At 32.2% G+C, this 71,602-nt stretch overlaps 7 protein-coding genes, 2 long non-coding RNA genes and 1 other non-coding gene across 10 annotated transcripts; 5 read left to right on the top strand and 5 right to left on the bottom strand.

The window, feature by feature from the left end:
* The first annotated feature begins 8,494 nt into the window (after positions 1-8,494).
* Positions 8,495-13,013, top strand: LOC7495831 (selenium-binding protein 1). The gene is made up of 7 exons (XM_002298636.4): positions 8,495-8,803; positions 9,796-9,991; positions 10,509-10,736; positions 10,998-11,229; positions 11,402-11,509; positions 11,632-11,904; positions 12,549-13,013. The coding sequence occupies exons 1-7, from the start codon at positions 8,671-8,673 to the stop codon at positions 12,828-12,830; spliced, it is 1,452 nt and encodes a 483-aa protein (XP_002298672.2). The 5' UTR covers positions 8,495-8,670; the 3' UTR covers positions 12,831-13,013.
* A 4,125-nt stretch (positions 13,014-17,138) lies between these two features.
* LOC112323666 (uncharacterized) lies at positions 17,139-18,121 on the bottom strand. Its single transcript, XR_002977143.2, has 2 exons — positions 17,823-18,121; positions 17,139-17,705 (listed from the first exon to the last, which is right to left on the bottom strand). It is a non-coding gene; the product is annotated as an uncharacterized LOC112323666 (long non-coding RNA).
* Positions 18,122-24,074: 5,953 nt separating this feature from the next.
* On the top strand, positions 24,075-24,146 carry TRNAP-UGG (transfer RNA proline (anticodon UGG)). The gene has a single exon. It is a non-coding gene; the product is annotated as a tRNA-Pro (tRNA).
* A 411-nt stretch (positions 24,147-24,557) lies between these two features.
* Positions 24,558-27,344, bottom strand: LOC7495834 (uncharacterized). Its single transcript, XM_002300109.4, has 8 exons — positions 27,092-27,344; positions 26,942-27,007; positions 26,725-26,791; positions 26,536-26,636; positions 25,959-26,003; positions 25,543-25,863; positions 25,356-25,458; positions 24,558-25,043 (listed from the first exon to the last, which is right to left on the bottom strand). Exons 1-8 carry the CDS (start codon positions 27,212-27,214, stop codon positions 24,964-24,966), a joined length of 906 nt encoding a protein of 301 aa, XP_002300145.2. The 5' UTR covers positions 27,215-27,344; the 3' UTR covers positions 24,558-24,963.
* Positions 27,345-31,401: 4,057 nt separating this feature from the next.
* Positions 31,402-33,692, bottom strand: LOC7461638 (probable xyloglucan galactosyltransferase GT14). The gene has a single exon (XM_024595238.2). It carries the CDS (start codon positions 33,183-33,185, stop codon positions 31,581-31,583), a length of 1,605 nt encoding a protein of 534 aa, XP_024451006.2. The 5' UTR covers positions 33,186-33,692; the 3' UTR covers positions 31,402-31,580.
* Positions 33,693-36,491: 2,799 nt separating this feature from the next.
* Positions 36,492-39,545, top strand: LOC7461639 (heat stress transcription factor A-5). The gene is made up of 2 exons (XM_002298639.4): positions 36,492-36,814; positions 38,085-39,545. Exons 1-2 carry the CDS (start codon positions 36,572-36,574, stop codon positions 39,312-39,314), a joined length of 1,473 nt encoding a protein of 490 aa, XP_002298675.3. The 5' UTR covers positions 36,492-36,571; the 3' UTR covers positions 39,315-39,545.
* Positions 39,546-39,765: 220 nt separating this feature from the next.
* Positions 39,766-41,538, top strand: LOC7495835 (fasciclin-like arabinogalactan protein 12). The gene has a single exon (XM_002298640.4). It carries the CDS (start codon positions 40,317-40,319, stop codon positions 41,046-41,048), a length of 732 nt encoding a protein of 243 aa, XP_002298676.3. The 5' UTR covers positions 39,766-40,316; the 3' UTR covers positions 41,049-41,538.
* Positions 41,539-49,098: 7,560 nt separating this feature from the next.
* On the top strand, positions 49,099-49,808 carry LOC7495836 (protein RALF-like 24). Its single transcript, XM_002298641.4, has one exon. It carries the CDS (start codon positions 49,255-49,257, stop codon positions 49,645-49,647), a length of 393 nt encoding a protein of 130 aa, XP_002298677.2. The 5' UTR covers positions 49,099-49,254; the 3' UTR covers positions 49,648-49,808.
* A 5,274-nt stretch (positions 49,809-55,082) lies between these two features.
* Positions 55,083-58,070, bottom strand: LOC112326485 (uncharacterized). Its single transcript, XR_002980077.2, has 7 exons — positions 57,908-58,070; positions 57,364-57,576; positions 57,161-57,260; positions 56,956-57,083; positions 56,702-56,783; positions 56,164-56,321; positions 55,083-56,041 (listed from the first exon to the last, which is right to left on the bottom strand). It is a non-coding gene; the product is annotated as an uncharacterized LOC112326485 (long non-coding RNA).
* Positions 58,071-66,019: 7,949 nt separating this feature from the next.
* Positions 66,020-68,677, bottom strand: LOC7495837 (adenosylhomocysteinase). Its single transcript, XM_002300111.4, has 2 exons — positions 67,738-68,677; positions 66,020-67,078 (listed from the first exon to the last, which is right to left on the bottom strand). The coding sequence occupies exons 1-2, from the start codon at positions 68,446-68,448 to the stop codon at positions 66,332-66,334; spliced, it is 1,458 nt and encodes a 485-aa protein (XP_002300147.1). The 5' UTR covers positions 68,449-68,677; the 3' UTR covers positions 66,020-66,331.
* Positions 68,678-71,602: the final 2,925 nt, after the last annotated feature.

Genomic DNA, 71,602 nt, shown 5'->3' with positions numbered 1-71,602 from the left:
ATCATAAAATAATATGTGTGATATTATTCAGGGGACAAATTGATATTTTGCTATTTATAGAGTTTTCAAATTTTCCTATAAATAAAATGGTATGCCTCTTTTTTTTCTGTACAAAAACTACGTAAGTTATATAACACTTGAAAAACACACAAAAAAAAGAGAGTAAAAGGAGCTAGCACTCAAAGAGCATATCAATATCTCTCTCCTAAAATGGTTTAAGAACTTTCTCACTAGTTATTCATGTGGATTACCATTAGAAACCAGATACTTGAATGATTTATGGTTTACGATAACCCAGCCTTGAAGCAATTATTCAAAGCCAAAAATAATATCTGATTTTCAGGTAATTTTTGTATAAACCCTGAACAACCATAGATCCGTCTAATAAGATCTTTATGGCTCCAGAAGGAATTTAAATTTATCATTTCTGTTGCATATGTGTTTCAGAAAACCTAACACTATGTATCTCATGTTTTGAATGTATATAAATTCACTCTAAAACTATCATAAAGATAAATTTAATTTTATATTTTTATTTTTACCTCTTCGTACTAATCTTTACCATTTTCACTCTTCTATTTTAATATCACAAGTAATAATCAAATGCTATCTTCCACTAATATCCCTTTCAAATGTCTATTCCTTCGATGACATTTCAGTGGAAAAAAAAACAATTAAAGATTTTTTTCTTTTTGGGCTTAAAAGAGAAATTATACAGGGTTCAATCACTTCACACAATATCCATATCCATGTAGACATTATGCACCACAACTAAGAAATTCTAATGTTGAAATTTCAAACAGACAACACTTGTCCTGAGCCCACCGATGGAGATTAGAGATATGTGGAAGGCGACGTTGCGTGACATGTGAAACAGGAGAATTTGCCTCATCGAACATAGATTTTCAATGTCAAAACAAAGACATCACCTCATGTTCAATGGACTATTTTGTCGTAACTCGGAAGAATTTAATATGAAATTAGAAATGATTTAATGTGTTTACAATAAATCCTTCCTTCTTAATTAAAAAGTTACGTTCATGTATAATGTGAATTGGCTTATATTCAAAGTAATCAACTAATAATTAAGAGCATTCAATTATCATATAATCACACACTATTAAGATATATATATATATATATATATATATATATATATATATATATATATAAAGCACTATTTTTATATTTATATAAACAGATAAATTCATATATTTAAAATATAATCAAAACTTTAAATAGGGTTATTTAGTATTATGTGCTAGTGATGATATAAATTCAAAACTTAATTCAGACAAAACCTCATCTAAATTTTTTATAAAGAAAACATTTTTTTTTGTTGATTTTTCTTTGGAATTTTTACAGGTTTAATAAAATTCTAACTATTTACACTTTAGCCCATGTCCTAACACATTTTACACTGAAAAATACACAAAAATTTGTTTAAGGATATCTTTTTGTACTTTAGCCCATGTCCTAATACATGATATAAAAATCCATTTGAAAATAGAGTTTTTTTTTATTATTAACATTGGCGTCTGGATCAGATTGCACGTACCTCAACTAATCTCACCGGTCATGAAGTTAACAACCATGTAAGGCTCCAGTGACCATCATATTAGCAACCACAGGGATCGAACCTAAAACCACAGGAGAGCAAATCTCTTAGTCCCAAACTTTTATTACTGACTCACCTACTAGATGGTTAAAATAGAATTATTTAGTATTATGTGCTAGTGATGATATAAATACAAATCTTAGTTCAGACAAAATCTAATCTATTTTTTTTTATAAATTTTTTTTTTATTTGTTGATTTTTCTTTGAAATTTTTATGGGTTTAATAAAATTCTAACTACTTACACTTTAAATAATAGCCAATGTCCTAACACATTGTACACTGAAAAATACACAAAAAGAGGATATCTTTGACTTTTTTTAAAAAAAATGGCTACTCCTTATTTTGTGGGATTTTGATCTCCCAGCACACATTATATTTGTCAAAGATTTATCTCCATCTTACATTATTTTTTTTCTCTTGAACTAATCTGAAAATTAAATTAGATTTAATTAGTTTTAATAATTGTAGTCCTCTATCTGATGACACTAATAAAAGAGTATATTTTTTCCAACCCACGTCCATGTCCCATCCCCTTATTTGTACGGCTCTCACGCTCCAAAGCAAATACTACCGTATGTTATCTGACACGTGTATATCCGTCCCCACTTATAATCTTAACTCATTTTAATCGGCAGGTATGCGTTTGACAGATCATAGCTGACACTTTCCAATGGAATAATTCCTGCATGATATTTGGTGAAGTAAGATTTTTATTAAAATCGATCTGACAGTTGTCTTGGATAAAGTTTATGTTATGAGCTGGAAATGTTAATTTATTTTTAAAAATATATTGTTTTGAGAAAAATATTAATAAGTTCTTCACCGAGTATCAATTTCTTTATCCATTTTTTTTATATATAAAATTCAGATCGATTGAGATTCTAAATGAATAAGGTCTCAAGTTCAACCGTTAAGCTTGATATAAATTGTATTTATCTTTTAGTTTAATTGTATTTTAAAAAAAATTATTTTTTATTTTAAATTATTTTTTTATTATTTTTAGATTAATTTGATATGTTGATGTCAAAAATAAATTTTAAAAAATTAAAATATATATATTATTATAATGCATCTACAAACAAAAAATTCATTAAAAATTAACATCTACCACAACTCAAACATGGTAAAAATTATGGTAAGCTTTCTATTTCATAATCATAAATCAAGTCCACCCACATTGTTTGGTATAATAGGTGAACAATCATTTTTTTTAAAAAACACATTTTACTTTAAGTTAATTTTTTATATATGTTTTTTAATTGTTAATGTACTAATATTAAAATAAATTTTAAAAAATAAAAATATATATATATTATTTTAATATATTTCTAAATAAAAATATAATAAAATTATTTAAACCCAACCCATTCATAAAAAGTGGAATAGAGCATTCAATATTATATTATATATCCTCACCAGGATTCACGTGTGGACTAATGATATTTATCATTATCATGATGTAAGAAAGTTTACTTAAAACATATTTTTAGGCAACCTTAACATATATATGACTCACTTGTCCTCATCCTAATGACCTTAAATTCCTTTTGGTAGGAGGATAAGGTGGTTGGTTTTTCACAGGGTTTCCGGCCAAGCAACCACCACCGTCTGGTTATCTTAAATGAGTTATTTAATATTTTTCGTCAACTGAAACTAATTTTTTTTCTCTTACAAGGGCTTTGATGATACATCTTCACATCGTGCATTAAAAAATATATTTATTTAGATATTAATCTCAAATTTGAATTCAAAACGTCAAGTAAAAAGCTTGGGTCAAGAAATTTGTTTCCTCTGTAGTCTCAGATTCGAGCCCTGTGATTGCTCATATGATGGTCACTGGAGACTTACATGATCGTTAACTTCAGGGCTCGTGAGATTAGTCGAGGTACACGCAAGCTGGCCCAAATACCCACGTTAAATAAAAAAAAAAACAGATATTTTTTAAGATTAAATGTTAGTGTGACAAGATATAAAGAGTGAGCCCTACAATTCATTAAACAAGAAATAGTAATCATCACATTAATTTGTACATATAATATTACTCATTGTTTTTTATATTTTATTAAACATTCCTTTTAATCACCGACACCACTTCCTCAATCTTTTCTTCCTCTTTCTGTACATCTCCTCGAGAACCATTGAATAAAGCTGCGGTTGTTTAACAACTGTTTTTATGTTTGTGCGGGGCGCAATAAGGTATTTAGTAATCAACCAAACTGTATTTTATATTATAAAATTCATTAAAAAATTAAGTTTGAAATGTAATTTTTGATAAGCAGTTTTTATATGTGTTTTTTTAACTAAGTTTCATTATATATGTTTTTTGCTGCACATAAATCTCAATCATAATTTTTACCAAACACATATCTAAATCCAACTAACCACACCTAATCATATTTTTTTAAAACTTATTTTTTTTAATCCACAACCACAAAAGTTATCTCAAAAACAAAAATACTCTAAATTAGTGAATAAACTACGCTTGTGGCACGTGATTCCCCACGGGCAGTCAATTTTTTACGATGTGAGAAAAATATCAAGGGAAAAAAATTAAGACATGAGTCACCTAACTAATCATTAATTTAAATAATATAAATAACAAATATAACAATAATAACAAAATATATATATATATATATATATATATATATATATATATATATATATAAAAAAAATCAACATGAATCCATCTAGAATATAAAAAAACTCAATATTGAATGTGAAAACTAAAAAAATTAACAAGAAAAAAAACTTAATTAAACTGAGTTAACTCACAAATTATATGAAAATAAATCCAACATATTAAAACTTTACCATCCTTAATCTACACTACATGGCATTAACATAACTACTTGCAATCTAAAAGCATCTACTTAGCCTATATATTTTTAATTACACGACATAAACAGAAATTGCAAATTCTACATAAATACAAAAACTACAAAATGCTATCAACAATTTCATTTTACACTCATACAATTTCAGAAGATAGAAACCTTGAATACAATAACTTATTCTTCTAGGAATCAAAGAACTCTTATTTTAATTTTTTTTATTCACAATTACAAGGGATAAAATCATTATTTACATACTCACTGTACACAAGTATGCGCACACACAACCATTCGTATTAATATTTTTCACCCAATACAAATTGTCCTCCCTCACCATTTATCCAATTTCAGTTCATTTTATGATTAAACCCTTCTTAAAGGTATTAAGAATTTATATGCTAACAAGTTAAAAAATCATTCTCACCTAGTATTTCTTTCCATTACATGCTAACACAATCAATTCATGCAAATTCCTTGTCAATTATACTAACCTCCTTTAAATTATCATTCCCAAGTACACTAGACATTCAAATTCAATTAAACCAAATAACTAAATTCATTTCAAATCATCTTTAACACATTCCAAGCACACATAAACTTCATTAATCTTCACTTTGACTTGTACAAACGAGTTTATAACATCTTATCCTTTGATGATATAAATTTTAAATGCTAACTAATCAAAGTTTTTTTCTCCTTTTTTTCTTCTTCTTTTATGTCATGATCCCTCTCTCCCTGTTCCTTTTCCTCACTTTATTTTTTTTTCTTAAATCTTGTCTTAATTGTGTTTAAGCCCTCATTCCTTTACAATCTTGCCTAAATTTCTTGTTTCTCTCAAGGTGTTTTAATTGTAGATGTTCTCAACATTTTTTTTCTCTTCTTCCTTTCTTTTCTAGTTCTTGCTTGCATTTTATAGGAGAATAAAAAGTTGAATTTCAGGTGTTTTAATTCGAGCTTATTTATCAAAATGTCATTAATGAGCCTACATGTTATTTTATGCCTGGTTATTGACATTTTGTATGGCTTTCCCAACTCCAATTGCCTTAAGATCTTAACCTAAGATAGAGAAATGTGTCAGGAGATCCCTCATAATGTTTTTGCTCGATCCAACGATCGGATTAAGAGTTATATTTGATAACGTAGAACTGGTCGGTAAGTGATTTTACACCAAAATTTGATTTTTCTTGTTTCATCCTTCCATGTATCTTATTAATTATTTTTAAATCCTCTGGATCATTTTCTTATTTCAAAATGTACTTATTTTATTTTTTCACCATTTAGTTTATTTACAGGCTTATTACCGTTTCACAATGTTGTTATCGATTTTCAATCGAGGTTTACACCAACACTTTTTCATGTCATTCTATCTTTTTATCACCTATTTATCACATATGTAAATTTATTTATTTATTTTTTGTTTATTTTATTTTCAGATTTTTAAGGGTTTGCAATCGGTATTTCCATACACTAGTTTTCAATTATTTAGTCTGGGTTTGCATGCTAAATAAATCATAGGATTTTCACTCTTATCCATGACATTTCCTCCTTATTTTAATTTTTTTTCAATCAAGTATTAGGCTTTTTAATTCAAGTTTAGATTCTTATCATTTCCTTCGAGACTTTTATTACTTTCCTTGTGATAATATTATTTCCCTTACTAATACTTTCTTTACATACATAATCTTAAATTTTAAAAAAATTACATATTTAATCATGAGGGTTTACATATTTGTTTATATATATATAATTTTTTTCTGACTAGGCAACCAATTTAATTTTAAAGAATAAAATCATGAAAAAATATCACTTTTAAAAACTTGCAAAAGAAAAAAAATAGCAATAAAAAAATAAGGATCAAATTTGATAGAAAAAAAAAACCTCATAGTGGATGAAATTATAAAAAAAAAACTAAAAAATAATCACAAACAAAACAAATAACAATAAAAAAATGATTGAATTTGAAAGATAAAAAAATAGAAGAGGATAAAGTTGAAAAATATTTATAATTTTATGACTCAAGCGTGTTTTAATTTATTTATTTTAAATGACTCGAGGCATAAACGTCTTCAGGAAAAAAATGTTGATATATGGACAAAAAAATAAGGAAAATGACAAGAAATTCATGGTTAAAAATATCATATAAAAGGCAGATAAAAAAACAAAGCCTAATCACTAATAATATAAATGTTGAATGATAAAACTGAAAAAACACCAACTTTAAAAAAGAGAAACGAACCCAAGAAAACTAGGTGAACCATCTAAACCTGGGCAAAGGTCTCAAACTCACAACCCATTAAATCCTATATCCGAGCCGAATCAATAAGTTCAATTCCTAACCAATTTAATATTGATTAGTCAAAGTAAATCCAACAAAAAGCAACAATTAAAAAAACCCAAGAAAGTTCGGGTCATTATTAAAATTAGTGGAAAATTCTAGAGAAAAAATTAAATTAAAAAAATTATATCAAATAAAAAAATAGCATTGAAAATAATGAGAACAAAACTTAAAAGAAAAACCCAACAAAGAATGATAAACAAAAACACCTAAGATAATCAGGTATTTTTTAAGACCAGCAAAAAAATCCACATAGAAAGCAAGATAAAAAAAAAAGGAACCCAATCTTCAATTGAATAAACACTATAGGATAAAATAGGAAAAAAATTAGCTTAGAAAAAGAAAAAAAAACCAAGCAAACCTGGAAAAACATCCTAAACCTGGTCAAATCTTTAAAACTCGCAACCCATACAACCCTAGATCTAGGTTCAATCAAAAAGTTTATTATGAACCAATTTAAAAATAACAATTTTAAAAACTTGTCAAAGCAAAAAAATTGGCAATCAAAATAATTGGGATTAAATTTGATAGAAAAAAAAAACCAAAGGAGGGTGAAATTGTAAAACAAAATCAATTTAAAAAATGATTTCAAATAAAAAAATAGCAATTAAAAAAATAGGGACCAAATTTAAAAGATAAAAAAATTTAAGAGGGATGAAATTGAAAAGACATGCTAATTTTATAAATTATTCAAGATATAAAATCATAATAAAAAGAAAATAGACCAAATATGAAAAATCAACAAATTAAAGGGTTGTTCTTGAATTTTTAAGGGACCATTGCAAAAATCTAGGCGGGAAAAGAGAGAAGAAGGGGGGAAGAAATATCCGCTAATGCCAAACTGCCGTGAATCTTGGAACATGTGCCTCCTTATCGAGTTAGGGGTGCCAAGACCTTTTAAATGTCACCTCGAAAGGCGGTATTTGATTGTCAGACAACCTCTCATGTGCCGCCTGAATAGAGCGGGGGCTGTCCACATGCTAACATGTGTACAATACACGCCAATTATTTAAAAAAAAAAATTATATTTAATAAATGTAATTTGCAAAAATGCTCATGAGTACTCTTGAAATTTACAATAAAAACAATGTAAAATGATAAATAAAAAAATTAGTCTTGGGTGAAAATTTTGTTGGTTTTGTTTTTAAAAGCATCAAAGTAATTACAATATTATAAAAAATTAAAAATACAAAAATATACTTCAGTAGTAGACATTAAGTTATTTTATTATAAAGTTAAATGAGTATTTTTACTATATAAAATAATCAGTTTTACCCTGTATAATTTATAAAAAATAATTGTATCATATTAAAAAAATCATTTTACTCCTAATAACTAGTTAAAAAGATTTTGCAAAGGACAATAATAAACTTTCATTTAAGAGACTATTTATTTTTGTTTATAATTGTGTTTAAGTATGTTTTAAAAATACATTTAGCTTAAAAAATATCAAATTAATATATTTTTAATATTTTTTAATTATTTTAATATTTTAATATTAAAAATAATTAATATATTTTTAAACAAATTATATTTTTGAAAAACATACTTCATCAAAATATAAAAAAACACATCAATTAGAAAAAAAAACTAGGTAAGGCGTACAGATGCATCCCCCCTGGACACATTCAACAAAGGTATCAATAGGAGGCTAAATTCAATAAAAAAAAAACAAAAGGACTGCCACCTCAATTTCAGCAAAAATAAATAGAAACAGCAACACGTTAGATGGGAGTTCTGTTCTTCTAATGTAAGATTGCATGACTTAACAATTCTGTGTAATATTACCAAAAAAAACACTATTTTGTGTTAGAAACTTGAAACTTCTTGGTTCTTGCTGCTCACCATCATCATCCAGAGAGAGAGAGAGAGAGAGAGAGAGATGGCTACAGGGACAGAAGTGGTGAGTGCTCATGGACATGGATGCTGCAAGAAAGGACCAGGTTATGCTAGCCCACTTGAAGCCATGTCTGGTCCAAGAGAGTCACTTATTTATGTCACTTGTGTTTACGCTGGTAATTGTTGTTGTTGTTAACTTTATTTATTTTTCTTTCCCATTATTTGTTTTAGTTGTGGTCTTTGTGTGCTTGATTCTTTTTCTTTGGAGTTTCTTGAAGTTTCCTTCTTGATGGATGAGAGTGGTTTTCTTGGTTTCTTTTTCTGGGAAAATTTGGTTGTGACTTCAGATCTTGATAAGCAGTGTATATCTTCATACTGTCACCAAAATTTGTGTTCTTTGTGATTTTTTCCCCTTTAACTTTCTTGGATATGATCTCTGATCAAGTTAATTTATGGAGCTTTGTGCATATAATTGGTGAAACTTCAATTTTGGTGGGGTCAAAAGAATATTATTGTGAATCTTTCTTGTTCACAGTTGCTTTTGTTTATAGACAGAGAAAGTGAGCAATAGGGATACTGGGAATTTATTTGCCTTTTCATTTTGATCAAAGATTTCCTCCAGTACCTGGGATATGCTGGTCCATCATATGATGTAGAAATACATTTCCTCCAGGGAATGCTCTCCTGCTGCTGCTGCTTTTAAGGAAACATGATTATGGTTTTCGCCCTTTTTTTGGACTTAAGTTTTTGGTCTAGGAAAGTAGTATCTCCTATTAATGAAAATGATTTTGTCTAGTGCATGCTTACAACATTTTCTTTACAAGAAATATGGGAACACTTTAATTCTATATGTTAATGGACTTTTATCTCTTACTTTTGAAAACACTACATGTTTAGTTTTATACAGTAAACCTCAGATTGTAGCAGAATATTATTGTGAGATTTAGGCCTGTTCTTGATTTGCATGGCTTAACAACTTGATATTTACATTTAAATACTTGCTACAGTTTCTAATGTATGCCTCTTAAAGCTGCTTCCTTTATTGATGGATCAATTAAATGAATTAATGTTCCCGAGTTTTATCTTAACTCCTTAATATTATCATTTTTTACAAGCTCATGGAAAATAAGTGATGATAAGGAATTTAATTTTTTAAATATCTATACAGGAACGGGAATAGAGAAGCCTGATTATCTAGCCACAGTGGATGTAGATCCCAACTCACCTAATTATTCGAAAGTTATCCACAGGCTACCTATGCCAAACTTAGGAGATGAACTACATCATTCAGGGTGGAATTCTTGTAGCTCTTGTCATGGAGATCCATCAGCAGCCAGGCGTTATCTGATCCTTCCTTCATTGATGTAAGATACTGCAGTTTATTTTATATTTTCGAATTTTAATCTGGACAAGAAGAGAGTTGCATTGTAGAAAACTAGGAACTATGCACGTAGATTTTGGCATTGAACCAACAAACACGAGTACTAACATTGTTATTGGAGGGTGCTTTCATGGTATAAAATCAAAACAAATATAAGAATTGATTCTTAGGTTAAAAAATTAACCATGCTGTTTAAGAATTATCAAGCAAGAGTTAGGTCGTGAGCATTCATGAGTGCGTTGAAGTTTTGAAGATTTCATTTCAAAAAATGTCATGCAGTGGTACCAACTGAAATACTCCATTGTTTTTTATACTCATTACTTGCCACTTGTATCTGAAAGCTGAAGCATGCTTTGAAATCCATGACTTTGAATCAGTTCTTTGAATATCAAGTTTCCTTTTTATTCCAGTCAGATATCTCTGCCATCTAAAGATCATCAATCATTTAACTTTTTAAACCAAACACTCAATAAGTTTCTTATGCTATCTATTTCCAACAGATCTGGTCGCATATATGCAATTGACACACTAAAAGATCCAAGGGCTCCCTCATTGCATAAAGTTGTTGAGCCTGCGGATATTGTAAATAAGACAGGATTAGCATATCCACACACATCCCATTGCCTTGCTTCTGGAGATGTCATGGTATCATGCCTAGGAGATAAAGATGGAAAGGCAGAGGGAAACGGATTTCTTCTACTTGATTCAGAATTCAACGTAAAGGGGAGGTATTTGTCCATGCCCCTAACCTAAGCAGCTTCCTCTTTAACTCTTTCGCTTTGGTTAACGCATATTTTTGGTTTGATTCACTTAATTCACTCTACTGGTACTAAATAACTAAAAAAATGTTTTCCAGACACATGAAATGGGGTTGATTATGTATCAACTTTACCTTTAGTGTTCTTGAAAGTGTGCTGAGATGCAAATTTCACTGAAGAGTAAGAAAAATGTGATTTTTGTAACCTTTAAATCATCTTCATGATCATTAGGTGGGAGAAACCAGGGCACAGTCCGAAATTTGGTTATGATTTCTGGTACCAACCTCGACACAACACCATGATTAGCTCCTCATGGGGAGCTCCTGCAGCCTTCACTAAAGGCTTCAATCCGCAACATGTTTCAGATGGTCTTTATGGGAGGCATTTGCATGTCTACAGTTGGCCTAATGGTGAACTGAAACAGACATTGGATCTTGGCAGTACTGGACTCTTGCCCTTGGAGGTGATTTCTTTAGATCAATATGTTGATTCCTATGATTTAGATATGGCCAACGTTTCTTTGCCTATGATGCATGCACAAACTCACTTTTGTTTATATACTGTCATCATTGCTGCAAGGCATCGCGACTCTTCAAATAAAATCTCTGATATATCCCTGTTTGACTGATTTGCAGATAAGGTTCCTTCACAATCCTTCTAAAGATACAGGGTTTGTTGGATGTGCCTTAACAAGTAACATGGTACGATTTTTCAAGACCCCTGATGAATCATGGAGCCATGAGGTATGCAAATGGTAGATAAGATGCTTGTTTTCCTTGTGGATAGCATTACTGTTTGTTGGATAATGTCATTCTAAAATGACTCCATTGCCAAAATACTTGGCGATCCCCATTTGTCTTTTCAGTTGGCAATATCAGTGAAACCATTGAAGGTGCAAAACTGGATTCTTCCAGAAATGCCAGGGCTTATAACTGATTTTCTCTTATCTCTTGACGATCGGTTTCTATATTTTGTCAACTGGCTGCATGGAGATGTCAGACAGTACAACATTGAGGACCCCAAAAATCCTGTCCTGAAAGGACAAGTCTGGGTTGGGGGGCTGATCCAAAAAGGAAGCCCAGTAGTTGCTGAGGGTGAAGATGGAAAAACCTGGCAGTATGATGTTCCAGAAATCCAGGTTAGTATGATCATTGTAAAAATCTAAAGTACTAACACCTATATCTAAATTGTCTACTAAAAAATCTTAACTGCTTTACTATTATTTTTATATTTCTGTTGACAATACTGTAATGATGGATCCTAGTTTAAATGCATGTTAATCTGATTATCCTTCCATACTAGAATGCATTTGGCTCATCCCTCACGTATCACACAGCCTTTGGAATACTTTCCACACCAAGAGCTCATGCCAGATATGCGCATTTGCCAGGAAGCAAATAGTTATATCATCTGGTATGGAAACTTTAGAACCAACAAAGGCTGATATGCCTTTTAGGCATACTTTCTTGTCAAAGAGAAGGAACTGCTACGTTTCTGGACATCATGACACACCAAGCCTCCAACTACCGTGTTCATGCATTGATGATGCTACATTTTTCCACTGGACCAATTGTGCAGTGGGAGTTAATTAATTGGGAATTTGGAATGAAAAACAATTTTTTTTTCTCAATTTGTCGTGTATGATTCTGGCTCATAAAAACACTTTTGAAATAATGTTTCAGTTTTGGATATCTTCCCTAGAGCTTATTTGTGTCTCTGCCAAAGAGTCAACCTTCACTTGCATTGTGGTACAGATTGATAAACTTCATAATTTCTGTTTAGGGACATCGATTGAGAGGAGGGCCTCAAATGATTCAGCTGAGTCTAGACGGGAAGCGGCTTTATGTCACCAACTCACTTTTCAGTACTTGGGATCGTCAGTTTTATCCAGAAGTCGTGGAGAAAGGATCTCATATGTTACAGATAGATGTTGACACTGAGAAAGGTGGTCTTGCAATAAATCCAAACTATTTTGTAGACTTTGCATCTGAACCTGATGGACCTTCCCTAGCCCATGAGATGAGATACCCAGGAGGTGACTGCACATCAGATATATGGATCTAAGCATCCTGGATGGTTTGGCAATGAGGGGTTACCTGAGAACAGACCTTAGGAAGCAATAATATCAATGTGTAAATTGCAATGGCATGTTGTCGCACTTACTCTTTGATGGATGAGTAACTTCGTTCCTTTTAATGCTTTAATCCATCGTTTAATATCAAATGATAATTGCAGTTTCATAATCAACATGAACTTATGCCTGATCTGGCCATCATGGCGCTTTTTTGGTTTGCTCCCTCGATTCTTTGCTAGTTTTTGTGCTTATAAATCTCATTGGTCTTTCTGCCCTTGGCTACTGGCCTCCATCTGCTGTAACCCTCAATATCGTCTAATAGAATGTCTCTCATTCATCAGAAAACGGGTTCCATTTTATCAGCTAAGATTGTAAGCAATTCTTTGATTATATACATGACCAATTAAACAGAAATCATAACGTCCATGGTCTTAGAACTTCATAATTTTCACATATTTGAGAGATTGAAATCCTGAAAATAATTTATTGATAAGTTAGGAAATCAAGAATATTTTGATTTCCTGCAAGATTGCACCACTTGCCTACTTGCTAGCATGTGGCTTCAAATCTTCCTTGGCAGATTTCCTGAGTAAAATTATGTTGTTTTCTTTCTTTTATCAAAGTCAAGACTCAAGACATAAGTATCTGTAGGGATTTGAGACAAAACAAAAGAAAGATGACAGAAAGTTATTGGTGGGATCAGAATGCTTTAGGTTCACGTGAATTTGATTTTAAATAAGTAGCGAGTACACAATAATTGAAAAATGTCTTGATAGAGACAGCTGAGCTAAGTAGCACCTAGATAAAATGGAAGCCTAGTGGAAGAGAACTTGCGATCAAGAAATGGAAACAAAGAGGAACAGAAACATTTATTCCTTGCAACTTTTTCTCGCAGCCTTCTTATTAGTTCTAGTCCTTGTAGAACTGAGCTCCCAGTTTAGAGTTGCTGCTATGCAAGCAAGTACTGAACAAGTGCAATACAGTGGTTCCATGGTAGAATGTAGTGATGAAATGGCAGAGGAAGAATTATCAATGGAGTCAGAGACAAGTCGAAGAATTGTTAGAGCTGTCAAATATATTACTCCTGGAGTTTTGAGGTCCGACTCAGCATTCTGTGGCAAGGTTAAGAGAGGCGAACCCTATCAAGGCAGCTGCCTACCTCCACCATCAAACAATTACAACAGAGGGTGCAACAAGTACTACAAGTGTAGGTCATGATTAGTATTGTATAGTTTGTGATAATGTGGAGGGTAATTTCCTCTTCAGGAACTTTATTTTCTCAATAATTGCGTGTCATTAAGGTCTATTTTTATGTTCTTAAGATTTGCAATCAAAAGAAAATTGATTCGCAGGACTGGATTCCTATGCATCATCACATCACTGTTGAAATCAAATACATTTTGTTCAACTGTTGCAATCATTGCTAGTGATAAAACTGCATCATTTTTTTTTCCAATTCTCCTGTCCACGGATATGATCTCTAGTGCTTACTCAATAAATATTATCTGTTTGAGCCGGGCAGGCATGGATTGATGGTGGTTCGTACAGGAGTATACATTCTCCGACGACTCCACCTGGAAAATGACAGCCATTTACTTCAGCAATGAGTCTAACCTGGGCCATTACTTCTTGAATACTCTCCTGTTGGTCTTCGACACACACCTCACAAGCTGATCTTAGAACAAAAAAGTCTCAAATTGCTTAGCAATGAATGGTGGAATATGTTCACCTCTTGATATTGACAGGAAATATAGGAGGCTTTTTCAACATTTTTATCTACACTTTCCATTTTTATGGCCATTTTTCCAATTCAGAATTGATTTTCTTATAGTAATCAACCATGATTTTCTTATAGTTTTTCTTTGGCTCTCATCTGCGACCGATGATCATATGTGCTAGCTAGCTAGATAGAAAATTTTCTCAATTTTCAGCCGAAGCATTTGGGGTGAGAAAAAAAAAACGAACTACTAGAAAAGGAAACCAAAAAAAAATAAATAAAAACACTGAATCAAGGAAAAAGACGGATTAAAAAAACTGAACCAAAAGAAATTCTGGTTCGGTTCAGGTGGGTTTCAAACTTCTGAAACTATCCAAATCCAAACCGATCCGAACTGGTTTTGTTTGATCCCTACAGCAAAACCAAGTATAAAAGGTTAATTTGTCAAATCTTGAGTTGTGTTTGATGATGAGGTGAAAGCTGGCATAGAACCTGATGCACTACATGCATACAGCATTCTTGCCGATAACTATAGTGATTTTTTTCTGAGAGGAATCGTGAGTCATGCATTGGTTTCTTTGTTGATTGGTTTTGGTACTGTATTTTGCCCCTTGGTTTCTTTCCTGATTAATAATTGAAACATAGTTGTAAGCTGTTCGTGGAGCAAATTATTCAGCATGATTCCTTTATTGAAATAAAACAAGACTCAACATAGAATGAAACAAAAAGGTGGCAGACATTTTAACATTGAGGAGATTGGGTGTGTTAATATTAATTAAGTATCAAGAATTAAGAATTAAGAATAAAACTAAAAGTTGTCCAGAAAACATTGATTCCCCACATTCATTATTTTTTTCTTTTGTATTTTGATTTTTTTATATTATTAATTTTTTTTAATTTAGTTCTTATATGTGTTTATAGGAATTTAGAGTTAATAATTTATTTTAATTTATTTTATATGGTTATTGCAGTATTAAAAAAAAATCTCATCATCGGGTTGGTATTAGAAAAAATATCACAACATCATGACATAGTCTATTTTGAAAAAAAACTAGGTTATTAAACTTTGTAGAGTCAATGACTCGATTTACGAGTTTGACAAGATAACTATGGTTGCCCTGATTCATGGGTTTAGTGATGGTTTTTCTTTTAAAAACCTCTGGGATGGTTTTTAAAATTGAATTTTTTTTCCATTTCATCATTTTTTTTTATTATATTTACATATCATATTTTATCATCATTCTTTTTATTTATTTATTTATTTTGCCTTGACAAGTTTTTTAAATTGATATTTATCTTTTTAATTTCATCATTCAACATTAAATTGAACTTCTTGGTTGATACCAGGTATATGATTTTTCACTAATTTTAAAAATAAATTAGATTATCTCAGGTCTTTTTGTTTTTCATTCTTTGTTAATTTCTTTAATTATATTATTAAATTAATCTGATTTAATTGATTCAGCCAGGTCAATAACCAGAGTCTCAGGTTTTCTTTTCTTCTTTGAATACATTGGCATCACCTAAGCATTTTTTTAAAGTTTTTATGTTATAACCAATTTGGCCCATGTCGCGGCATAGCACGGGCTGTAAATCTAGGTTTGCTCGAGTTATTTTTTTGAATATTTTCTCTAATTGATTTTTTTTTCTAATTTAGGCCTTGAATATTTGGTTAATTTGAATTAAGCTTCCTAATTTATTTGGATTTGAATTCTATATGGTTATCACATATTCATACCCTAGATCATGAATTAAATATGACATTTTAAATTTTTAAAAAATGTACCAATATTTTAAAAATGTTTCATCCATTATAAATTAAATTCTTAATGTTCTAACATCTTTATGTTTTTTAAGGTTATAAAAAAATAATCCAACGAAAAAAAAAACGAAACTACAGCATTATAAACAAGTCAGTTTGGCACAATACAGGTTCAATGGCCTATACTCTGATTTTACCAAGGTGAAGCTCCAATCCACACCTCATTTCAATGTCTCTCAACTTAGCCAGCCTACGAAAATGATCGGCAGATTGTTCCTTTTTTCACCACCTTTCACTCCTGCAAACCCTAATCCCATAACCATGGCGGATAGAAAAATGGCTGAAGAGGGGAAATGCATGCGACAGCTACTAAACTTAAAGGACTCTTCCTTCGCCATTTCTCCCCAACTCTTCTGATTTCCATCAATAAAGGATTCTGTTTTCTTTCCTTATTTCTTCATCATTAAATCTCAATCTTCGCATCCTTAACCAGTAGTCATTTTGTACTTATTTATTACTATTGGAGTTTTTTTATATATTTATTTATTTATTTATTTTCCACTTGCAAGTGTCCAGGTTGTGATCTATCGAAACCAATTCCTTGTGGAATTTGGATGCATAATTAAGCCTAGCTTGTCCTAATCAGTGTCCTATCCTTTTTTTTTTTAATCCATTTCCCAACATGTTTTCAAAATAATAAAAAAAATAAAAAGATCAGAAAGTGATACAAGGGCGAGCTAATATAATAGAAGACTATATAAATGAAAAAAAGAAAAATTAACAGAGATATCAAATAAAAAAATATAAAAAGAATCTTAAGGAGATAATATAAAATATTGTAATATTAATTTTTAAGTTTTTAAAAGTATTTTTTAACTACAGAAACAAACAGTTACTATGTAAATTGTTTTTTTTTTTTTCACTCAGATTTGCAGTCAGTGGTAAATAGAAAGAAAAACATGAAGGGAAGAAGAAAAGCTTTCCTGGAGATTTATTAACAGAAGCTCTTGCTCGCGTGGCCTCTACATCGTTTTCAGATCTCTTCACAGCTAAATTAAGTTGCAAAGAGTTTCTCGAAGCAGCATCAGAGAAGTATATTTTTGAACACATCACAATCGAGAAATTCCCAGTTATTCCTTGGAGGATTAGCCACAGTGCCTCCTGTTTCTTGGACAGTTGCAAGGAGAATGGAAATCCTGAAGCTTTATTTAGACAAGGAATGTTCGAGTTCTTTAGTTCCAAGAAACCAGAATCAGGGTTTCAACACTTAGAGAAGGCGGCCAAAAAAGGGCATGTAGAAGCAATACACACATGCGGTATTATCATTGTATGCCATGGCGGGCAATTTAAACAAGAGGGTATAGAACTGCTTTCTTCTTCGAAGAGCTGCAAATCAAGACACTGGACAATTAAAGAGTGTAGAAACAAAATAAAAGGGATTCTTCAAAGCATGTGGATAGACAAAAGTGAAGGTGATATTGGACCCAAGAACCATGGAAGAACCTGCAACTGTAGCAAGTTTACTAAGAGAGGATGGATTGATGAAGAAGAGTGTACGATTCTTGCGTTTGGGACCATGAGGCAACTCTGTTTTGTAACATTCTAAGGACTAGAGGCTTTGGGGTATCATAATATTTGTGTTCATCCCTAATCTTAGAGTAGATCGTTACTTTTGGCTTTTTACCATAATCATAACAACGAATTCTTCCTATAAATGCTTGGGTTATTGAATTTTCTATATTAGATAATTCTTGATTATCATGTAAAAGTGAGATAAAATCAGTTTAGTTATATGTCTAATAAAAAAAATCATTTTAGGGTCTTGTATTTAAGAATTAAAAGGGTCCTAATTTAAGCCCATTAAAAAACCAAATTAAAAGCCTATTAAATACCTTGTTATGTAAAGAGAAAAAATATCATACCAAACTAAACTGAACCGATTTGATTTAAATTAATTTTCAATTAAATCTTGATAAAAAAATTTAGTAATTAAAAAAATCATTTCAGTTGAGTTTTTAGTTCAAACCGAACCGAAACCAGTTTTGAACGCCCCTAAATATAAGCACACTTGACTTCCACTAAGTAAATGTGAAACCAAAATAAGTTCAGATAGCTAAATTCAATGACATAGTAAAATATGTATACCAAGTTGAAACTAACACTTGAAAAAATCGAAAAAATGCGACACCATCATAGCTGGGTTTGGTGAAGTGCGGTCCCTCATTCCTTCTGCTTATCCCTAATGCGTCCTCCACTAACTAGCTTTACAGGAAGGAAAATTATCCCCATTTCAATCCATCACCCTATATTTAAGTGCTTGGAACTGCAAACGAAGACAAGCACTAACACTAGACAAAAAAAAAAAAAAAAAATGGAACGGAAGTGCTTCCCACATTTCTGTTTCCTTCTAGTGATCTTGAGCCTTGTAATATTGCAGCTCGGCGACAAGCTGGTGGCGTCGAAAACGAATGGATGCAATGGTTCGATAGCAGAATGCGATGAAGAATACGAGTTCTTGATGCCATCTCATGTTAGTAAAAGGTATCTTGAAGAGAAGAGGAAGTATATATCACCTGGTGCTTTAAAGCCAGACCAGCCAGTTTGTAATGAAGGCGCTAGTGGTCAGTCTTATAGTAGTAGTTGTCTTCCACCTCCATCTAATTCTCCTTCTCGCGGTTGTTCCAAGTACTATCGTTGCAGGTCTGATGATTGATGATCCAAAGCTTTTGTTTTCCTTTTCGTTTTTGTTTGATCTATCATAAAGTTTGATGAAAAATTTAGACTCTATTTAAGATCCAATTAAACTTCATGTTTATATTGTTCATAGGGGCAAGAGGACTAAGTAAATGCAACAACTTCCAGTTCTTAGAAAACAAGAAAGATGGCTCTTGATATATTTAATTAAATTTAGACTATTAAGATTTATCTCTTGTAGCACAACACCACAGTAGATGTGGGCTCATTTTCAAAGCCCATAACCAACATCTTGTGCGCTCAGGCTAACACTTTGCTCAGATGCTAGGGCGCGCCCAGGTGCTGGGTGAACGCCTAATCTTTTTTTTTGGGTTCAAACGATGTTCTCGAACCCAGTTTCAAGGGGTATGTCTGGTCCTCTTGAACCCTTGCCCAACACTTTATTGAAAATTTTTTCGAGACCCCACGCAAGTCTTTTAATATTTTACACTGTTCCAATATATATTATTTTGAGTAGAAAACAACTCAAAATATCATAAGAGTTGAATTAGTCTTCAGTTCCTCCTCTCCACAAAAAAAAAAACTCATGGGCTATAAATACATCATGAATCTTTCAAACTCAAGATTCACAATCTCTTTATAAAGTTATTAACTTAAGCATGAGTCTTCACATTCATCAAAGATGATTTTTTACATGTATTGGTACCAGTCATATTGACTCATTAGACACCACCTGCTACCAGCTATCATTCACCTGAGTTTTTTATATCAAGTTATCAGACACATTGACTAGAGAGAATAGATCAAATTACTTGAACTAAAAGATTAATCAATTATTGAATACATTAATCATATTCCTAAGCATGTTATATTCTGATACTATCATTTGAGTTCAAAATGAAAATAAAAAATTAGGATTGTGTTTCTTTTTCATTTTGAACCCAGAGGATAGGGTGAAACATCACCTGTTTCATAGATATTGTATTGTAAACTATACATTATATATTTCCTGATGATGAATGGAACACCTTTGCTGTGAGATTATATGAGTGTTGTATGCACAAGCTAGTGATACCCAGAGTTCAAGTCTAAGATTCTAGTAATTATTGAGTTGAATGAGGTTAATAAATTCAATTAATTTAATAACATGATTAGAAAATAAGATATCAACAATAGATAAAAATGAAAAAGATGAATGTTTTTCAATATTATAAAAATATATTTGTATAATATTCATGAAATATCTCAAAGATTTTATTTGTACAATATTCATAAGACATCTTAGCTTTGATTTTTTAAACCGGAAAGGAAAAAAATCAGGAAATGCTTATGTTTTTAAATAAGTAAGAGAAATTCGATAACCTGGTTAAATCTTGATTAATTTAATAATATGATAAAAATATGAGGCAATAACAAAAAAAAACAAAAAAACAATGTCGAATGATAAAATAAAAAAATAAGACAAAAAGAATTTCAATCCCTATTAACTTTTCAAATTGCATGAATAAAATAAAATAAAATAAATACTATGTACGTAAGGTTTCATATATTAAGAATCTTATAAGAAATCCATTTAAAAAAAATAAAAACAAATTCAATCTATATAAAAAACAATTTAAAAATAAAAACTCATAGATGAATCATATTAACATCTTTAAAAATTAAACACACCCTCTATCATAAAAAAATAATTACAATCTAAAAAACGTTAAATAAGCGGAAACAAATTATAGAGAAGGGCTATTAATTAAATAATATATCAAAAAATTATTTTCAAAAATTCATATAAAATAAGACATTAATTAAAAAAATTATTTTTTTAACAAAAGAATTAGATCAGACACTATTGGCCCTAGTAAGCCAAGCCCAGTGCCTGATCCATGAAGCTACGGCCCTCAAACGGGCCTTCTACTTTTTTAAGTTTAATAGGGCTGATGTAGATGACGCATCATCTGCTAATCTCAGAATCTGGCCACTGGTGTGGCAAAAAAAGCAAGAGATTTTTTACCTGAAAATTTATTTTCAACCTATTTTTAATCTAAAATACCTAGAAAACACTCAAAGAACCTTGTTAAACCAATTTATAGTCTCAAAAAACACATAAAAAATTAGTCCAAAATCCAAAATCAACCTGAAACTTAAAATTCTTCTCATGTCCATATTATTTTTCTTAGATATTTTCAAAGAAAAAAACACATAATCATAACTCCATCACGATTATGAGGTGTGTGTTCGCAGCCATCACACAGAGGAGCCACAACCATGAGTTTTTCCCTCTCTCCTTATTTCCTTTCTCTCTTCCTAGAAAATCGTTTGTCCATTAAAAAAAAAAAAAACAAGAAAGTTTGGTTATTTTTTTGTTAAGTTAATTTAAATCGTCATTCTTTTGATTGCAGTATACTTAGTCTTGAATCATTTATTAAGTTCATTTGTTTTTTTCAATTTTATCCCTTAACACTTGATTTTTATATTAGATTGGTCATCATTCTTTTAATTGCAATGTTTTAGTCTTAAATCATTTATTAAGTTAATTGTTTTTCAATTTCATCCCTTTATACTTGATTTTTATATTAGATTTATTCCTCATTATTTTAATTATGATGTATTTAGTTTTGAATCCTTTATTAAATTAATTTGTTTTTGAATTTTATCCCTTGACATTTTATTTTTATATCAAATATGGTTCTCGTTTTTTTTTATTGTTATTTTTAGTTGTTCTTATCCATTTCTTAATTAAAATTGTTTTCAGTTTCATCCATTATGATTTGGTTTTATTTTCTTTTTGTGTCTAATTTGTAGGGGTGATTATTTTCGATTCGGTTCGGTTTTTATCAAAAAAAGTAACCAAACCAAAAAAAAATTTAAAAAACAAAAAACCGAAACCGAACCGGCCGGTTTTTTCAAAATTTTAATCAGTTTAATTGATTTTTTTTTTCGGTTCGGTTTTTTCGGTTATTTTTTTTCGGTTTTCTCGGTTTAATCGGTTTTTTGATTTTTTTGCTCACCCCTACTAATTTGGTTATCTTTCCTTTCAAGTCTACATTTTCTAGACCACTTCTTTTTTTAATTTATTTTTTTCAAGTTTATCCCTAATTATTTTTCTTAGTCGGGAATTTTACATTGTTATTTTTCGGGTTTGTTTTTTATGTTGTGATTCTGCCCTATAATTTATGTCACAAATTCTAAAGGTCGGATCGGGTTGGCTATAGTTATTTTTAATTTTTTTTAATGATTTCATCCATCATCATTGAGTTCATTGGAAATTGGTATTTGTTTTTCTTAAATTCTTCTGTGAATTTGATTTTCTTTTCAATTTTTCCCTTCAAATCAATATTTGATGATATTTAAAGTTTGATCCTTAATGTTTTGATTCTAATTTAGTCTTTTTATCATATTTTAATTTATTTTCAATTCATCCTTAGATCCATAATATTGATTTTTTATTTTTTTAAGATTCATTCCTCATTCTCTTTATTTTTATGTTAGATTCATTTGTTAATTTGATTTTTTTTTCAATGTTACCCTTCAATTAAAAATTTTTGTTTATCCTCTCAAATTGTTTTATTCAAATGAAGTCCTTATACTCTTAATTGCTATTTTTTTATCCTTCATTTATTTATTTATGTCTGTATAATTCTACTCGCAGGTTTTGACAATCTCACTTGGTTTTACTAGTGCTTTGTTTATTAATACTCTTTTTTTTTCTTTTATCTTTTTTGGATTTCATCTTTCTATATTTTTATTCACAGGGTTGAAAATTATTATTTTTTTATTTCTTTTTCTATGATGTCAAGCCGTGAATTTGTTTTTCATTCTTTAAAATACAATGACAATATTTTAACATTATTTTTTACGCTGTAAAAAAAATCAATCCAACCAGCAACCAGTCATGTATTTAGTTTTGACTTCTAATATGGGTACCAAGGCTAACTCTAATCGACGAAAGCCCCAAGACTAAGGATGTCAACAGCAGGAAAACAGTGGCCTCTTCTAACAATATGTTTGTGACAGCATCTCATGGACATGAATCTATGGCCCAGGATCAACCCTAAATTGGAATGGATTTCATAAACTGGCATAGCATTATCTCGATGTGCTTCAACCTAAATACTCAGCCAAAAAATTCAACATGCTCTAAAGATTATGCACCGATAACATTTAATGCTTTAAGAAATTGTAGGAATAAACTACTACTTAATTCTCAAAAACCTAGATGGATGATAACATCTCATGCATGCAATATCCAATGCAACATAATATATATCTATTGCAATGCATGTAATTAATGGGAAAAAATTCATGAATTATGAATTGAAAGATATATATCTTATGGGATAAATGCAACACGAGAAGAAAAAACCATTTATTGATGAAACAGATAATCGATTGATGATCATCCTATTATTAGCATGAAAGGTTGAAAAAGAAAGAATTTATACAAGGAGGTTGGCCTTGAGTTGGCATTGCCTTATTCCAAGCGCTAGCTTATAATATTATTCACTAGCTAGCTAGCTCCTCTCCCTAGCCTTCCCTGCATCGATTTTCTGCTTTGCAACCTCTTCCTGGAGCGACTGGATGGAGGCAATGGGGATTCTTTTCTGGGTCACAACGTGGAAGCCCTTCGTAACTTATGTATTTTGGTTCTTTTGTAATGGTATTTGCTACATCTCCTGCAACAAACGTGGTCATTAAGAGCATTAAAACACCAAAAGCCATCAATCCTTTGGACATTGACATTGTTAAATTATGATGAGAGCAGACAATACACGAATGTTGTTCTTTTAAGAATATTGATTCGGTGACAATAAAAAGCAAGGTCTGGCATTTATATATAGCATATGCATGGAGTGCTTGCCATTTATGGCACAATTTCTTGCGGATACTAAAAATAGTTAATTCTCTTTGCCTTTTCAGATACTGTTATCCCTATCCCTGATAACATGGAGAATCGAACAATATTAGGCAAACTTTCCTTAACTATCACACAAATCACTTTGACCAAATCGGCCATGTGATGAATATGTTAGGTTTATAAAATTAATATGAGCGAGTTAAAGAAACGGGCATTTGGTCTAGTGGTATGATTCTCGCTTTGGGTGCGAGAGGTCCCGAGTTCGATTCTCGGAATGCCCCCTGCTATACGTTTTCCCTTTTTATCCAAAAGGCAGTGAGGTGCCTGTTAGTATACAGTTACCATCGCACGCTCGTTGAGAGCTTTTGACAAATTGCTATCTTTGGGTCTCAACTCGACCAATCTGCTCCCAGTCCCAGCAGTAAAGAATATATTTTAAATATTAACACATTAAAATAATTATAAAACATTAAAGAAAAATTAATTTGAAGCTAAAAAAATTAAAAAAAATTTCAAAACATAATTAAACCGCAATATCAAATAAAAGTGAGCCCTAAAATTAACTTCCTGGCCAGGGATCGGGAAAGATAAGTACTTGTATCCAAAATGTGAGAAGTTCATTCAAAACGTCCAGTTTTAAACACTGTATATAACCTCAAGATTTATCAGTATCATATTTTAGCACAAAGAACTCATCAATAAACCAGCAAGTAATACCAAGCTGGAATACAAATGCTAAATTATAAGAGCAGCCCAAATATTGACAACCATGAAACAAAGATGTCCAGCCAGACTCCCAGTTCGTCAAATTTTAAGCAAAATAACTGAATTCTAGGACAAAGTTCAGTAAAATTTCATTGCAACTATCTATGGTCAGCTATGCGAGACTTGACATACAATCTCAGAAGATTTAAATAAAAAGTTTATGCAGTACAGAGAGCAAATGAGATGGCAGCCATCTGATCTCATCAATAAATATCTCCAGCCATGTTCTTAGCATATCAGGTATCATTTATTGAATTTGATACCCACGTATAGGAGCTCAAATGGCCACATCTTGCATTAGACATTGAGAGCTTAATTGGAGGTCTTGGTCTGCTAAATTGAGAGCTTCCACACTTCGCGGACATTAGACGATCCATCCGCAACTTCAGCAACAAGACTTGCAGCCATAGCACCTAATTAAAAAAGAATGGCTATCTACTGAGATATTGCCATATACAGAAACCTCCATGGGTGTATCTTTACGATAAAACATAAGAGAACATGAGGGGACAAGAATGACAGACAACAAAGGTAACATGCATTTACATAATTCAATCTTAGGTTAACTTTTATGTAGAAACAGTTTAAAATAAGCATGGTAGTACATGAAACAGCTAGAAAGGAGATACTGCATGAGCACATAAATGCAGAATAGAGGGGGAGAGAATCAATCACAACTGTACGTACTAAACTATTGTACAATCATCTCAAAAGGACTAGCTCACCATCCTTTTCTACCATAGACAGAAATTGTCGTGTTCCTCCACCTACTCCAAAATAGTGCTTTTTGGCTGCCATATATACTACTCCACCAGGATGGCTCAAGCACTGCAAATGAACACTTTCAGAGCTCAAAACTATTAAGTTCATGACAGAAAAGAGAGAGTAACCACTAACGCAATCAAGCAATACCTTCTTTATAAGGCTGTAGAGATTGTGTTGAGCAGAGATTGAATAGATTGTCTCTGCCATCAAAACAATATCATAACCAGAATGTGGACTATGCCCTAAGCTGCAACCAAGGTCCTTCTCTTTTTTGTTAGCATGAGGAAGACATTGATGGACTTGGCTCCAGTCACCAGCAAAGAAACGTAGTTCTCCTTCAGTATCAGAACTAGCATCTTCTGATGTAGAAGGGCTCAATTTTTCTGAAAGATTGGCATTTACATTGGGAATGGTGAGACATTGAAGGACTTCAGCATTGAAATCCTGGAAATGTACAGCACTTGCACCCTGATTCAGCAGAACAAGAAGCTCAAGAACGATGTAGATTTTCCAGGATCAGGAACTTCATCTAAAATAGTGATGTCAAAGATGCAAAAACTTACCTCAAGGAACGCAAAGATCCCAGGAAGTCCATGGCCACACCCAAGCTGAAACAAGTGCAAAGACTCAGGAAGAACAAACAAGTAAAGAGAGATGATGCAATAAAAGAAATATGTCACATAACATTTCACAATCTTCATTTATGATGACCAAAAAGTTCTCCCTTCATAATATTCTCAGCTAAATCTAGACAAGAACTACAGTAAATTACCTTAAAATTACAAGCTTACAGACTAAAACCTATAGTTTGAGGCGAAGTTCTGTAGCTCCCTGGCTTTGCATAGCTTTACAGTTCACATTTAAAAAAAAAATAAGCCCTGGAAACACACTAATTTTGTAACCCTTATCTCACTATTATATTGATAGAATAGATGACACAAAAGATCAACAGCTAAAATCTGCTGAGAGGAACCCAAAATGCATAAAGTTCCAACAATAAAAGTAGCAGCAATTAGACTCATGCAGCGACAAGGGTTAGATTTAAAGTAGTCAACAACAACGAACTCTAGCCAAACCATAGTATCAGCATATTGAAGCAATGCAAAATAGCATAGAATCACCTGAAAATTATGTTCCCACCTCTAAAACTCGCTTTCCACTAAACGATAAATGGCCATTTCGAACCTCTGCTTGAAGAGCATTAATAAGGTCTAGGGAACCCTCCCAAAGCTTTAACCCCCCTGCATCCCAAAAAACAAAACGTATCATAAACAAAAGCAGAAAGCATAAAAACAAAAAAAAAATACAATAAATCAAGTAAATGCACACCTTCATATACACCAGGTACTAAATCTGAGTTAGGCAACCCAAAAACCTCTTTAGTACTAACCCTTCCCTACAAAAAACCAAAACCCACAAATTACTTTGCTCACAACTCACTTTAATCAAATCAAAATCCAAACTTTCATTCTCTATCAAGCACACCTAACAATAAGCAGGCTTCGAAAAATAATAGAAGCTTTACAACAAGAGCAAAAAAACTGACCTTGAGTAAAGTAAGACCATCTTCTAAGTTAACCGACTCCACAGAGCATTTAACATTCAAAGAAACCTGTAAAAATCATACCCAAGTCAATCAGTATGTATTAATGTATTGATGGATGGAAGGATGTACTTGTGGATAGATGGGTGATACCTCAGAGGAGAGAACTTCAACTGGAGGAGGAGGGGGAGGGGGAGGAGGCTCTGTAGAAGAATCAAAGAACCCTGACGCTGCGGATGATGGAGAGAATAACTGAAAGGTTGAGTTCGTGGCCATTTTTTCTTGGGGTCTTCCTGCTTTTTGAGCTCTCCCTCACTTGTGGTTGCAGAGACAGGGAAAGTGCAAGTGTTGGGGTTTATGGTTTTGGACTTGCAGGCTGTTGCTAAGCTCGTTTAATGGTTTGGGTAGTGGATAAATCGTAGTTGTGGTCCATGGACTATAGTACGCCATTAAGGTTAAAAGGCTAGACATGGATTTAGATTGAAGTGTGAATCATTAAATTGCCTAGACCTACTATATTTATATAGAAATATGTTTTTAGAATTATTTAAAAATAAATTTAATATCTAAATTGGTTTGAGAAAACTTTTAAATCAAAATTGGATTTACTCTTATGATTTTTATTGCCATGAATTTACTTTCATCTTATTATTTCATTTTTAAAATTGTAAAATATATTATAAAAAATTACATAATATTCCAAATGGCCGGGATAGAGAATTTAAGTGTATCAAATTTTATACAAGAATACCTTGATATATATAAATATGATTGTCCTAGATTCATATAAGGTATGTTTTTAACGTTTAATTTTTCTTTAAAACAAGATTTATGTTGTTTAAAATCAATGAATTTGGGAAATTGACACCTTCTCCTTGTCAAATTGAAGTCTTCCATTGTCAGATTTTCTTAGTTTTAGCATTATTAAGAGGTAAAGAATTCTAATCTAAGCTAATTTAAAAGTTTTGCTATGTATTTGTGAGAATTTGGTATTGATGTTCATTATGGAAAACTTGAATTCCAAGAAGAATTGTTTGAATCCATTGTTTGATGTTTAAAACATGTTAACATGTGTGGAATTATGATGAGTAAAGTGTTGATTAAGAAATATTGAAGAGTAAACATGCATTCCTCATATAATGAAGTTTTGGCTAGGGTTTAGAATAGAGCTTTGTATTTATTTGATTTAATTGCTATGAAATTTGGATAGAATTATGTTAGGATAGGTCCATGATAATTAGGCAATGCTTGGATTGTGGCAAAATGTGTTCTCTCTTTGTACCTTTGTTCGGCCAAGAAGGATTATATAGGAATTTGAATTGGTTGGTTAAATTGACCTTTTAATTCATGTTAAAATGTGTTATTTAGATGTTAAATAGATGAGTAATGTATTAATTGTAAAGAAATTGGGAAAAAATACATGCATTCCTTAGGAAAGGAGGTTTCGGCCACACGCTATGAAAAAAAAATGGAATACAATTTTTATTTATTAATATGGGTGTCTGGACCTGCTTGCGCACATTTCGACTAATCTCACGGGCCCTAAAGTTAAAAATAAAGTGTAAAATATGTTTTGATTTAATTGATGGTTGAATTATGTTTAGATATATTAAAAATAAAGGGTAAAGTAGAAATGAAGTATTAATTATGATAAATTTGAATGAAGCCATGTATCTTTCTGCTCTCTTTTTTCATGATAAGTTCGGCCAAGACTCTAAAGAAAAAAAATAATAGATTGGAGGAATAAATTGTTGTGGAAATTAGATAGTAATGTGTGTGATTGATCAATTGATAATTTAGGGTGATGTGTGAGGAATTTTAAGAAACTTGAAAGAATTTGTTTGTCTTTCCTATGTATGTTAAAATTGTATTATAAGATATTAAGTGAAATGTGGCAATGTATAAATCATGTACCAAATTGCTTGGAATTTGTGAATGAAAATATGTTTTCTTAGAAGGTAGATTCGGTCTATGTAGCATAAAGTAATAACAGATTTGGTTTAACCAAATTGATGAGAAAACTTTGCTTAAATGTGTCAACTTTTAATAAAATAAAATAAAAAGAGAAGGAAAAGGAAAAGGGATTTGACTTAAGTGAAGAAAATGTATGTAATGTTGTCTACATAAAGTAAAATAGTATATTGAAAGATATGTTAATGAAGAATATTTAAGCAGGTAAACTATGTGTTTTTCTTACTATTTATGAGTTTGAAATGAGAATTTGAATTCGAATTGAATTTCCATAATAATTGAATTGCATATGATGTGTTACTCCTGTTGAAATAGAAGAGGTGGTAAGATTCAGTTAACAATGGAGAATTTTTGCTCGAGCACAAGCATCAGGTAAATACTCTACACTACGATCATTTATCATGCTTAAACTTATGATGCTGAATAACTGCAATCTATTTAATTAAGTTATGTTATTATATTAATTGTAACATGAATATTGAAAAGCAAAGAATCGACTAGATACCTGGAATGAGACTAGTGATGTCAGTAAGTCTGGCGACCGAGATTGATAATTGATTAAATTCTTAGAATAGAACTAGTAATGTTAGTATATATGACGATCATGATTGATACTTGACTAATTACCCAGAATGAGACTGGTAGTGTCAGTGTGTCTAATGAACACTTCGTATTGAATCACATGAATATAATGATTGTAAAGTCTTATTGATTATATTGTCTAACTTGAAATTGATACTTTAGGGGAAACTTTGCTAGAATTGCAACAGAATAAAAAAAAAGAAGTTCTGGATTTTCCATGTCATTGAAATGTCAATTATGTTGAAATCATGTTTAAAATTTAGGGTTGTTACAAAAACTATGTTTTACATGACAAGCAAAGTTATTAAACTTAATCTAACTTGGTGGGTCAATTTAAAATCAAATCCAAGTTGAATTTCAAAGAAATTGGATAGAAATTAACCTGATAAATCTTTAGTGACCTAACATATCTATTTACAACTTGATCGATCCAATTAAAACTCGGGTTTAATTTTAAAAAAAATCAAATCAATATTTTTTTTACTATTTAAAAAAAAAAAGAGTCAAATGACTTTATTTTGAACCCATCTAACCAATAACCTTAACTTTGAAACGAGGGAAGAGTCATGGCCGGGTTTAATTACTTTGCTGACAGTAGATAGTGAAAAGAGATCAGTGCAACTTCATTGTCGGATGTTTACAGTGGTTGGAAGTTGGGACTTCAAATCCAGCCGTAGATTGGTGGTCGTAGTAGAATGTGCAGTCTCCTTACCAAGGACTCCTTGGTCCAAAAGGATCATAATGTTTGCAACAATCAGATTATTTTAATTTGAAGCAGTGAATTATACCTCAATTACATGTGGATACATGAAAAGTAGTTTGAAAATGGCCGAGTAACCTTAAAAAACATGAACGGCAGGAAGAGTCGTCTTTGCGGATAGATCTTTGTCTAGGATAGGTCTCGCAGAGCAGGGCTGGGCTCGTGTCCTTACTTTAGCTTTTAGCTGCTGGGTTTAATGCCTCTTGTTCTACACCTATAAGCTTCCTGGGCCAGTAGCATCGGCCTGTGTCCGAATTAGATAAATCAATTTCATAAATTTTCTTAAAACATGCAAAAGGAGAATAATCCGCCTCAAATTACGGGAAGATGAAGGAAGAAAGACAAAGTCTCTTTCAATACACAAGTGGTCCATTGGGAGAAAGTTCTTGTCCCAAAAACACCATGGTTTCCCCCAAATCTGCCATGTTACATGCTTCCAAGTTTAAGTCTAAGGAGGGTCTCGATAACAAGAATAAATCACTGATTCGGCAAAACTTGTTTAACCCATCAAGCTTTGAAAGTTACGATCCAAAAAAACAATCACCCCAATACCAAACTAAAAATATTTGGGAGTATAATAGCATTTATTTTTTAAAATAATAACTATAATTAGAAGGCAGCAAGCCATGGAGTCGACTGGTGATAGACTATAATTACGATGCCTACCATTCTATTTTTTTTATTTTTGGTCAGGCTATTCAGGACCAGCTTTCACCTACACTATTAAATTTGGATTTTAGACCGATAATCTACTCTGTATTTACGGAGCAATGTATATGGGAAAATTCTCACATGCACGGTTGAATTTTTTTCCGGTTGATTTACAACCCGCGGACCGACTCGTGTAATTTGGGAAAATTCTCACGCGGGCGTACAATATTTACTTTGACCACACCATGACATTATTGGGTGGAGTAGGGTCTTGTGTACCAGACAATGGTCATTTTTTTATGTTTTTTTCTGGGCCAATTCATTGCCTTGGTCGATGGAGATATCACATGACATGACATATCATGGGTCCCTCACCTGGCGTCGGCAAGCCTTCATAAAAGAGACAAGTGAAAGTAGCATTAAATAATGATTAGTGATAAAGAAGATCAAGTCTGATCTGCTCAAGAGGGCAAAAAAGATCGTTCAATGACAAGGCGGAGAAAATGCAAACAGTCCAATGACATTAAATAATGATTGATTATCATACCATAGGCAAGAAACAGTGAAGAACTATATGGAATTTTGAGTAAATGAGTATGTATGTAAGCATGCTTGCTTGCTAGCCATTGCTAAAGAACATGGACTAATAAATTCATATTACAATGAATTGAAACTCCTTCAAGTTTCTCCTCCATACCCAGAAAATGTATACTTGAAATCATCCCCGTCTGCAAAACCAGCACTAGGATCACCCCCATCTCTAATTACCTTCCTAACTCCATCTATTCTATCAAGAATTCCCTTAACTGCTAAATCAAATGCATCTTCAAAGGTCTCCAATCTTGACCTTGGATCTGCATATATTATGCTTGGAATGAGCCTTATAACCTCCTCCCTCATAGACATCACTCTTTCCTCAGGAATTCGGAGCAGTGTCTCATTGATGCCAGCTTTCCAATCTTTAACATCTTTCACTGGTATAAACACGGAGTATTTGCTGTAATTCTGTGGTAAATGCCATTTATATTGGGCGTAGGCAGTACCCGGATGGAAAAAAACTGGAATGCACCCTGCTAAAATAGCATCAAATATCGATCGCCTAGTGTATGAATCCCCTGCAGGTTGCAAGCAATAAACTGAATTTTGAAACAACCTCATCACATTGCCTGGATTATCACAAGTGATGGCACCATTAACACCGTAACTACACTCTAGCAATTTGCACAAATTCTTCGAAGCTTGGCATTCCTCAATGATCCTGCCCCGGACCGAATCTTGTAGATCAGGCCTTGGAGCACCAGCAAATGAGAATAAGTAAGGCCTTTTTTGCCTTCTCATTTTGTCTTGCCATTGAAGTACCTCACTGTCTTTTGAGGGATGAAAACAAGTTGGATATGGTATAGCATAATCATTGTTCCAGGAACTAGACTCAATTGACAACATTGACATGTTGTTAGATTCCGGTAAGAACCTAAGCTTGCTGCCCCAGTCAGATTCGTTATCAGTTTGTCTCCTAAAATCCCATGAAATCCTCCCAACAACCAAGAAATGGTCTCTACCCCCCATTTTTTTCCACTCAGGTTGTGAAACCATCCACTTGACAAAATCAAAAGAAGATTGATCTCTTATTGATGCTTTAACACCCCAAAGATATCTACCAACATCAAGACCAGCATAAAACGGTACATAAATAGCTGATGCAAGTGAAGAATCGTTGGTTAAGCACTTGTACTGCTTCATTTTGTTGTGGAAAATAACTGCTAACAAGAACTGATTTGTTGCGTACCAACTTTTGTTTAACAAAACCCCTTCAAAATTCTCTACCTCGTGACCAAGACCAGAGTTAACCAGGTAAGGACACATATTACGCTCAGTCCCAACAGTGATTGACTCGCAACTCTCAATCAATTCTTGGTTGAACCGCCTAGGAAGATTATGAATATAAATGTACTCACCTGAACAAGAATCTGCAACTGGTTTCTCTTTCACACTTTGCTGATCTTTACTAGGTTGTCTGGTAATAAAATCTGTTCTGTTCGGTCTAATGAGGGTTTCATTGAGACTAGTAGTGAACTGAAGGGATTCCGATTTCTGGGTGGTGATTGGATTTTCATAATTACTGACCAAAACAGCAGTGACCCCATCTTGGTTTCCAGTTAAAGCTGAATAATCAAAGCAGAGCAAAACAAAGCATAAAACAAAGGAGATGAGAATGACCAACCAGAGTTGATTGTTGCAGCACTTTCTGATTATTGGTTTCTCCATCATCTTCACATAATGCATCAAACAATAGCAGAAAAACTAGGTGGGAATCTAAGAAACTGGTGAAGAAAGTAGCCCTTCTGTCAATCAAAGTGCATAATTTAAGCTAGTGAAGTGGACGAGAAGGCAAGAACATTCAGGTTAAAAGAAAGATCTCAGCTTGCGCGATGGCTGGTGGGTATTCTCTTTGGATTTGTGCTTAACTCTTTTGATGGAGGGAGCAAACGTCCGTTACTTTGTAGGTGAATTAAAGACAAGAAATGGGGCACCGTTATATTTTATTTTATTGCCAAGAAATAACTTTTGAAGCATCAAATTCAAGGCAGTGAATCAGAGGAGCTTCAAGCTCTTGGTTAACTGTTCTCCCAGAAGTTTGTTCAAAGAATCAAGACAAAAACTCTGGTTTGCTCCTTTTCTTTTAAATTAATCAATGGTAATTGGTAGGTTTGCTACATGAATCTTGTGATTGGAGAGGAGAAGAAGGGAAAGTGAACAGGGGATTCAACTTTGAGTTGTGACTAGCGATGCTTTGGCTTTTTATTTATTTCTTTTATCAAGGGTTGTTGAGTTAACCAAATAGGACTCAAATCTATTTTATTTAATATGCTTTGTTTTATTCTTTTATTTGGGGAACTACGGGGCCCAATGTGCCGAGTGATTGTTGGTTCTTCCATTAATTTTTGCACAAAATCATAGATTGGTGGCACATGCAATCAGTTTTTTTTTTTTTTTTTTTTTTTACGGTGGCATATTAGAATGTATTTTTGCCTACATTAAAATTAAATATACATGTATGCTCCCACAAATATATAGTGCTGGGAGTAAATTCTAAAATTAAATTAAATATCAATTTTATGTAACAAAGATTGAAAAACAAAATATAAAGCTAGTAGAAAACTTCATTCTTAAGTTTCAATTTATGCACTTATTTGGTCTTCTATAGTTTTAGGATTTACATTTTGATTCTAGATTTTAATTTCTTTACGTTTTAATCCTTGAATGTTAAAATGAAATATGGAAGGAGAGAGAAAAAGATCGGTCGAGTACATTCCAACTATAAAAATGACCAATCTTGATGTCAATTGATTTGTTTTGCAAAGAGAAGTTTCATAGAGATGGTTTGAGTTTTTTTTTTATCTCGTCATCATAAAAGTAGATAGAGGGCCGTAAATGTATTTTTATTTGATTTAATTTTGAGATTAAACCGATTGAAGGATTTTTTGAGCTTAAAATAGGTTTAATAATGTTTTTCAAGTGTTTAGAAGTGAAAACGAGTTGAAAGTGAGTTTTTGGAATACAATAACTTGCACCTCGAGTTTTTAGCTACAGGAAATAGTCAAAATTTAAATTGAAAGATGACATATAATGTGCCTAGACAGATAACAAGTCGTTCGTACTAATACAAAATTCATGCAAATAAAGTGTTTCCCACCTATTAATAATAATAAAAAAAAATCAGAAAAAAAAACTATGCATTAATATTCAATAAGAATAGAATATCAAAATTGAGAGAGAGAGTTCCAAGTTTATAAGAATTTGATTTTTTTTTTTTTTTTGGTACAACAGTGGAAAGAAAAAAGAAAAACTATAATCCTTAAAGATAGACAAAAACTAGAGAATCAGATAACAATAAAGAACAAACTCCCGGAGGAGGGTTCTCCCAAATACATAAATCAGAGTCACTTTTAACTGCAAGCTTAGCCACATCGTCAGCACATGAATTAGCTTTGCGCAAAGTATAAAACAGACGAACTTTTCAATTTCGTGTCAGGAGTTCTTTGATATAGAAAATAACAGCTCCAAATAAGTGATACTTGTTAAAATTATATTAAATCAATCGAATATCATCTGTAGAATCAGAGTTGCATATAACCTTTCTGAAACCTTTATCTCATGCCACCAATAAATCATATTTAATTCCTAGTAGTTCTGGAAGTAGATTAGAACCAAAATCTTCATAACCCGTAAAACCCATCAATCATCTCCCTTCAAAATTTCTTAAGAGACCCCCAAATCCAATTCTCCCCGGGTTCTTAAGAGAGCTGTCATCCACATCCAGTTTAATAAATCCTTCTTCATGCCTAAGCCATGAGACAGTAGTGGGGTGCCTACTCACCATATTTGGATTATTCCAAGCATCGCAACACACATCTTTTAGAAAGTGAATTTGACGTAACAACCAATTATCCCCCAAATACTCCTCCCCAAAAGCTAAAATATTTCTCCTCATTCAAATCCACCAGAGACCAGACAAGAATAACAATGAAATGTCTGATGAGGCAAATCTTTAAACCCACTCTATCACATTAGAACACCAGAACCCTTGCCGGTTTCTGAGACCTAATCCAAGCTAAATGCTCCTGGCAAACACACAATTTCTAATACAATATAAAATGTTCTCGTCCTCCTGGTTACAGCCACCATGGATTGGAGATGAGGAAATATTGTGTTTAAACTGCAATAAATTAGTGCGAATAAATTAGTGCGAAGGCTATTATGAAATAATTGTTAAATGAACATCTTGATTTTTTAGCCTTCAATTTCCAAATCGAAGTCCACCTAGTATCTGAAAGAAGATTTCTAGCTTCGGACAAAAGCCAAGAATAAGTTGATAATATAGTTATGAGAACGTGTCGAATTTTTTTATATATAATTATGATATTTTTCTTTGTTGTTTTTTAAGGAAAAACAAAACTCATTTTATAATTGGGGAGATGCTATTTAGAGAAGAAAAATTGATAATATAGTTTATTAAATAGTATAAATATTTTTATTTATTTATGTGCACTCAAATGACAAGAAGCATTTTAGAAGAGTTAATTGTATTTTAGTATATTTCATACATAACTATTTTAAAAACTTGATATGAATCGGTTGATTTTGCGGCTCTAAAAACAATCTAAACGATTCTCAATCAATCTAATATTAAATTAAAAAATTTAAAAAATTTAATTAGAAAATAACTCGATTCAACCCTAGTGAACTTGATGGAATCATGACACGAATAATAAGACAAGAATGATATCATAAAAAGCAAATAAAAAATATAAATTTAAAAAAAATCAATGAAAAAACTAGTGAAAAAAAATTGATATTCTTACAAGAAATATAGGAATTGTATTTTTATAAAAAAAAAATAATAAAATAACATTTTGTTTAGTACAATGCTTGAAATATATAAAATAAACATTAAAAAATTAAAATAATATATTTTTTTAATTTTTAATTTTCCATTTAGCATCTTCAAAACAAAAATGCTAAAATAAGTCCTCAAAAAACTGACGTGTCACATTAAAAACATGTACTAACGAACTGGACAACAACAAGAATAACATACGCTCCAATTTCTCCAAATACATTCCCAAAATTCAACACGTACGCGTCTTTTCTTCGACAGAACAATCAAAATGGAAGCAGGACCATCGTCAGCGACCTCAGGAAGTGGTGGTGGTGGTGGAGGAGGACCGGCGCCGTTCTTGGTAAAGACATATGACATGGTGGATGATTCATCGACCGACGAGATCGTGTCTTGGAGTTCGAATAAAAACAGCTTTGTTGTTTGGAACCCTCCAGAATTCGCCAGATTGTTGCTCCCTACCTTTTTCAAGCACAATAATTTCTCTAGCTTTATCAGACAATTAAATACCTATGTGAGTGCTCTAAATTTTGTTTCCTTTTTGGTTTTGTTATTACGAGTTTGAATCTTTGTGGCAAATGAGTCGTCGAAGGGTTTTTTCTAAATTGAAATTCTTGATATCATGGAAGTGAAGAAATTTTTTTCTTTAGAGCCTTTTTAAGTGTAGAAATGGTTGATCATTTCGTTGGGGAGTTGATCATTTTTAAGTGCAGGGTTTGGGTTTAGAGGCTGGCCGCGGATTGAGGAAATGGTTTGATGGGATGGGAAGATTTAGAAATGGAAGAATCAATAATCCTTATTGGAAGATAGATTAGTGAATACTTGTAATCTGAGTATAGATTAGTGACTACTTGTAGTCTGAGTATCTATTTTAGATGCAGGAGCCCTTGGCATAATCAAAGCGTGTCTCTGATCTGGTTTAATATTGAATGAATGAATGTATAACGACGGAATCAGCTCGTTTATCAGATGCTAAAATACTAGTTTGCTGTATTGGCTCATTCATTCCCAATATGGCTGGGTTTTGGTACAGAACATGTATTTGGAAAGAATGGTTGTGAATTATTTGATAAAAATAAGTAAATGATGGGCAGGAAATATTGGTGGGTAATGGATTAACTTAACGATGTTTGATTTTAGTGAAATTTGCAAGTTTCTACATGTTATGCATTTTATAATTGTCAGTAATGAAGGAAGAGCCTTTATATTCAAAGATGGAATGCAACTTTGTTCTTGTAGGCAATGATGGTTGGGTCTCAAATGGATTGTCATAGAAAAGAATTCGTATTGTTTTCATGCTCTCTTTTACCTATGGATTTGAAAGTTTAACGATGTTTGATTTTAGCGAAATTTGCAAATTTCTAGATGTTATGCATGTTCTAATTGTCAGCTATGAAGGAAGAGCCTTAATATTCGAAGATGGAATGCAACTTTGTCCTTGTAAGCAATGATAGTTGGGTCTGAAATGGATTGTCATAGTGAAGAATTCGTATTGTTTTCATGCTCTCTCATTTACCTTTGGATTTAAAAGTTTCTCGTCACATGCTGCTTCACAAAACACTTATCGGACTGTGTGCAAACTGCCATATACATTGTTAACAGCTCTTCAGTTGGAATAACATCAATCGTGTATGCTTTTTGGTAAGATAAATTTCCCATTTTCTAAGGTATTATCTAAATTAGAGGGGAGACTGTATTGGGTTTAATTAGCTTATTGTCTACATGTAGAGGATTTTGTTTTTTAAAGCCAACTTAACTTAGCATGGCATAATTTCTGTTGACAGGGATTTAGAAAGATTGATCCTGAGAGATGGGAATTTGCCAATGAAGATTTTGTGAAAGATCAAAAGCACCTGCTTAAGAATATCTACCGAAGAAAACCAATCCACAGTCATAGTCAACCTCAAGGTTCTTTAGTGGATCCAGAAAGAGCAGCATATGAGGAAGAAATAGAAAAGCTTGCACGTGATAAAGCTAAACTCAAGGCAAGTATTCTAGGGTTTGAACAGCAGCGGTCATCTGCAAAGCTACAGGTGGAAGATCTAACACAGAAGATAGATACTATGCAGCAGAGGCAGGAAAAGCTGCTGTCGTTCTTAGAGAAGGCTGTTCAAAACCCTACTTTTGTTGAACACCTTGCTCGTAAGATTGAAGCTATGGATTTTTCAGCCTATAGCAAGAAGAGACGATTGCCCCAAGTTGATCACCCAATGCCAATTGCAGAAAATAGTCTTGTGGAAAATCACAGTAGTTCTAGACCTGAGTCGAATGTCATCCATCAAGATTTCCCAGATAAGTTGAGACTGGAATTGTCACCAGCTGTTTCAGATATTAATTTGGTTTCACACAGCACACAGAGCTCCAATGAAGATGGGGGAAGCCCACAAAGAAAAATATCTGAAGGGAATCCAAAAGATGCACTGACTAGGACATCAGGTTTACTATTGGCACCTGAAACATTGGAACTTTCAGACACAGGGGCATCGTATGCATTTAAAGTGAATCCAGCTGTCCCAAGAGACATACCAGCAAATGGGAGCCCAGCACTACATTCACTGCAGTCGAATTTGACTTCTAATGAAGAAGTTGATGGTCACATTTCCTGTCAGCTAAATCTTAGTCTGGCATCTTCTCCTTTGCAAGTCAACAAAAATCCTTATTTAACTAGGATACCTCAACTAGGCCAGGAAATTGGCAAATCTCCAGAATCAAGGTTTAATGAGAGTAACAAAGATTCTGATATCCGAGTTAGTCAGAACAACATGAATCTGGGTAACGAGGTCAGAGCTTTATCCAATTCCCAGGAAACCCCAAATAACAATCAAGCACCTGCATCAGCTCCAGTTAGAGTGAATGATGTTTTCTGGGAACAGTTCCTAACTGAAAGGCCCGGCTATTCTGATAATGAAGAGGCAAGTTCTAATTACAGAGCAAACCCATATGATGAGCGAGAAAGAAGGATAGGTTTCGGAGTGCCAAGAAATGCTAAAAACATGGAGCAGCTCTCTCTGTGAGCATCACAGTTGTCTTAGAGCTTAGCGAAAGGTTTGCAGATGTTTCTCTCAGTACCTTTGGTGCTCTCAAAAAATTACCATTGGCAACATCTAGAATATAACTTGACATGAAACCATCTATTTGGTTTGAATAATATAATGTTGACGCTTGACATGCCACTAGTAATTGTAGTTGCTATTACTGTTCATACCGCTCCACCCTTCTAATAGATTGCTTTCATTTGGCTTGTTGATGTGGGAAATTGAATTTTATGGGTGTGGTATGGTGCAGATTTAAATGGTGGGATAGTAGTAGGCAATGGCTGATCCTTATTGTTGGTTTGATATTGTCTTCTACTTCCATTTACCAAGAGCACATTCCACATGTTCTTTCCCTTTTTCCTGCTTGATGCCCTAAAGTTATAATGACAATAACACGCTTGTTCTATATTACTTTGGCGCATGTGTAAATTTTAAAAGCGATTTGGTATTTTACACTGTTTTGGTGGTCAAAACCTTACACTTTCAGTCACATGTTTTAAATTCTGCTGCTGTTTACATCCTTCATGAAACAAAACTTTCTGAAATACAAGTGTTGGTGGTCAAATTCCATGAAAACCAACCATAATACCTGAAAAATTAACTTAGTCCATCCTTCCCTCCCTATATTGACATCTAGAAAACAGTGATACCCTGGTATTTACAATCTCACATTTGCTTACAAATACTCTTTTATAGATTTGACAAAACCCTATTTCCCTTCAACTCTAAGCAAACAAGTAGCTGTTATATCCCTCTCCATTGATTTTCTTTTTCCCTTTTTCGTGAAAGGTGAGGCACCAAACACCTAATTTTTGTTACTAATATCACATTGCAGGTTACACCTAACTTCGTTTTCTCCTCGGTCCTCTCCATTATAAAAGGCCTCTCTTTGTAAATCTAACACTTGTGCAGAGCAGCACTCCCACATTTACATTTTGCAAACAAAACAGGTCACCACTACTTGGAAACAATATTGAAAAGATGGAACGATTACAACACCTCTTGATCTCATTATATCTGCTTATTCTCTCTATCAATTTAACCACAACCACAGCTCAATCACCTGCGCCCGCTCCTGCACCACCCGGCCCCACTAATGTCATCAAAATACTCAAAAAGGCTGGCCCCTTCAAGACCTTCATCCGCCTTTTGAAATCCACTCAATTGGATAGCAATCTAAACTCCCAGCTTGGCAACACAAACAATGGCTTGACCATCTTTGCTCCAAGTGATAGTGCATTTTCAGCCCTTAAAACAGGCACTCTCCGCACCTTAACTGATCAAGAAAAGGTCGAGTTGATGCAGTTTCACATTGTCCCTATGTTCATCTCATCTTCCCAATTTGATACCGTGAGTAGCCCTTTAAAAACACACGCTGGATCTGGTGCTAGGTTTCAGCTTAACGTTACCGCCAGTGGGAACTCCTTGAACATATCTACAGGACTTACCAACACCACCATTTCCGACACTGTATACACGGACACCCATCTTGCTATTTATCAGGTTGACAAGGTGCTCCTTCCTTTGGATATATTTACCCCTAAACCTCCACCACCGGCACCTGCACCGGCACCAAAGCTTAAAGCAGAGTCAGAGAGCCCTGATGATGCTGTTTCTAAGAAGGATATTTCTAGCGCTGTAAGTTTTGTCATGCATCATGATACGGTGTTCTTTACAGTTGGTACTGTTGTTGCAATATCGTTTTCTTTGTGACCAGAAAAAGCCTAGGAACCATGTGATTGGGACAGCTTGTCCTGGATTTGGTCCTCGTAGTTGACAGAAAAACTTGTTGCCTGAAAAGGAGTGAAAAAAAGAGAGAGGGAATTCTCTATATGTTATTACAGGAAACCTTCGAAAGCTGAATGCCTCAAATTGCTGCTTGTCATAAAGAAAGCTGGCATCACTTCTACAAGTTCGTTGATTTATTCAAAATCTCTTTGTCTAGTACTTTCGTTGGTGGTGTGAACTTGGGTGCTGCAATTGCAATCTTCTAAACTTTTCTACACATGTGATGTTGTCTAGTACTTTCGTTGGTGGTGTGAACTTGGGTGCTGCAATTGCAATCTTCTGAACTTTTCTACACATGTGATGTTGTCTAGTACTTTCGTTGGTGGTGTGAACTTGGGTGCTGCAATTGCAATCCTCTAAACTTTTCTACACATGTGATGATGTTACACGTTGAAAGATAAGTTCATTCCATATACTCTGTTAGGTACGTGGTCAATCCCCCAGCTGGGAATTCTTAATGGTATGCAATGATAGCCCCCCCAATGCAATTGCCCACCTAGAGAAACTAAATTTAGTGGGTTGTTGATCCTTGTGTTAAAGGTAGTGTCATGGCATCACATGCACACGCAAAAAAAAAAAAAAAACCCTAATATGGACAGCAAGTATTGAGGATATCGTTGAAGAAAAAGGCCCAAATTATATAATGCAACCATGCCACTTTAACAATTGCATTACAACTGTTTTGGATGTTCAGTTTTTAACTTCAACCTCTACATAGAACCATCTATACCTCCTCTGTGCAGAATTCTTGTCAAGGAGCACCATATGAAGAAAAATAGAACAGAAAGGGGCCAATGAATTTGAGTTGCCTCAATCCTATAAAGTGGGGCAGTTAACACGTAAATGCACATATATGGAAGCCCTAGAAACCATAGAATTTCTATATTGAATGTGGTTTGTCACGACGATAGAATGTCGATCCATGGCAAGAAGCTAGTCCTATTCGTAAAATCCTGCATTGCCATAATCAATCCTATATATAACATCCAAAGCTTGAGTGTTCTCCTATCCAAGTTGAAAGAACCAAAAGCATGTCTTGCTGTCTGGGCTTTGGACTCTTCGAATGTGCCTTTTGTTGGCTTTTGTTAAACCTTGCAGAGTGTACTTACTAACCTCAGAACTTTAAACTTCAACATGGTCGGGTTTCTAGTTAAACCGATCAAGATTTTTAGTGATTTAGTTAAAAATCATGCTTTTTTTCAAATTGGTTGTCATGTATTTTTAAAAGTGTTTTTAATTAAAAATAAATTAAAAAATATATATTTTAAAAAAATTATTTTATTTTTTTCATGAGAATATCAAAACTATAAAAAATAAATAACTTAAAAAATATTAATTTAATATTGTTTTTTTAAAAAAAAAACCTGTAGAATCTGCGAATCCAAATATTGTGTTCTAGAAATGAGATGTGCTGAGGCCCAAGCAAACATTTGACTGTACACCAGTGCAAGTGCAGTCCGAGGCACGAAAGTCAAAACTTGTTCCTAGAGAGGCAGAAAAGCAAAAGTACACACTAGCTAGCTCCTAGCTAGCTAGAATAATTATAGCAGCTGAGAGGGTTCAATGTATTGACGACAAAACTTTGCAATAAAGTTTACTCAAGGGGTGACGGTGGCTTGGTCCCTCTCATTATACCCCCAAACTAAATAATGGCCATGCAGCTTTATTAGATGATTTTTGAAGTTTTTTAAAGTATTTTTTATTTAAAAATATATTAAAATAATATTTTATTATTTTATAATAATTATTTTTAACATTAGTATTTTAAAACGATATAAAAATATTTAAATTTTTTTTAAATACTTTTGTAAAAAAAAACAAATAGTTGTATGTCTGTGACCTCTGACTCATTGGCTTCTGTCTTTAAGCAATCAAATCATCTTCTCGGTAGAATTTAATGGGTTCATTTGCCTTATCAGTGCTTTGAACGAAACTACTTAAAACCCTTTTATTTGTTGAAAAATAATTTTTTAAAAAAATGAATTTTTTAAAAAATAAATTTTAAAAAAATAAATTTTAAGAAAATATTTTTTGATATTTGACAGTGTAATGAAAAATAAGTTAGAAAACATTTTTCAGTGTTTAGTTATGTCATGAAAAATGAGCTGGAAAATAATTTATTAATGTTTTATTTTTCTCAAGTTTATTAAAATAATGAGAAATAAATCTTACAAATTAAAAAATTGAATGAGAATAAAATTAAAAAAAAATATAATTTCATAAATTATCTCAAATAAAATAAATAATAATCAAAATAATAGAGATCAAATCTAAAAAATTAAAAAAAATAAAAGATGAAGAAATTAAAATAATAATAATTAACATTTCATAAATTATTTCAAATAAAATAAGTAACAATCAAAAGAATGAGGATCAAATTTGATAGATAAAAAATTTCAATAAAATAATGATAAGAAAAAAGCAAATAACAATTATAAAAATAAGAAACAAAATTAATATAAAAATTAAATTTTAAGAGAAAAAATTAAAAAATAAATATTCAAAACAAATTATATATAGCAATCAAAAGTTTGAAGATCAAATTTGATATAATCAGCAAATAATGACATTTTTAAATTTTTCACAACTTTCGGAAAGTGTTTTCCGCCCAAATTTTTCAGGAAAACATTTTCCTGAAAACCAAGCCAAATTTTCCTTTGACTGGAAAGTGTTTTCCGTTGAGCAACTTTTCTAAATGCAAACAAACACATGAAAGTTTGAAAAATGATTTCCCGGAAACCACTTTCCGGAAAACAAACACAGTCAAAAGGAAAAACACTTTCCTGGAAACCAAACCAAATTTTTCTTTGACCGGAAAGTGTTTTTCGTTGACCAACTTTCCTAATGACAAACAAACACATGAAAGTTTGGAAAGTGATTTCCCGGAAACTATTTTCCAGGAAACAAACATGACCTTAAACTTCACGAGTTATTTTTTTACTAACTCAGGAAAAAAAAATATTTTAAAAAATAACAGTTTAACTTCAATATTGAAGTTTTTTTAATGCCATTAAATTACTATGAATAACTTTTTTTAATGCCATTAAATTCAATATTTTTATATTAATGGTGGTATCATTTTTTTTCTTCTTCTTACAGTGTATTGCTATATTTTTTCTACTTGCTATTCTGAGCTCCTATTTGTTTCAAAATAAAGAGTTAGTCCAAGGATGTGGTTGCTAGTTTGATGCTCATCAGGGGTTCTCGTTTGCTATGAATTCTTTCATTTGATTTTAACGTTAAGACTTTCATAGGTTATCTTTGTGCATGGTTATAAGATGCAATGGTTTGACTCGACTCAAAGTTAGGTTTGTAGACCAATCCAATTTTTTAACCAAAATAATATCATTTAAATTTTTTAAAAAATTAATCAGCACCATTTCTGTTTTTTTTTTTCTAAAAGACAAACAACATTGTTTTGACAAAGAAAAAAATCAAATTGAAATGAAACTCGGTCTAGACTAACCTCTAAATCGGTGAGTAACCGGATTGACTAGCAAGGCTGAATTTTATCATTATTATATTTTGTGTATCAATATTATTTTTTCCCCACCAATATCTGAAATAGATATCCATCCTTAGATATCAACTAACTTTTTAGTCCTCATAACGCCGCTGGTCATTTTTTTTCGGCCGAAAAATCATTAAGACATTATAAAGTCAAAAATTTGATGCATAATGGTCGAAATACTTTTAGAATACTTAAATTGTAACATATTGGTTGACATATTTTTTGAAGAAAATATTGAGATGACAACACATTGGATCGATCCAAGGTAACAATAGTTAACCTATGAAAATCACGATTAAAGTGTGAGATCATGATAAAATTATAGACCCACATCGAAACAAATTAAAAAGTCTAATTATAATAAACCAAATATTGAAGGCTGAAAGTAAAAAGAATTTTAAAAAATGACAAAAAGTGACCTAGGTAAACTTATATAGATGATCGGCATAACATCACGCGCTAACCCGAATTGTTTTGGACTTAAGAAGAAAAAAGTTAAGGTGACGCTAGGATTTCTAAATAAGTAAAAAAAATTTAGTTGATTGAGTTCAATAAGTTAAAATAACTTGATAACATAAAAAAAAAAAAACCCAAATTTAATATTTCCAAATCGAAACCTATGAAATCTGAAATCCAGGTTCAATCAAGAAGTTAAATTCTCAACCCAAATAATAATAATAAAAAAAAAAACGATGACAACTCATGCTAACCTATTAAGTTCGTGACCCAAGTTATTTGACTAGAGGCACCAAATTTAAAAACCATTGAAGCCTAATTTTCAACTAATCAAATGTTAAAAGATAAAATTGAAAAAAAAAATCATTCATACAAAGGGATAATTTTTTAGCAATTATAAGCCAAAAAAGGCTTAAGTCCACTCGGGTCAACACGCAAAACTCACAAGTCAGTTTATGAGATCAGACAACCTGATAGAAAGGAAAATAAAGAAAACCATGAAGCTTACTTCGTAAAAAAAAAAAGATCAATGCTAAGTAATGAGCTCAAAAAAGAAAATAAGTAAAAAAATTGATATCAACCCATGGTAGTTTATAAAACTCGTGACTCGAGCTATTTGATCATAAGTACCAAGACTTAAAAAACTACAAAGCCTAATTTTCAATAAATCAAATGTTAAATGATGAAATTGAAAAAAATATATATACAAAATGATATAAAAAAAAGAATAGCAATTAAATGAACAAAGATGAATTTTGAAGAAAAAAAACAAATGAGAGGATGGATAATTTCAGATTGAAGGGTTGAATTGAGAAGAAAAACCAAATTCACAAAATAATTAAAAGAAGAAATCACTAAAAGAATGAGAACTAAGTTAAAACAAAATAAAAATTAGTTTTTGTTTTATCAAAAGACGAGATTGAAAGCAATTGAATGTTCACTAAAGGGATAAGAAATAAAATAAGAAATAAAAAGAATTATAACCAAAATTGAAGAAACAAAAAATAATAAATATAGATTGAATAGCGAATTCTTTTTTAAAAAAAAACCTACAGGAGGGCCAAGGAAAAAACATACAAAAAAAAAAATAAGGATCAACACTTAAATACGTGCAACTAAGGAGACTACCTTGAAATTTTAAATGATCATCGCAAATTTCAATGAATGAGAGAGAATGGGGCAAAAAGAAAAACATTATCGGCAACAACTTGCTGAAAAACAACATATACGCATCATCGCATGAGTAAGAGGACGTCGTGGGGTTGACATGGCGAACAACAATTTTTAACCATCAGAATGAGCTGCATGCATCGTCAGAAGGCAGTGGAGCGACTGATGCATGCATCAACAACTCTTTTTTTTTTTTAGTTATCAAATTAACACATTACCCCTAGCACCAAATAATTACTATGAAAAAACCTTTATAAAATGATGTAAAAGCCACTAAAACCATGCTTTGAGAATTTTGATTCTAAGGTCAATTGGATCATTATATTGTGCTTAAAAAAATCAAGAGATCGAGATGCTCGTAGGGCACACGCAAGTTTTTTTTTTTTTTTTTGCTTTTAAGGTTATCAAGTAATTTACTGTGCAAAAAAAAAGAGAGAAGACCGAGGAGCCCCTTAACAAATATAAAATTACAAATAAACCCCATGAAATATTATTTTACCTTCCAATGCCAGTTCTATTGATTTTTTTATCAATAGCAAAATTATCAATTCACTATTATAATCCATAGTAAAGTTAAGCATATATACAAAGATTTCCCCACATCTTTTAGTTTCTTGTAATTAACATGAAACTTTTAGCCTATTTTATTTTCTGGAATTCAAAAAATCTAAAATATCAAGACTAGGAATAAACAAATTCACCACATAGGAAAGTAGTTTTTTTAAAGTATTTTTTATAGAAAGTAAATTAATTTTTTATGTCTGGTAGTGTAATGAAAAGTAAGTTGAAAAATATTTTCTAGTATTTGAATATGTCATGAAAAATAAGCTGAAAAATAACTTATTAATGTTTTATATTTTTCAAGTTTATTAAAAAAAATAGAGACCAAATCTGACAGATAAAATAGTTGAAGGAGGATGAAATTAAAAAACATAATCTAATTTAATAAATTATTTCAAATAAAACAAATAATAATGAAAATAATGAAAACTAAATCTGACAGAAAAAAAAATTAAAGAGAATGAAATTGAAAAAAAAATTCATAAATTATTTCAAATAAAATAAATAGCAATAAAAAGAATGGGGATCAAATCTAGTAGATAAAAAATCTCAATTAAAAAAATAAGGATCAAAGTTGGTATAAAAATCAAATTAAATCAAATTCTATGGGATGAAATTGAAAAAAAAAAGATTCAAAATAAAATATATAGCATTCAAAAGATTAAAGATCAAATTCGATATAATTAGTACATAACAAGTTAATTTTTATTTTTCACAACTTTCTGTAAAATGTTTTTTGTTAGAACATTTCTTGAAATAATTTTTTAAAAAAGGTTTAATTATTATAGTTGTAAACTTGATTCTTATGAGATAGAATAGTAAAAAAAATAACTACAAATAAAATATAAACACTAAAATTAATTAGATATTGGCTCAAATCTGAGTCATTTTCTTTGCTATACAAAATCCCAACATATCTTATTATGTATTTTTTTCCTGATGGGAGATCTAATAATCATTGAAATTATACTATAATCTTTGAAAAAAAGGTTTAGATTTACTTTTAAATGTTTTTAAAGCTTCTTTGATCATATTAGCCTAAAAAATACCATAAAAAAATATTTCTTAACTCGACATTCCTTGTAAGTGACCGTTTATTTTTGTGGGAGCTGTTTTTTTTACCCCACCTTAATTATATACTATTTCGTTACAAAATAAACTTGTGATTTGGTTCATAAGACCCATCAATAAAAAAGGTTTGACCTTAGTTTTTAATGAAGAAACTTTTACATGTTCCTAGTGAACCACTTCTCTTGCCTTTTCTTTTACCTGCTTCTTTTTTACTATTGAAAAAACACATAGACCAAAACAACCTTTGAAATTTTCCTTAGTTGAAGAAACAACCGTACGAACAAAAGAGCTACAAATTATCTCTAAGAGTTTGGAGAGTTTGTATTTGCACAGATCTACATTAAGTGTGCTTGACGCCAGCAGCAAAAGACTAATTTTTTGGTGAGTTTGAATGAATTTGTTGATGAGATGTAGATTACAAAGCTTAGATTGCAACTATATGAAATCATTTTCTTTTCAACTTCAAACTTGTTTTTTAGCTTAAAAAATTTATGGGTTTTGTTTTTTTAGCTTTGAGGTTATTGATTCGTGAACAAGAAATGTATAGATTTGCTCTTTGATAATCATTGTCTTTTAAGAAATTATATCGATATTCATACTCATATTAATTTATTGAATGATAAAGTAGAATAAAACATATGGATGAATTTAATTGCTCTTATTTTTGTAGTTAAGTAACAAGTACATCACAATGAAATATATAATTCTTCGTGTATGGATTATATTCATGATGAAATTATAGTAAATTTAATGAAACAATAAAACCAGCATTGTAATTCACATGACTATTTTTACAATGCATTAATAATCAAATGCACATAAATATAATTGCAAAATAAAAAATTACTACATGTTTTTTTTGTTCATTTTATTATCAACATCAATTTTAACTTTATTTTTAACTAAACATATTAAACATTGTTTTTATGGACAACAACTTCAACTATAATTTTAATCAAATACATATTTTAATTAAATTAATCACAACTAAAAATAATTTTGTAAAACTTATTTTTCTCATAACACAATAAAAAAATTATTATAATATTAAACATACTCTAGATGTAAGGAAAAATAAAATTACAATTCCAAACAATCCCTTTTGAGCTATCACAACAACAATGGACTTTAATTGTCAAGTGGTCAGTGATTATGATCTCCTGTGCAGGATAAACTGACACAAATATGCAAGTGGAAGCCAAATCAACATTGCTCAACACATGTGAAGGGAACTATTTGAATGTCTTGTCCCACGTAATGACCCTTCCATCCACATGAAATCTCACTTTCACACGCCTCCACAGGAAAATTTAACCCAGAAGAAAACATTAACTCCAACCAATTCAAGAAAACCAAAAAGAAATGTCCGAACACCAGCTTTTCCCTCATACTCCCACACTACTCTACCTTTCACTGCTTTTCCTCCTCACCCTTTTCACAATTTGCAATGCTGATTCAGTTTCAGGCCTCAATTCACTGAAAACCAGTGAGATTGATGCCATTGTCAGTAAGGGTTGCTCAGAGAAAATTGGAGAGTGCTTTGAAGAGTCAGAAATGGAGTCAGAGATCAGCAGGAGAGTGTTGCTGATGCACAAGAAGTACATAAGTTATGAGACACTGAGGAGGGACTTGGTTCCCTGTGATAAACCAGGAGCATCATACTATGACTGCAATGCTAGACAGGCTCATCCTTATAACAGAGGCTGTGAGGTCATTACAAGGTGTGCAAGAAGCGTCAAGGACATTAACAATTAGAAGAAAATAGTGTAATTGACATGATCTTGTGGAATTGGTAATCAGCTACTGCATTTCTTGATTTTGTATCCCTTTGGGATTTTCTTGGTTGTATATGTAAATTCAAGAGAATCATGTTTTGATCTGCTATATTAATGAAATTCTTAGCCTAGTTTTTGGGAGATCTGGGGTGTCTTTTTATACATTATTTAGTTGATGCTTATTTTGGGGAGTTGAGGATGTCATGCCTTTGGAAATCTCAGCATTCTTCTATGGAAGATTTGAGGTTATCTTTCTTTTCATTAACTAGTCACTGGTTTACCCTTTTAGTTTAAAGAAATGAAAGGTTGTGAAGCAAAAGCTTAATATTGGAAATGATCATAAACAAGACCCTTCTTTTCTTTTTCCCAGATATGTTTATAGAGGCAAAGTAAATGCAATTTCTATATTTCTACCTCAATATCTTGCTAGATGGATTGTGAGAAACTAAGGAATGAAAGGTTGAGGTTTGCCAAGATTCAAGGATTCCCATAGGAAGATGATGTGTTGAGAAGTACTGCATCAGTAGACGAGATGAAAAACTGATTTCAAACTTCAGGGCTTGTCAATCTTACATCCGCTGCAATCTCACCATGTTCTTCTGCCCAAACACTCAGGCTATGAGGAGACCCCACCCGACAACTTCTTATTTAGATGAAGTTCTATGCTTAGATGCAAGTTTTGCCGTGATTGACTTACTGAAGTGGAAATAGGATACCCTAATGTAGATGCCATCATGCTATTCTCTACCATTCCAAACTTCCTTAGTATCAGCACCTATGATCTTGCACTACATTTTCTAGGTACTGACACCATAAATACTCTAAGAAAACTTTGATTTGAGAAAGCAATCACTATATGATGCCCTGCTGCTTTGTAGTTTTTTTTTTTAACCTTTTTTCTCTTTCCTTCCTTGCATAGTGCATAGTGCATAGTGCATAGTGCATCTGCATAGCAGTTTATAGGCTTCATGTGTCCCAGGTGAGAGTTGTCTATAATTTATGTATTTTTGCCATATGTAATATTCAGAAGCTCTTGTGGATGAGGTATAGTGTAGACTAGATGGCACTGATATTTTGTGGGCCGAGCTGATTATTAAGTTGATTGGTGTAATAATCTCAGCTAATCTTATAATATTTTTTTAAAAAATAAGAATAAATAAATTGAATTAATAAAAATTGATATCTAGGATATCAAGAAAAAAGTGATAACAAAAAAATATCTGAGTTAATCCATCAAATCCGCGACTCGAGATATGAGATTGGGATAACTCTAAAAAAAATAGAAAAAATAACAAAAGCTAATTTGTAACAAACCAAATATTGAAAAATTAAATTTAAAAAAAATATGCTAAAAAATAAAAGTCCACTAAAACTAACTTTCTAAACTCATAACCCCGGTTATGAGGCCGACACCACATTATAGAAGGCAAACCTGAAAAAATTATGAAGTAAAATTTTCAATAAACTAAATACCAATAGATGAAACCAAGAAAAAAAATTAATTAAAAATCACGATCAAAGAAATGGACTAAATTTTTTTGTTAAATTTTTTCAAAACTCGTTGATTTTATTTGTTAAATATTTATAAAAAATATATATAATTTTGACATTCTTGCATAATAAAAAAAATCAGTCGATCCAGACAACCCTAGTTAACTTACTCGACTTGTGACCCAAGAGTTGCTTCGGGTCAACCCCCGAGCTAAGTCTAAAAACCATGATAAAAAAAAAATGAGGACCAAATTTTGTTCGTTAAATTCTTTTTAATTTTTAAAAAAACTTGTCTTAAAACCCATTGAATTTTTTTTTGTAAACTTTTGACCAAAATAATATCATTTTTAGATATTTTTAAAATAAAAAATTTGTTGCCCAGGTAACACTGGCCACTCACTCGACCTGTAACCCCGAACTTGCCCAAAGTCGACCTCAGAGCCGGGTTTAAGAACCATAATTAAGAAAATGAGGATGCAACTTCTTTGTAATTTTTTTTAAAACTTGAAAAAAAAATTTAGGCTAAGTTGATCTAGGTAACCTTGATCAACTCACTATATCTGTGACCTAGAACTTGCCCGAGGTCAACCCCTGAATTGGGTTTAAAAACCAGGATTGAAAAAATGAGGATCGAACTTGGCATTAAAATCAAATAAAATCAAACAATGAGGGATGAATCTGAAAAAAAAAATCAATCAAGAATATAAATGAAACCAGAAGAAATTATAATTAAAAGAATGGAGATCAAATTAAAAAAAAATTATGTATGAAATTGAAAAGAAAATCAATTAGAAGAAGGATGAAAAGCAAAATAAATATCAATTAAAAGAAAGAGAACCAAATCTAACATAAAAATAAAAATAAAATAAAATGATAAAGGATAAAATTAAAAACAAATCATAAAAAGAATTTAAAGCAAATACAAAACAATAAAATAATATAAGAACCGCAATTGAAATAACACAAAATGTTAGGAAATTTTTTAACTTTGGGTGGGTAAAGGAGAGAGAAAACAAGGTGAAGAAAAAGAAATCTAGTTGTCCCTTAACGGCGACACTTATAACAACACACATAGGTCAAGAAGACGCTTCGCCTGAGATGACAGTTGGGTATTTTTGGATATCGAAGGTGTCACGTGCCGCCCAAATAGCGTGGACAACCTCCACACGTTGACACGTTCTTATCACACGCCAACAACTTTTTTTATATAAATACCAAAACACCCCTAACCCCACACGAAATTTACAAAACAATTGAAGTGCGAAAGACGCCAGTACCTCTAAAGTCAAAAGCATTTGTTTTAAAATCCAAGGATATTTTAATAATCTCGCTGTGCTAAAAAAAAAACACCGAAAAACCCCTCTCCCAAAGCAAACTGAAAGTCTGCTTCCAATGGTTTTTAGGATTTTACATTGTGCAATCAAAAGAGATAAAGGCACATATGCCCCTCATCAATTCTACAATACCAAATATATCCCGTGTAAAAGTCTAAAAACACCCCTAAAGCCAGCCTTTGTGTTTCTCTCTTCCAAGGACAATTTGGTAAATTCATTGTGTGAATCCACAGTTAATTGTGAGAGGGGTTACAAGAAAACACTGAGCTTTTTTAGTATTTTTTGTATGTAAAGCTATGGGCTGTACCAAATTCTTTTTATCATGTAAAAAAATATTTAGCCAATAGTAGCACTTTTAAATAAGCAAGTGAAATCTGAAAGTCAGGTTAAACCTCGATTAATTCGATAATATGATAAAAATAGGTATCAACAACAACAAAAAATAAAAATTAGGCCAGGTCAAGTTGGGTTAACACGCAAAACTTGTGATCTTGTACATGAAGTCGAGACAATCTCATAGAATGATGGAATTGGAAAAAATCAATCATAAAAAAGGATATGAAAAAAAAAGATCTAAGCAAACTCGGTCCAATCTTTCAAACTCGTGACCCGAAAAGTTAACAAAATCCCGATAAATAAAATGATGAGGGATGAAATTGAAAAAAAAAAGTTCCAATAAAAAAAATATAAACAAAACAAATAGTAATCAAAAGAATAAAAACTAAATTTAACATAAAATAAAATGAACTAAGATATCGAGGGATGCAATTGAAGAAATAATTCAATTAAGAGAAAGATATAAAATATTAAAGGATGTAATTAAAAAATAATTTAATTAAGAGAATGATTAAAAAATTTAATAATTAAAATAATAAGGACTAAATCTAAAAGGTATAAAAATTCAAATGATCTTAAATTGAAAGAAAACTCCAATACAATTCAATAGGTTATTTAAAATTAAAAAATAACAATAAAAAAATAATAATCAAATCTAAAAGAAAAAAAAATTAAAAGGATGTTTTGAAAATGTACAGGGAAGGCTATAAAACAAAGGAAGAGAAAGGAATAAAAAAAATGTCCACCGGAACAAAACCTGATATTTTTTTTTTTTGTACATGCACCACTAGTTAATGGAGACAATATCGTAAGGAATAAAATGATATCGTGAAAGCTGGATTTTGGTTGTCGGATGATGTCATAGGCATTGAAAAAATATCTAGGAGCATTCATGCGCAACTACTTTTTAGAATTAATTATTATTTTATTTATGGTAAAATATTAAATTTCCCTTTATCATATTTTATAATGAAAAATAAATAGAAAATACATAAAAACCCTTTGACCCAGGGCAAAAACAAATTTAATTCAAGGATATTGCGATAATTTTACTATGCAATTAAATAAATAAAAACAAAAATAAAAAGTACCCCTGCCCGCCATCTTACTAATTTTTTCCTGTAAGATTATATAAGTTATTTTAATGTGCACAAAACAACAAAAAGATTACTTTACCCCCACTTCCAACTTCCAAGGTCATTTATGTTTTGTCGATAAGGTTAAAATCATCTGTTTCAATCAACAGTGACTACAAGTCTAAAGCAACAAACAGAAACATTACATTAATCAAAAAAAATTTGAGGGGTTTAGGGTTAGGTTTTAAATTTGTTTTTTAAAAATTATCGGTTTGAGTTTTATAAATTTTATGGCTATTAGAGGTTTACCTGATCATTAATTTCAGGGCCCGTAAAATTAATCGAGGTATGCACAAGTTGGCCCAAACACCTACATTAAAAAAAAAAAACATTACATTAATTCTACTGCCCTTTTTGGTTTCTTTTAATTTTATCCACCATTATTTGCTCATAAAACTCAAGTAGGCATGGCAAGCAAAATGTGGTTAATTCAACATTTGAGGAAAGATATGCGTGTAATGTGCCATCTTTCTTCACCGTTAACCTATACTTGTGTTGTGTTTGTGTTTTGTTGTATAGTTGATTCAACCCATCATGTTTCATGGATCATATTCCTTTGCAATTGAAAGTGCTCCCTCCCTGCCATTGAAATCCTAATTGCATTAAAGATTTTGTATAGCAGCAAGTTCACTGTTATCAAGAATGTGAGAGTTAGATTCAGAGCTTTCTGATAGTTTCTTGTTTATTTTGTGTCCCCTTAACTTTAGTAATGACAGATAAAATGTCCAGGCATGATAAATGGCGATCCCTTGATATCATCAGTGCGTATCCCTTTTACATAGAAACGCTTTTCCTAGACTTAACTTTGTCTATAAGCTTTATTGGGTTGTGTTTGCCATGACTTTTGCGAATTGATTTAAGTTGTTTTTTTACATTTGATTTTAACAAAAAAAGTTTTATTTTAGATTAGACTAGGTGGGCATTTTTCTAAGGATAACAACATGAAACGATTCTTGTAAGAACATGACAGATCTAGAAGTTGAAATTTCAAGGCAAAAGACAGATGGAAGATCATTAGTGCATGTTGCAGCCACTTTGACAATTAGAAAGGAATAACAACGTGAAACGATTCTTGTAAGAACATGACAGATCTAGAAGTTGAAATTGCAAGGCAAAAGACAGGTGGAAGATCATTAGTGCATGTTGCAGCCACTTTGACAATTAGAAAGGAAATATTAACAACATGATTGTGTGTCCCTGCACTAAAAAAAGGGCGAAAATGATAAAGTCAAACACAAAAGGTCTAAACAAAAGCATATGCAAGTAAAGAAAGGAACTCTCAGCTTCTTTAGCAAAAGTGATGATAGAGCTGTCATCGATTGAGCAGTAGCTTGAACACATAGTGATTAGTGCCTGCTGGCTATAATTATCATACACATGGTGGTATGGAATCGATTATCTTGCATCACGGAAACGGTCCAAGATATGCATAGAAAACCATCATGTTTGTGTTGGCAACATAGCATCTGCAGCATGAAAACTGCATTAAATGAACGCAGATCTGCTACATTGACAATGGCAAAATGTCATCACCTCAAATTTGATGGAAATGAAAAATTTGATGCATAATAAGTTGTCTAAATGATGTTGTTGGTAAATTAATCTAATGAGAATGTAAATGTAATCATAATGTAAAGGTGTTAAAGGGAAGAAAAGATAGGTGAAAGGACAATACATGATGAAAACAAAGAAATTATGAGAGGAAAATTCATTTTTCTGCTTTTGTAAAAAAGAAAAATGCTAATATTGACAGTATTAAAATATAAATATTTAAGGTTGCTAGGTCCTTAAAATCAAATAGCTTTAAAACAACGTGATCTGCCAAAAAAGTTAGCAGTACGATGTTAATGTTAATGTAATTTAGCACAATAATCTCGCAGCGATTGGTTGTTGATCTGAAAGCCCCAAACCACAGCTGAAAAATATATGCCTTGTTGAGCTTACTTGCCATCGGAGGTGCAATAATCATGGGGTCATTAAATTCTCTACAGTAAACATAATGATGTGCGATAACCAACCAACTATAAGAGAGTTAGTAACATCTTCCTCGTCAGCGGCAACACAGTCAAATCAAAACCTGCCAAGATTTTATAGAAGTTTAAGAACCAGTAGATGAGCATATGTTTGAAGCGTTTCGGTAGATAAACAAATGTAATTCTTTGCAAGAGTGGCGGCATATTCTATTTATATGCAACTTACCATGGCATCGGTAACGATGTTATGGCATCATGATCCATGCATACTGGATTTGTCTTGGTGCCACCAAGCTTTTTGTTGCAGCAAGGACAACTCGGATACCACCATCCATTGAAAATATCATAGTCTGCTATAGATGTGGGGCATGTGGACCTCATATCCTGTAAGAGACAGGTCGAGCCACTTTAAACGTGTGTTGTTTGGAAAAAAAGCATGAGTGAAGTACAGTGATATGAAGCATGGTGAATAATGTTACAAGTTTGGTGTCATGTCCAAAGAGATTAAAGCTCAAAGAAAGAAAGTTAACCTTGTGTTCATATGGGTTCATGCAAAGAATCTCCTTGATTGTTTTCTTGTTCTCATTCATATGTTTTACAAGTGATAAAACAACATTGGATGATGAGGGTAGTTGGTAAACCTTAACAGGTAGCTTACCAAAGCTGATTAGAAAGTTTCCATGTTAAGTTGGTTTGGCAAATGAAGAAAGTTGAATAAGTATGCTTTGAATGCAAATAGATTGATGAAGGATGAAGGAACGTACTAATGGTAATAAGCCAATGCTTCATGAGTGTCTGGATTAAAGTACCAAATAGAAGCAGTTGATCCATTAAGGTTTTGCCTGCCTGAATGTAAACAAAACAACAGGTGAAAATATAAAGTGCAGTGATGTAAAGTCATTTTCCAAGATAAAACATGACTTTAAAAATATTGGTTGAACATTTAGGAATAGAAAGCTAATATAATATGAACATCTATATTATAAGATAATATCAGGTTATGAACTTGAAATCTGACCTTGGTACTCGGTGACACAAAAACCAGCGAAAGCAATTAATGTGATGGGGGATTGGAGTGTTTGAAGAGTGGCTTCATCAAAATTCCTTGTGTTGTCGCCCCACAGAGTCATGTGCATCTCATCACCCCTTTTAAAAGAAGCCAAGAGAGCTTAGTTTAGAAGGAGCAAAGCTTAGAAAACATTGGGTGAAGTTATGGACTCAACCTTGTGTTATAAAGTATAAACTCCCTCTTGTTCTCCATTGTTTTCCCTCAAACCAAAACTTGTTCAAGCGGTTGAGTAGCTTTGATCCTTCCCAGAACATCTTGATGAAAACATGGATTACAAATGTTAATATTGCATGGATATTTAATTGTAAAAAAGGGAAGTGCATAAGCTTGGCAAAAAATGCAAGGGTTTGTGCAAACCTGTAGAAATCTGTGAACCTTTTCCTGGGGAGAGAACATGTGAAAAGTCAGTAAACTTGAAGTAGTATCTTGGCACAACGGTGGTAAGAGGATCTATTTGATTGGTCTTAACGGTTGACTTAAGTTCAACATCATTGGCAATCACCATATTTGATGATATGTTCTCATAGGTGTAAAAACCCCTGATTTCATAGTGGAGGCCATCAACAATTGCTGAAGAAAAAATAAGGTTAGCACAAGTAAAATAATACGTACAGAGTGGTGTGCAACAAGCAAAACAACAGGAGCGAAAATGAAAAATGAGCAACAGGCATGGAAGAAAATCTAATCGACATGTTGAAAGCACATGACTAAAATTATATGAGAACTAAAACATGTCATGAATGCCACAACAAATGTAAAATAAATGCCCGAAATGAACATCACATCAAGTCCACGAAGATGGCTAGTCCAGCAATGAGCATCGCGGTAAAAAGGGAAATAAAAAGAGCAAACAGAGGAATGTAAAACAACGTAAGAGCTGCAACAACAAAATAAGGATTACCTGCATATCAAGAAAGTTCAATTTATTCTGGCAGTAATCTCGAGCACAGGTCAGATGCAACCGAGACACTTGGTGGTTGTACGTACCAGTAAACCTGGAGATAAAAAGGAAAGAAGAAGATCAGTCAACCTAAAAAGAAAAGGAATGGGACATGTTGGAAGTGCTATAATGCAACCCAAAGGACTGACAAAGCTGAGTAAAGAGTTGAGAAGGCAACTAACTAATGTTGAAGCAACGAACCCATCTCCAAGCAACGTAACCTGCAGTAACTTTTTGTACTTTGTCTCCCACTGAAAGCACAGCATAGACAATAACACGATAAGAATAGAAATGTTGAAAAGCAAACACATCAAGTCAAGCAGAAAAAGATAAAAAGGAAAAACAAACAAAGAAAAAATAATGAGTGGAAAGAACAAACAAATAAAGCAGAAAGAGGAGCATAAAAAGCAGCAACCAAGGGTCCGAAAGTTTGAGCAACAGAGGAGTTGAAGACAGAACATAAGCAAATGATCCATTACACGCATAGCAACGGGAGGTTAAACCAGAAAAAAAAAGAGAACCTAAAAAGAAAAAATTGGACAGAAACAATAGCCTAAGGCATTAATTATAACCACACCAACACTGCAGGCATGTCAAAAAAGAGAAGTAAAAGAGCAAAATAACATGAAGGATCCATTACACGCATAGCACAATGCAAAAGAAGAAGAAAGAACTAAACAAAGCAAGCTACAAAAGAAACACAATAGGAGAAAAACTTAGTGCAAAATAGCGTGAAGGAGCTATTACACTCTTAAAGCCATAAGTGTACTCTCCTCAACCACCCATCAGTACATTAATATCCAACGCAAGAAAACACAAACTAAAAGGGGGCAAACTTCTAAAGTAAAGAACATGACACTCGAAGCAGCCCCTTATCAGTTCCAGATCAAGTTTGCTTCCATATGTCATCATCTTTAAGGTCTGCAGACTTATTGGTACATGACAACATTGCTTAGAAAAAAAAGCTCAGCAGCATCAGAAACCAAACTAATCCTAGAAAATGCCTAAAGACGATATATGCAGCTTGAACCAAAATACAGACACCCAAAGACATCATAGACAACAGCTTCAAAGACAATCCTAACAATGTCTTTGCACAATGAAACATGCTACTAAACATAACCAAATTCACAACATCTATATCTTTTCCTTCTAACCAACATCAAAACAAAGAGGAAATCACACAATACTTTTCAGAACTTGAACTGTAAACAACAACATGAATAAAATAGCATCTACCTTAAAAAATAACAAAGATGGCAACCAGAAAAATCCAATAACAGTTTCCATCCTCTGAAGAGACACAGGATGAGAAATCAATAAACAATCGTGAGTCAGCATAAAAGCACACAATATGGACGAACAAAGCGAAAAAGAAAAGGCCAGATAATAACCAAAGCAACAATGTGGATGAAAAATGATGAACATCCCTGGGAGAAAAAGATGCATACAAAGCACAAAAGAGGGAAAGACCAATAAACAAACCTGCAAAATAGCTTACCTCAATGGGAAACAATCAAACAACAACAAAAGAAAAAGTTTAAGCAACTCCCAGATACTAATACACCCTAATTTTGAAGAAAAAAATATAATAAATACACATAAAACAAAGTAATACACTGCAGCAACAAACAGCCCAAAAGGATTGATAAAGAACAGGGGCAAAATACAAAAACAAACTAAAAGAACCAAGAAACTAGATAAAAAAAAAATAGTCTCATATGACAATCTCCTAGCGAGATTTGCATTAAGAAAGACAACTTGAGGCAGCAACAAAATAGACTTTATGGTCTCAAACTAGCTCGCAAGTTGATCATATTTTCCCTTCAAACCAATTTTTTTAATTCATATAGCCAGAAAAAATGACAAGGTAGCATAATTTAAAAAATATAATAGGAAAAATGACATAGTTAATGGGTTGCCATGTTGAAAACAAGGTAACTATATAAATTATGTAATTCCAAGAACATATTTAGTTAGTTCTATGTTCCTAGAACTTTATTATATATACTCACTTAATATATTTAATATGTACAAATATTAAATCGAGATGCCAATTTTATCACAATTCTCAGCAACTTACCCTTTATTTTTATGCTTTTAATAACAGAAGGATTGGCATATCTTCATCATCATATATTATATCCTGCGTCTGTTGTATCCATCACAGACAGATAAGGGCAGTTTTGAATCATGACCCTCGGCATGACCTGCTGCAATCTTCAGTTTCATGGCTTTAGACCCTCTCCAGAGTAAAATCATGATTCCAGCAAAGATAAACATTCTCTACCTTAACCCCAGATGAAAAACAAAAACAAAAAAGATTTTCTCACCTTAACATCATCAATCATGCAAGAATGTCCATCAAATTTAATGGTTACTCCTTAACATTGACTTCTTGGGATTCATCAATCATGGTTTTTTTGTCAGAATGTGTCAAGACTTGTTTTGAGAATAGACCATTAGATATCAGAAATTTGTTCGTATTTCCTTCCTAGACTGTTCAGACTTCATATCCTTAATTTGCCTTCATTGAACTAGAGTGTGTTTGGTATTGTGGTTGTGGTTGTGGTTGTGGTTGTGGTTGTGGTTTGAAAAAAGTTGTTTTATAAAAAAGTACTTTTAGTTGAGGTTGGTTTGAAAAAATAGGTGTTTGGTTAAAACTGTGGTTGAAATTGAGGGTGAAGAAAAAGTAGTTTAATATGTTTGGTTAAAAAATGCTTTTCAAATTAAGGTTATAAAATAATTAAAAAAGACATATATTAATATTGATGATTTTTAATTAAAATATTAACGATTTAATTACTGTTATTACATCATGAAATAAACAATACTTTATATAAAGTATTTTTATTGTCAAATTAAACTATGTTCAATTTCATCATATATGAAATCTATTCAATAAGGACTATAATTTTCATGGTTTCCTGAGCGTGCAACAACATAAGGTAAAATATCATCAGGAATTAAATTGGGATTGCGATCAAATTCTGCAAATGCTACGCCATCATACGATCTCCTTCAAATGTAATTATATAGTGCCATTGAATCATGTGAAACATTAGTTTTTCAAATAAAACACAATATTGAGAAAAAAATTTAGATTTTTTTTATTTTACTGGGTCACATCTGGTTCAATGCATTTAGATTTGGGTCGGACCGGTTCGATGTATTTAGGTTCGGGTTCGGCCCATTAACAGTGGAGACATGGAGAAGTGCAGAACAAGAAGAAGAAGGAGAAGGAGAAGGAGAAGGAGAAGGGGAAGGGGAAGGGGCGGCGGCCCTGGGCGGTGGTGAGGGAGCCGCGCTCCACTGTTCTGCAACGTGAACAGTGGAGACTCCACTGTTCACGTTGCAAAACAGTGGAGACATGGTGCAGAAGAAGAAGAAGGAGGAGGAGGAGGAGAAGGAGGAGAAGGAGAAGGAGAAGGAGAAGGGGCGGCAGCCCTGGGTTGTGGTGAGGGAGCTGCGCTCCACTGTTCTTCAACGTGAACAGTGGAGTCTCCACTGTTCACGTTGCAGAACAGTTGAGACATGGTGAAGAAGAAGAAGAAGAAGAAGAAGAAGAAGAAGGAGAAGAAGGCGAAGGAGAAGGAGAAGGAGAAGGGGAAGGGCTGGATGTTTCTCTGCTGCAAGGCCCGCCATTGTTACTGTGTTATAACACAGTTGCAACAAAAACAGCCCCAAGCTGCTTTGGAGAAGGAGAAGGGGAAGGAGAAGGGGAAGGAGAAGGGCTGATTATCCCTCTGCTGCAAGGCGTGCCATTGTTTACTGTGTTGTAACACAGTTGCAACAAAAGCAGCTCCAAGCTGCTTCGATCGTTGCTGCGTTGCAAACGCAAGAAAAGGCGGGGCCCATGAACAGTAAATCCTGTTTTTTTTTTAACCAAACATGCAGGAGCTGCGTTTCAAGCGAAACGCAGCAGCAGCAGCGTAAACAAACGCTGTCGAAGGTTCTCTCTGCAAATCCCTAATATAAGCTACCTACTTGCTTTACTGTGACCCATGTCATTGCTATTTCTTTAGACTTTAGGTCCCTGAATTGGTGGCTACATAGCAATGGTTGAGCAACCCCTTTCAAGGCAGCAATTCTCCAGTTTCACTGTTTCTGCTGATCCCTTGCTAGCTGCACCATCTCTTGCTCATTCAGCCTTGTTTCCCTGACCGACTGCCAGCCTCCATCACTATGCTGCCTCAAACAGCCAAGCCCTCCCCATTCACCCAATGTTATATGACTGTTCATCTTTGGAAACATCAAACATATCTCCGAACTCTTGTTCAAGCCCTATTCATTTTCAAGATCATAGTTATGCGTTGTGGTTTGAAAAAAATTGTTTTATAAAATATACTTTTAGTTGAAGTTGGTTTGAAAAAATATATGTTTGGTTAAAACTTTGATTGAAATTGAGATTAAACAAAAAGTAATTTAATGTATTTGGTTAATAATGCTTTTAAAATTGAAGTTATAAATTAATTTTAAAAAATAGATATTAATATTGATTGTTTTTAATTTAAATATTGTAGATTTAACTATTATTATTACATTATGAAATAAATAATACTTTATATAAAATATTTTTTATTGTTCCATTAAACTATCTACAATTCCATCACGTATGAAATACATCCGATAAGAACTACAGTTTTTTTGGTTTCTTAAGCGTGCAACAACATCAGGTAAAATATAATCAGGAACAAAATTGGAATTGTGATCAAATTCTACAAACGTTATGTCATCAAACGATCTCTGTCTAATTTATATAGTGTCATTGAATAATGTTAAACACTAGTTTTTCGAATAAAACACAATTAAAAAATTAAAAAAAAATTATTTTACTGGGTCGGACCTGGTTCAATGCATTTTGAACTTTGAACCGGAACCGGTCCGGCCGGAATAGTGGAGCTGACTACACTGTTCATGCTAATTAATTAGCATGAACAGTGCGTAAGAAGCAGCATTTTTTTGCTTCTCTTTCCCCTGCGTTTCGGACCCAAAAATATTATGGGATCCATGAACAGTAAACTATTTTTTTCTTTAACCAAACAGGTTGTATCTGCGTTTTGTTTAAAACACAGACGCAACCTCGTTGTCAAAAGTCGAAATGCAGGACCAATTTACTTTTCAAGATAAGTTTTTTTCCTCTTCTTTTCATCGATTGCCTGCTATTGCTTCTCCAAATTTTCTTGAAACTCCACTTTGGCAACACCATGTCTGTGAATTACTTTTTTCAAAGTCATTAAACTCGGCACATCCTAGCTAGCTTGACGAAGAGGCCACTAATCTATTTTAAACATAACTCAAACTGATTTTTACATTGATTTGGCCATGCTCGGTGGTCTAATAGGTTGACCTGCTAACTTTCGGATCAATTCAAATAATTTTTTTTAATCGAAACCATATTATTTTAAAATTAACTTGATGATCTAACTACCTGTATCCTAAACCATGTAAGAACCAAGCCGTGTCTTACAACCAGCTCGACAGTGAAAAAAAAAAAAAATTGTTCAGCCCAAGAAACCATCCCACTATCAGAAGGAGCTTCATCATTGCTTTCCGATTTCCGTGCCCAGGAACAGGCCATGGACATTATTAAAAGACAATTGAAGAATTGCATTGAACCATTTCGAGTCTCCACGACATGTTTTGTCTTCGTTGCCTTCAGATAAAAGGGAAAACAGATCCGATTTTCATACTAAGCAGAAAGGCAGCCAATGGACCCTGAAAAGAACACTAATGGGTATATATAAACTAATTCGGATATTATATTAATAAAAAAAATACTTGTCAAGTATGCATAACTGACCTTTAATTTTTAAGCCAGCCTTGAAAACATCAATTAATGTTTCAACCATGATTATGAAACTCAGGCTGAACTATCAGGTTCTAGATGACTAAAAGTCTTGACTAGTTTTTAAATCATAAAAATCCAGATTTATAATTAGTTTGGTTAAACTAGTACGAGTTGTTGGGTAAACCTAAAACTTTGTGACCTGGTGCAACTAGGGTGGGGCTTGACTTCTTTTTTTTTACATTTTATTTTTTACATTTTATTTTATTCTTTTAATAAATTCAAAAAATATAAAAATAATTTATGAATATTTAATCATACATAATTTTTTTATAATGTATATTTACATGGATTGTTTCTTAACTTTTCGATGTGTAATAACTATATATATATAACTTACATCACATAGATTATTTCTTAACTTTTCAATATGGAATAACTAAACATATTTTTTATAGTCTACATCCACATATATTGTTTTTTAATTTATCGATGTGAGATAATTATATATAGTTATATCTACAAGGATTGTTTTTTAATTTTTTGATGTGAAATAACTGCATTACATTTCACATTTTTTTATATATCTTACATCAATATTGATTTTTTTTTAAAAAAAAATATAACTTATATTCACATGGATTCTTTATTAACTTTTTAATATGAGATAAATATACTACATTTTATTTTTTTTATAGCCTACATTCAACTGTATTATTTTTTTTCGTTTAAAATATTAAAATTTCAAACATAATATTTTTAATCTTTATGGGGTAACCCATGTCATCTAAAACCCGACTTCTTGACTGCATCCACCCCAAATCAGATTTGGTAACTATGGTTTCCGTAGCCAACTTGCTAATGTGTATCTTCCTCGATTGGTTTTAATAAAAAAAAAAAAAAAACAGAGGATTCTTTATCTTATTTTGAAAAAGAATAAAATTAGTTGCTAGTCAGGATAGCAACGAGCAACAAATAACGTTCATCAAATGTTTTTTTTGCAGTGAAAATCTTTCCAGAAAAATCTACTTCCAACCTCTTTTTTAAAGAAATAAATCAGCTCTCGAACTAACATCAATAAAATGCGAAACCTACCCAACACCGGAACATGGAAATAATTAAGAAAAACAAACCACAAACACCCACTCCCTTGTCCCCTACTCCATTCTTCCTCCATCACAGCATCGCCTTGATAAAGTTTATACTGGAAAAGTACAGAATAACTACCTCTTGAGAGACCCACAGTGCGTTGCAGCACGGAGGCACAGCTCATTTTACCATTCAATATAACACAAGTCAGAAAATATCTTATAATAAATAGCAGCAATACAGCCAATTGATTTTCAGTGCCATGATGTTGATCCTTTTGATTTTAGTTCCAGACTAGCGATTTAACCTGCGCTTTCCGCGGCTTATAATTTATTTCATAAAAAAAATCAGATATATAGATTATTTTAATATATTTTTTTACAAAAAAAATTCAAAAGATAAAATGAAGATATTTCATAACATAAAATAAAACATGTATTTAAACTTATTTATTTAAATAAGTAAATAATAAATCTACATCCTAAAACTTATATAAAGTCAAGAAAACCTTTAGTGAACAACTCTATATTTTGTTTACTTTAGAGGCAAAAAAATATACTTTTACTAAGATAAAAAAAAAAAACATGAAGACCTCAGCTTAATTGTTTTTGGATCAAATGACATAAATATGATTTTACTGTAGTTCAAGATATATTTTACTGTAAATTGACAATAAAATACGTATGTCATTTAGTTTTTAAGATAATATTGTTATTACTCAAGGCTATTTGAAATTGCATTTCACCTCACTTTAAAAAAAATTATTTAAAAAAAATTTATTTTAATATTATTTAAAAAAAAATTACTTTGAAAAATAGAATCTAAACAAAAACACATAAAAGCCTTCAGAGATATATATATATATAGTTTTAATGTATTAATATCAAAAATAATTTTTAAAAAATAAAAATATATATTATTTCAATGAATTTTCTAGTAAAAAAAATATTTTAAAAAACAAAATATTTAAAAATATTATTTTTTTCAAAATAATTTTTGTTTAAAAATATATTAAAATAATATTTTTTTATTTTTTAAAATTTATTTTTAAAATCAATACATTAAAACAATTTAAAAATACTTCTAAAATTATAGTTGGAAAATTATAATAATTTTTAAAACGGCAAAGCACAAAAGCAAGCAACGAAAATGATGTGAGCCAAGAAAGATTGGCAACCAAAAAGAGAGACAACAAGTGAAACAAAAAGGTTATTTTTTAATCTTTTTCATGATTAAAAAGAAGATAAGCTGCAGCAAGAAAACTCAAATGAAAAATGGCAACAGCTACAATATTATCCCACACAACCCCATCCAAAACCTTATTAGATAATCCCATGTGGTCTTCAAGATAGACCGTTTCATATATTTTCCTCCCATGTCTTCCCCACCACCAAAACACAAATCCTAGGAAAAAAATTGAAGCCTAATAATATAGGACAAATCATCTTGAAAATACAAAAGAAACAATAGCGCCGTTTCCAATCACGTTTTGCCTCAAGTTCCATCTCTCAGTACCTGTACTGAGCAGGCTTGTATGGACCCTCGATTGGCACGTTGATGTAGTCAGCCTGGTCCTTGGAGAGCTTGGTAAGCCTAGCTCCTAGCTTGCCAAGGTGAAGGGAAGCAACCTTCTCATCAAGGTGCTTGGGCAAGACATAGACCTTCCTCTCGTACTTGCCGGTTTTCCTCTCGTTCCACAGCTCAAGCTGGGCGATCACCTGGTTGGTGAATGAGCAGGACATCACAAAGCTGGGGTGACCGGTGGCACATCCCAGGTTCATGAGACGTCCCTCAGCCAGGACAATGATGCCGGAGTTGGTGTCAGGGAAGACCCACCTGTCAGTTTGGGGCTTGATGGTGATGCGCTTCACGCCAGGGAAGGTCTCAAGTCCAAGCATGTCGATTTCATTATCGAAGTGACCGATGTTGCAGACAATGGCATTGTTCTTCATCTTCCTCATGTGATCAACCATGATAATGTCCTTGTTACCAGTGGTGGTGACAAAGATATCAGCCTCGGAGATAACATCTTCAAGAGTCAGGACCTGTAGACCCTCCATGAGAGCCTGAAGCGCGCAAATGGGATCAATCTCGGTCACAATCACACGAGCTCCAGCTTGCTTCATGGCAGCAGCACAGCCCTTGCCAACATCACCATAACCACAGACAACAGCAACCTTGCCGGCAATCATGACATCAGTAGCTCTCATCAAACCATCAGGGAGAGAGTGGCGGCATCCATACAAGTTGTCGAACTGTACACACAAAGATTAAGAGCAATTGTTAGACTACAACAGAGAAAAAGAATCGTGCAGAATCACATACAAGATTTCAGAAGTCATCAATCAACAACTGATGATTGAGAGTTGAAAACCATATTCAAAACATCTAGCACCACACATGAATCATGCAATGAACCTTGATAAAAATCGTGGAGTACTAATCACCAATTGGATTAAATAATAGAGTAACAAAAAACTTGCAAGTTCTCATAAAATAAGAATCGTGCGAAAGTTCCGAAGTCTCATAGAATATTCTAAAACAAGTAGCATGATTCTGATCTTAAAGTCGAAACATTTTTGCTTCTTAAACAAATCAAAAGCTTAGAACTTGAAAGAATCTTTTCATCATAACCTCAAAAAAAATATCTTACAAAAAACTCACACAATAATTGACAGTAATATCTCTTTGATTCTAAGATATCTCAATAACCACACATCATTGCAAATCTATCAAACAAGTTCACAGTATTTATGTTGAAACTAAGTGGAAATATCGACAACATTGAAACAAATCCAGTTAATATCAGATCTAAAACAAAAACCCATTAATCATATCAGATCTAAAACATAAATCAATAACTAAACACATAACAGATCTATACAGCAAAAACCCAGATCTTAAAAAACAATACCTTGCTCTTGGTGACAGAGTCGTTGACATTAATAGCAGGGAAAAGTAAAGTCCCATTAATCTGCATTTGATACAATCTCTTGACACCAGTTGTAGTTTCTTCCGAAACACCAACCAATCTTTCCTTCATCTTGTGATACTTCTTGGGATCAGACTTCAATCCATCTCTAATAATTGTCAAAACAATCTGGAACTCAGCATTATCAGTCGAAGCTGGATCTGGGGAAGCACCAGTCTTCTCATAAATCTCCTCAGCCTTCACACCTTCATGAATCAAGAGAGTGGCATCACCGCCATCATCAACAATCAAATCAGGACCACCATCTGGGCCCCAGTCAAGAGCTCTCTCAGTACACCACCAGTACTCCTGGAGGGTCTCCCCTTTCCAGGCAAAAACAGCAGCCGAATCACGGGCAATAGCGGCAGCGGCATGATCTTGAGTGGAGAAAATATTGCAAGAACACCAACGAACCTCAGCACCTAAGGCAGTTAAAGTTTCAATCAAGACAGCAGTTTGGATAGTCATGTGAAGGGAACCAGTGATCCTGGCTCCCTTGAATGGTTGTGAAGGGCCGAATTCAGTACGGCAGGACATCAAACCAGGCATTTCAACTTCGGCCAGTTCGATTTCGAGACGGCCGAAGTCAGCCTGAGACATGTCCTTGACCTTGTACTCACGACCGCTTGTTGTTTTCTCTACAAGCAAAGCCATTGTAAGAGAAAGAGAAGAAGAAATTTCTTGCTTTCACTCTCTTAGAAAAGGGAAAAAGATGCGGCTGAGAAGAGAGGGCAGGGAAGGACGAGTGTAGAGAAGAGGAAGAGTGGGGGATAAATAGGAGGAATGGACGGCGGAGATTGAAAGTTGGAGAAGATGAGCAAAAATAGGGGGTTTAGGGAGTTTGGTGGATGTGGTAAAGCAGAACTACAGTTTGTTTAGGGAACTGCTAAAGACCAGTTCCTAGTTACAGTTACAGTTTGGCCTGATAAGGTGTTGGTCAATGTTTTTCGTTAATTCTAGGTTTTTACAATTTTCGGAACATTTTTCAGTTGAATTTTAAATTTTAGTTTATAATATGTTGAAAAATAGACTATATATATAGTATATACTTGGATTAAAGAATTTATAAAAAAAAAGGTATTTTTTATTGTTATTTTTTTTTAACTGTGAGTGTTTGGGTCAGTTTACGCGTGCCTTAACTAATCTCTCGAGATCTTGAAGTTAATGATCGGGTAAGTTTCCAGTGATCATTAGATTTGTGACACTCGAACAGATAACTTTTAAAAAACAAACTCAAAATCTAACCAATTAAGTTATACCTCTTAAAATTATTGTTATTGATAATATGTCTCATAACATTAAGAAACATAAATGAGAGGTTTATAATGATAAAGAATATCAGGATATCTAATATTGGAAACTAAATGCCAGATGTAATGGAAAAAAAAAAGTTTATTACTTTGGATTATTAAAATGCAATAATTTACTTTATTGTTTGTTGTTAAGGTTAAGTAAGTAATTTTAATATTATAAATTTCATTGTATATATGCTTGTTTACATGTTCATCTCATTCGAGATAGAACTAGTTATTTACCTCTATAATTATTTATTATAAATGTAAATACATTATAATATAAATTGCTACAATGTAATAATATGTTTTCACTCCACGATGACAGCCAAGGAAGAGAAAACTTAAAGGCACAATGATCTTCTCAAGGGGTTGGATTGTATTTAAAAAAAGAACAGTTTCATTATCTTTTTACCTTTCTCAAAATAGTTAAAAGACTTACCCTTAAAAGAAAAAAAACACAAAACATGTTGTCTGGGTTTTTTTATTTTTTTTCTCATGGATTTTTTGTTATTCTAAATTTGTACAGGGGGTAAATCAATCTTTTAACAAGTAATAAATATTATTAAAAAAAATTATTGGCTCATGCTACACATGTGTCAGATGGTCAACCACCATGTCTCCGCCACTCAACCGACGGAGTAGAGCATGCAATTCAGTTCGCGATGGTGTAATGGCGACAAGGTTTTTTGAAAAACATTATTTTGAAAAAAAGAAAAAAATATATGAGTCAACCAGGATTAACTTTCTAGCCTCGTGACCATAAAAATAAAATTGAGATAACTCCATAGATAACAAAGTGAGAAAAAAAAAAAAGACCAACTATACAAAAACATTGGAGGATAAAACTGAAAAATAAAAATAATAAAAAAGTAATGTTAACCAATTTTAACCTTCAAAACTCATGATCATGGTCATGAGATCGGGCCTGACAATGATAGAGGTAAACTTAAAAAAACAATAAAGTAAAACTCTCAACAAAAAAATCCTGAGGCATGAAATTGAAAAAATTAATAAAAAAAACAACAAAAATATGAGTCAACACCAACTTGTCAACCCCGCGACTATCAATATAGGATTTGGATAATCTTATATAAAGAAAAGTGAAAAAAAAAAGCATGAAGATCAATTTTACAAAAATAAAATATTAAAAAAATGAACTTGAAAAAAAATCAATTTTATAAAATGACCTCCAAAAAGATCAAAGTCAACCCGTATTAACATTCAAAACTCGTGGCTTAGTAAAAAAACATATTGATGGATGAAATATATAAAACAAAATGCAATAAAAAAAATTCAAAATAAAATAAACATCATTAAAAAGAAATGAAGGCCAAATCCAACATGAAAAAAAATGATGAGGGATGAGATTGAAAAAAAAATTAATTAGTGAAAAGATTTAAAAATATCAAAAGAATGAGAATCAAATTTAATATAAAAATAAAATAAGATCTGATGATTTGGGATGAAATTGAAGAAAAAAAGATTAAAAAAAAACAAAATAAATAACAATAAAAAAATAAGGAAGTTGGATATGAAATATAAATTGTAAGATACTTTAATCCTTTGGCTAACCACTTTTCCTTTTTATTAATATTATATAAATATAAAAGATCAAATTGTTCAAATGTAAACTTGATTATAACAAAATAAAATAGTTAAAAAAATCTTCTTGGAATGAAGATTTATTTTTGTCTCTTCCTAGGGAGACCATATGAGTAATTTTAATGTGTTTAGAAAATCAAAATATCTAAAATGCTTTTGGATGCAAGTTTTTTTTTCTTATTAAGATAATTAAATAATTTAACTATTTATAATAGAAGTTAAAAATTATATTTGTCTCCAATTATTTTATCACTAATATGTCCTAATAAAAAAAACTAAATGACCCCTCATTTGATAAGTTAGTATATGTTTTTTAAATGGTCAAATGGGAAAAATACTTTTCATTACTACAGTACTTTTCCACGTCACTTAGTTTATGTTAATATTTATCTTAGTAAGAGTTAATTGCACAATCAAACATTTTAATTTATTGAGAACAACATTGATTTTATCATACTAAATCAACATTGATTTTATCATACTAAATCAACATTAATGTCCACTTTTAACAATTTGCCATCATTTTTTATGATTAATTGATATTCTTTATATATTTTTACGTGTTGTAATTAAATTTGTTTTTTAAATTGATAAGAGACAAATTTTATAAAATTTTATTTAAATAATTCATGATAGTTTTTATTATTTTATCTTTGATAGCACAGCCGAATGCTGCTCTTTGATAACCATCAATATGTTAAAATTATAGCTATAAAACTCGGATTGATATTATAAGTCTCAAACCTAGTTGATCTAGGATATAAACTGCTCCAAATTAAAAAAAAAAATGTAGAAAGGAATTAATCATGTAAACCTAATAAAAAATTCAAGTTAAGAAACAAATTGATCAACCCAATAAAATCAGTTAAAGATTTGTTGACTTTTTTTTTCTTGTTAAAATAACTTTGTTT

This window comes from Populus trichocarpa, chromosome 1 (genome assembly GCF_000002775.5).
Source record: "Populus trichocarpa isolate Nisqually-1 chromosome 1, P.trichocarpa_v4.1, whole genome shotgun sequence".
NCBI classification, from domain to species: domain Eukaryota; kingdom Viridiplantae; phylum Streptophyta; class Magnoliopsida; order Malpighiales; family Salicaceae; genus Populus; species Populus trichocarpa.
This window is presented reverse-complemented; position numbering and strand designations above follow the sequence as displayed.

Excerpts from the sequence above, each read along its gene's own strand:
- LOC7495831 (XM_002298636.4), top strand. The coding sequence starts at position 8,671 with ATGGCTACAGGGACAGAAGTGGTGAGTGCTCATGGACATGGATGCTGC. Across the intron at positions 8,804-9,795 it reads TGTCACTTGTGTTTACGCTG|GAACGGGAATAGAGAAGCCT; the intron begins GTAATTGTTGTT and ends ATATCTATACAG. Across the intron at positions 11,510-11,631 it reads ATGAATCATGGAGCCATGAG|TTGGCAATATCAGTGAAACC; the intron begins GTATGCAAATGG and ends TTGTCTTTTCAG.
- LOC7495834 (XM_002300109.4), bottom strand. The coding sequence starts at position 27,214 with ATGGCCACGAACTCAACCTTTCAGTTATTCTCTCCATCATCCGCAGCG. Across the intron at positions 26,004-26,535 it reads GTGGAAAGCGAGTTTTAGAG|CTTGGGTGTGGCCATGGACT; the intron begins GTGGGAACATAA and ends CACTTGTTTCAG. Across the intron at positions 25,459-25,542 it reads TCTACAGCCTTATAAAGAAG|TGCTTGAGCCATCCTGGTGG; the intron begins GTATTGCTTGAT and ends GTTCATTTGCAG.
- LOC7461638 (XM_024595238.2), bottom strand. The coding sequence starts at position 33,185 with ATGCATTATGTGAAGATGATGGAGAAACCAATAATCAGAAAGTGCTGC.
- LOC7461639 (XM_002298639.4), top strand. The coding sequence starts at position 36,572 with ATGGAAGCAGGACCATCGTCAGCGACCTCAGGAAGTGGTGGTGGTGGT. Across the intron at positions 36,815-38,084 it reads TCAGACAATTAAATACCTAT|GGATTTAGAAAGATTGATCC; the intron begins GTGAGTGCTCTA and ends TTCTGTTGACAG.
- LOC7495835 (XM_002298640.4), top strand. The coding sequence starts at position 40,317 with ATGGAACGATTACAACACCTCTTGATCTCATTATATCTGCTTATTCTC.
- LOC7495836 (XM_002298641.4), top strand. The coding sequence starts at position 49,255 with ATGTCCGAACACCAGCTTTTCCCTCATACTCCCACACTACTCTACCTT.
- LOC7495837 (XM_002300111.4), bottom strand. The coding sequence starts at position 68,448 with ATGGCTTTGCTTGTAGAGAAAACAACAAGCGGTCGTGAGTACAAGGTC. Across the intron at positions 67,079-67,737 it reads ACTCTGTCACCAAGAGCAAG|TTCGACAACTTGTATGGATG; the intron begins GTATTGTTTTTT and ends TTGTGTGTACAG.